Below are 60,948 nucleotides of genomic sequence, written 5' to 3'. Positions count from 1 at the left end.
AATTTGAAGACTATATAAGGGAGAACTCTAGCAACTGGGAAACCTAATCCCCACACCTCCTGTTTGACACTAGTTACGACTAGAGTCGATACTCCTTTAACCTAGGTTTTTCCTAAAACCATTATAGGTTAACGACTTAAAGACTTCATTGGGATTGTGAAGCCAGAGTCCCAATTATTTTCTCTGTAGTTGCGTGTTCTGATCTTGCTTTGTTCTATCGTATTGAGTACTGTCTTCTCTAAGATTTTCTCGAGATTTAATCTCTGATAAGCAAGATAAAAAGTAGTCACAAACATCTTCGTCTCATCGTTTGTGATTCCAAAATATCTTGTTTCGCTACCATACGATTAAGGTTATTGTGAGGTGATTGATATTACTAGGCTGTTCTTCGGGAATATAAGACTGGTATATCAACTGGTTCCTGTTCACCTTGATTTATCAAAAGACGGAACAAAACTCGTAGGTATTTATGTGGGAGACAGATTTATCTCAATATACTTTTCTGTGTGAGACAGATTTTTTTATCAAGTCTTCGACTTTGGGTCGCAGCAACTCTTAGTTGTGGGGGAGATTTTCTAAGGGAATCAAGTGCGCATAATCCGGCGTGGTTCTAGAGGCGTAAGGAACGCGACTGTACCTTGATCAGTGTGAGATTGGTTAGGGATCAACTACATTCCAGTCCGAAGTTAACTTGTAGTAGGCTAGTGTCTGTAGGGGCTTAATACAGTGTGGGTGGTGATCAAATCTGGACTAGGTCCCAGGGTTTTTCTACATTTACGGTTTCCTCGTTAACAAAATTTCTGGTGTCTGTGTTATTTCTTTTCCGCATTATATTTTCTGTATAATTGAAATATCACAGGTTGTACGTAGTTCAATCAATTAGATAATCCAACATTTGGTTGTTGATATAAATTGATTGATACTTGAACATTGGTCTTTGGTACCGTTCAAGTTGTTTCTCATAATAATCAGGCTCACGGATTCTATCTATTTGATTTGCTGATTACACTGAGAAACAGAGATACAACTCTTGGATATATTTTCATTGATTGAGTCTGACTGCCTAGTTGATTCTCTTGGAATTATATTGGAGTTTGTCCATACAGATTGTCTAAACGTAATATTGAGTGTGGTTAGACCCCCGCTTTTTCAATACCAACGCTTGGTGAGTTCAAACGAGCTCTGCTCTAACACTAAGCACTTTCCTTGATTGAATTTTTACTCTCAGAGTTGTGTTGAGTTTGTCCATACAGATTTCCTTAGAAAAAGTTGGTGGTGTATCTTGGTACCCCAAGCACTTTTGGTAGTCATCTGTGGAATCCGCTGCTATGCCGTAAAATAGTATACGAAGGGCCGCAATGATCTTTTATTCGGGACTAAAGCCTATGCATCAACTGATAATTAAATAAAGGTTGTACCTGACAAAGCTCGGCAATAATCCTTTGCGTCAAGTTGCGGTCCATGCGGAATCGTCGCTGAAAATCCTCATCGGAATAGACATAATCATGATTAAAGTAATTGTCGTGGTAAAAATGGATCTCGCCACGTCCATCTTCTATTCATAACTTCATATGACTCTAAAGGCATGGGTATGATCCCAGATTGTAATTGCAACATAAAATTTCGCCTCCTTCTATCTTGAATTGCATCTTCATCCATTTGACGCAAAAACTCCATACACATTTCTTCCTCTTCTTCATGCAACATTTCATCCATCTCCATTTCTTCCTCAGAATAACCAAAATCTGGATTCATGGTTGAAATTCGAAAGCAATTGAAATTAAGAAAAGATTGATCAGATGAAATATTGTTGTGAATTTATGAGATCAAAGCTCTGCTGTGAAAAGGTTTTTACCACGCACACCAACGACTACTTTTAAACGGACACCGAAATTTGTGAGATCAAACTCGAATTGTATTTATGGAGATAGAAACTTGCCATTTATGTGTCCCTTTAAAAGTAGTCGTTGTTGGCGTGTGCGGTAAAAACCTTATCACAGCAGGGCTTACAAAGAAAACAAGACCAAAAATTCAAAGGCTGAATTCTAACTTCTAAGGAGTGTGTCTCGTGAATAGTGTCCCCGGAAGGGAGCTTTTACAAAAAAAGAAAAAGAACAAATTCATTTTTTTCAATTTCTTTTCGCTTTATTTTCTTCTGAGCACACTGTACTACACTGCCACTCTCTCTCTTTCTTTATTTCTCTCTCTAGGCTGAACACTCTTCTCTGTACTGCCCACACTTACTACTCCTTCAGCGTCTCTCCTCTCAGCAAAACCCTCCTCAATGATTCCATTATGACTCGGCTATTCTTGCGAAAACCTTTATTATCTTTCTCACTCTTCTTTAGGCTTTCATATCAACCAAAATAGAGAAACCCTGAAATTTATTGAAGACTCACTAAACAACACTCTGCAGGTTCCTGTATAGCAAAATTACCACAATGGAACTAATCTCGTTTCAAGTAAGTTCATCTGGTTCCTGTTAGATTTATTTTTCTCCCCATTTCAGCTTGAGATTTCTAGTTTTACTTTTGGTTAGTTTGTGAGCATTTTTGGGGGGTTTCTCTAAAAACAAATTCAAAATGGCATTTCCAAAACTAGTGGGGTTTTCATTTGGAGTGGAGGAGCAAACTTTTTCTTCAGTTAATAGACAAAATGGGTTTGAAAATGAGGATAGGAGGAGAAATTCTATTTTGGGTCATTGTTCATCATCCCCTGTATGGATAGAGACAAGCAGTAGTTCTAGTTCTTCTTCTTTAGAATTTGCTCTTGGAATTAACGGCAGAAAAGAAGATGTGGGTGGTGGGTATTTTTCATTGCATGAATCATTTTCAGGAAGTTCAAAAGATGTTAATGAGAAAGAAGGGGTGCTGGGGTTTAGGAACCTCAATGTGAATATGGGTGGGAATGGAATGCCTGAGATTTCTAAAATGAGTAAACAAGTAATTCATGATGGAGGTTCTGATAGGATGCAGAAGAACAAAGCTTTTACAAAATGTGTGTCGCCGAGAGGTGATCATACTTGGTTGCCTAAGCAAGGGAACAGTATATCTAGTTCAGTCAGCAAAAGAATGAAACCTAATAAATCTAAGAATAGGAAACCCCTGGTAATAGAAGATGAGGATATGGGTGTTTCGGAGTCTGATATTCAGAATATGGCCAATCCTAATAGCTTAAAGAGCATTCTGTTATCATGTGGATGGATGGTAGTCGCTCAGGAAGGCCGTGATGCCAGTTATGTATCTCCATCAGGTTCTATTTATGGGTCTCTTCAGAAAGCTTTGGAAGTATTTTCCCGTGATGCTTCGAAATTTGCAGAGAGGCAATGCTGCTTTTCTCAGTCGGTTGTAAGTTTTAGAGATAATGTAGCTCAAAGAACTCCTAAGATTAAGAGGAAAAGTACTAGCAGGAGGACTAGAACTGTGGTTCAACCCATTGCAGAAAATGCAGCGCTACGGGAAAAATCTTCTGTCCAAGTCAAATGCTTGACTGGTGTGATAATAGAGTTGGATTCTAGTGACGTGGAAGTGGGCCAAGTGACAGCTAATACTGCGATCTGTACAACTGGTATTCAACAAGGAGACAAAATTCTTGGAGGGGAAACCATAATACCAGAGAGAATATATGATATGAAAATGAAAGAATTAGGAGAACGCACAAGTAAACCTGTTGAAAAAATATCAATGCCAGAGGAGGTGCATTTGGTGGTAATGGACAAGAAACTGAAGTCTTGCACCAAAGATGAGGGCTTGAGTGTTAAGAAGCATGCCAGTAATTGCTTAGGTCTGACTGAGATAACAAATAATCATAATGGCAGTGCTGTGTACCTGAATAGGGAGCGTCAGGTACAGCGGAGGTCTGTTCGTATCAAGGGGAGGCGTGTGCCGGTGGATGATGAACTTATGGGAGTGTGGTTTGATGAATATATGAAAACAGGACTGCCAGGGCCAGAAAATATGAAATATAGACAAGTAACTGAGCTGTTGGCTTCTTCCATGGGAGAGGAGAAGGTTGACAAAAAGTCTGGCATAGGAGCCTCGGCATATCCAGAAGAAATGGCTTTTGGAGAACTTCATCGTGAGAAGGCAAAATCCTGTAACAAAGATGATTGCTCGAGTAATGAAACCAATTGGTCCAAATGGATCAATGAGGTAGCAACAAATGGTCAAAGCGGGAATAGCAAACTGCAGCTAGACTGTGATTTCACTAGAGCCAGGAGATCTAAAAGTACCAAACGGAGGCATATTCCCGTCGGTTGTGAAGCGAATATGGGGATGTCGGCATATGGCAAATTTCCAAGGTTATCTAGAATTTTAGGAGATAGAGCGGCTGAGGAAAAGGAAACCACTAGTAGTTCTAATCTTTTCGAAATTTCCTTCGGGAATAAAAATGAAATAGAGACTCCTCTTTATGACAAACCCGCTCTTCCATTGAAGAAAAACTCAGCAAAAACTATGACGATTGGAAAATATCTCTCATATAGAAGCAAAAGAAAGCCTGTCAGCAGCAGATGTTCAAATGAGAAAGAGAAGACAAAGAGAAGCGGCGGGTGCAGTCTTACCGTCAGAACTAGAAATGCTGATTTTGAAGACACTCCCTTTTCTGAAACAAAACTTACCATCTTATCTTGGTTGATTGATTCCGGTGTACTGGCTGAAAACACAAAGGTGGTTTATAGAATAGAAAAGGATCAAAGGATAACATTGACTGGTAGGATTACTAGAGCAGGAATCTGGTGTAACTGCTGCAGAATGGTTTTGTCATTGTCAAAGTTTGAGGTTCATGCTGGTAGTAATCTTCGTCGACCCTGGACGAACATTCGCCTCATCTCTGGAAAGTCATTGATGCAGTGCCATAGTGAAGCATGGGAGAAGGAAAAAAGACATAGAAAATTTGGTTTCCAGGTGGTAGGAATTGGTGATGCCGATCCTAGTGATGATACTTGTGGAATTTGTGCTGATGGTGGAAACTTGCTATGTTGTGATGGCTGCCCTTCGACTTTTCACCAAGAATGTCTTATGCTTGAGGTGTAGCTTGTTCTCCTTACGTTTGGTTTATCCTTGTAAGCAGTTCAAGTTTAAAATTTTTGATTAGATGTCATGTTTTGTTTCAGTTTCTTCCAGAAGGCAGTTGGTATTGCCCATATTGTAGCTGCAGATTCTGCTCAAGGGGTGATCGTTGGCACGATAAATCCTATAGGGCCATGAGCTTGGCCAGTTGTAATCATTGTGGCTGCAAATGTTAGTCAACATCAATGTTTGTTTTCTTCGTAATCTCTTTATGTTCTATCTAGTTTGTGTAGGTGCAAGCCTGACCTTAATTGTGACACACTCAACTTATTTCTCATGTAGATCACAGAGATTGTGTTACCAAAAATGACGTAGATTCACTGGGTACGAATTCACAAGCGTACTGTGGGAAGCTTTGCAAAGAGGTTTGTGTATGTACATTTGTGTATAACATTCTAATGTAACATAAACTCCCATAATAATATCGTTCTTTCTATCATTAAATCAGGTTGCCTCAGGCCTTTCAGATATTCTTGGAGTATCAAACCCTATCTCTGGTGGCTTTTCTTGGGTTCTTGTAAAGCATCTTGATGAAGTGGAAGGTACTGATTCAAAACGAACACAATCCTCTATGATGGAATGCCATGCAAGACTTCCCTTGGCACTGTTGGCACTTCACGAGTGTTTCGTTCCTTTAATTGATCCGAGGAGTAGTCTAGATATGATTACTCAAGCAGTTTACAATTGTGGGTATGTTGCGTCCTGGAGCTTCTGTTTCCAATATTGAGATTGCTAATTACATATCCTCAGCAAATGGTTTCTTACTTTTCCAATCAACTGTCTATCAGGTCGAATTACAAACGTTTAAATTATGAAGGTTTTTACACTGTGATTCTGGAAAAGGATGACGAGATTATTTCAGTAGCAACTATAAGGTTTGCTCACGGCATTTACCTCTTCAATGTGCTCTATATTTTGTGATTAAAGAAACTTCAAGTTTCCGCGTTTCAGCATGTCCTTTCACCAATAATGTATTTGGTGGCGCGATACTAATGATGTTAAGTGATATCATCCTTACTCCCTAGATCGCAAAGAATAGTGTTCTAGCATCAAAAACCTAGACATATGCAAATGAATTCATATACAATATTTTATTTTTTCACTTTCTAGGCTCCATGGGTCACGAGTAGCAGAAATGCCATTCATCGGAACACGACCTTTGTACAGACAGCAAGGCATGTGCCGTCGCCTCCTGAATGCCACTGAACAAGTAAGTACTTTCTATGTCCTATTATGATTTCATGCTGACCCAATTAAGGTTCATTTACTATCTGGATTACATCTACTTCAATCTTAATCTCCTGTCTGCTGTTTGAGTTGTGTATCTTTCCAGATGTTATCTAAATTACATGTGGAAAATCTGATTCTTCCTGCTACTCCCGATATGCTGGGAACATGGACAAAATCATTCTCCTTCCAACATTTGGCATTGTCCTGTAAGAACGAATTTAGGAATTTGAACATAGTTCAGTTTGCTGACACAACAATACTACAGAAATCCATACACTGCGGAAGAGGTAGTAAATTATATGTTCTATCTCTCTGGCCAAATATATTTTTTATGTGTATTTCTTAGGAACCACCTTTGTTAATCTCTTCTTTACATTTAAAACCCAGAAAAGTTTGACTTGTATCTGTGCTTTGTGTATTTGCATATATGTAGATGTGAAGCAGTTTGGCGTTACTGACACTTATACTCAAGATGTTCTTAATTGCTCTACTCCTGAATACCGAATACAGGGCTACAAAGTTGCTACCTTAGGCTTGCGCGAAGAGATGAAAGCTTCTACTTCCACCCATGAAACGCCATTCCCCATCCTTCTAGAGGCCTCCAGAGGATCAGGTTTTGATGTTTACCCTGTCCAAAGTCCCTTGTACCAAAACATCAACAAGAATTCACTAATTCTTGAAAGTAAATCCACCACATTAGCACCAGTTGATAACATCATTATGACGAAGGTTTCTTTACGACCTGAGACAGTTTCATTAGGAAGCAGGAACTTACTAATGTCTGAGGGGTGCTGATGAATATTCTAACCGCTTGATGCTTTTGTTGCATCATCTTCAATATGTTGCAGTCCTTTCCTTTAATCGGAGGAGCAGAATCAAAATGCTGACCGATATCTGTGATGCATCACCTTTTGTAATTTTGTATGATTAACCACTGATATATATATATATATACACGATGCATCTTTTTTTGTATGTACACGAAACAAGTACTACTACTATATTTCTCAATATATGTTGACTCAGTGGTGTCGAAATTGGTTCAAACCTAAGCAGTATGTATTGCACAGCTTCTACCTTTTCTAGATTGAATGTTTTATTTGCAGGTAATATTTCCCTCTCCTGATTACAGTTTACATCATCACCTGCTGAAGCATCAACTAAGTAACAATGTTTCGGATCAGCAGGTGCGTCACTGCCGACCTATACTCCTATTCTTCGTCTCAATATATGGATAAGCACACATTGCCACTGATCGTTGCGCATATTTATCTTCATTTACTTGTTCTAGCTATTATTAGTTCACTCCATCAATTAGAAACTTTTCTGTATATAGAGAAAGGATTCGAAATTTACAAGGAATTGTTGGAGAGATTTAGCTAGCAAATAGAATTGGGCTTCTTGAGTTATTAGATTCGAAAACTAGGAAAAATGGGGTGGAAAGTCATAGCAGAAGTATCTCTATTAGATGAGATGGAGTTTGGAGATTTCCCAACATTATCAAGTGTTCCTAATTTAAAAACGAACGTTTCCGTCTGTTTTATTCTCCCTTACAAATATTGTATTGTACTGCGTTTGTTTGTTCGTGTGTGCATCCATCTTTTAATGTACATACCCTGTTTTAGTCTGCACAATATTTATCCATATTCAAGGCAAACAGCTGGAACACAGAGTACTGCTCCCCCATTCACAAACCGTGCATATACATTTTACGAATCAACTGTGTTACAATTTACATAGTACTGAAACGTTAAAGAGTAGAAAGACAAGAGACTGAGAAATTACTTTGAATTAACTTAATTAAACCTGACCTGCTTAGTTAATTCATCGTCACCAACAACAATTTTTTTTTTTTAAAATAAAGTCAGCCGACATACTATAGTAGATGAAACTTGTCGCTAAGAGCATTTTCCTTCTAGGATATTTGCTGCTAAGTATGTATGTGAGAAGAAAGATCAGAACTGTGTACACGCGATATTTTCCGATGAAGTATGTATATGTTAAATCCCCCCCAAAAAAACCTTCTAGAAAAGGTAACCAAAAAAAAGAGACAAAACATACACAATATTTCAGTGACCCTATCAGTACTACATAGCAACTCCTGATTCCGGCTCATAAGTTATCTTCTTCTCTGGTTCCCATACCAAACTTGCTGTTATCTCGTCGTACTCTGGCACAAACTCCTTTATTCCCAAGAGGAGAGTTGAAAAAGAAGAAAGGAGAAAAAGGGTTAGTCAACTTGAATATTGAAATCTAACTACACAACAATTCCAATATATAATGCTAGTTTGAAGATTAATCAGTTTGACATTCTGAAACATAAAGTATTCAGCTCCAGTGTGTGCTTGATCACGCTACTTATGTTACACTTATAATATTAGGAGTGCCAAAAAGGTAATGGTAGCGGTAGTGGGAATATTATCGAAGATTACGTACTGATAAGTTCAAAACCTTCGGATTAGAGTGCAAATCATAGTAGAGCTATTAACAAATTGTTTGGGATTTAAGCTAATACTTTAGTTACATATTATACCTCTAGTCCTTCCATCAGTTGCTCGGCTGTTGAGGCAGAAACGATAATGCGACGTGCAGAGGGAGAAATAAAGCCTTCATCAACTGCTTTGTCAATAAAAGACAACAGCGAGTCGTAAAACCCATCAACATTTAAAAGTCCCACCTGCACCAAAAATGATAAATGTTCCTCATCAATTTATGATAAGACGGGTAAACAGACATACTCTTGAATCATGTTCAAGGAACATTATCAGAATGTATTTTCTCTCTTAACTCTCATTTTTTCGATGAGTGTTAATTTTAAATGAATTTGCCCTTTTGCTAGCTTGTAAAAAAAACATTATCAAAATAAACATAAACAAGTTAAAGGTGTTGTTGGCTCTTGCTTTAACACTTAAATCATATACACATTAGTTTAATAGATTTAAAACCTTTTCCCATATGAAGGGAGGTTCATTCAAGTTGATCAGGATTAGATTGAATATTAAAGGACAAATCCTGTCGTTCTTACCTAATGACCCAATTGCATGTACGTGATTTAACTTAACTAACACATGGTAGGTGAGTGTTGCAGTGAACTCAGGTACTTGAAAACTTGGTTTTAACTTTTGATTTTTGAAAAAATTTACTTGTTCGTTCTTAGTCTCTCAAAAAAATGTAAAGAATATTACCAAAAGCAGATAACTTCTTTCCCTAGAGTGAAACAAGAACAGTACTTACAGGTTTACGGTGGATTCCAAGCTGAGCCCAAGTAATGACTTCAAGTAATTCTTCAAGGGTACCATATCCACCTGAGACAGAACAAATGATATCATGTGATCAGAATTAGATAGATGTATCATGGTAAATCTAAGGTTTTTGTTCCCAAGCCGATCAGATTCTCACCAGGAAGGGCAATAAAAGCATCAGCTTGACGAGCCATTTCGGCTTTCCTTTGGTGCATGTCAGAAACAGCTCTAACTTCTCCAACAGTCACACCAGTTAACTGCACGGGTGAAAGTAGTGAAGTGTTAATGCACTAATAAGTTGATTTAGGATGCTTTACATTATTTACAGAGAGGTTACAGAGATTTAATTACCTCTTTAGGCATTAGAGTTCTTGGAATAATCCTGCAAATTAAAATAAAGAGAGGGAAAAACAAAAAAGCTAATCATTATAGGGTTGATCAAGTTGCAAGATCGTCTAAACAGATCTCATATCTACTGCTTGTGGTACTGGTATAATACAGAGTAATATTCTTAAGAGTATGGAAGAAGTAAAGAATATGGAGAGAGAGAGAGAGAGGGGCAGAGAGCGAACCCTAAAACATGGCGCCCACCATCATGAACTGCCTGAGAAACAAGACCCATGAGTCCAATACTACCACCTCCATAAACCAAATCAATCCTTCTTTCCACCTTCATTCAAAAGCACATTGAAAATCAAACCCACAATAGTATATTTCTTGTAAACACCAAGTGTCACCCATGTCAAGGGTGCATGCAACAGTAGAACACATCACAATCATCACTGTAGAAACTATAATTATTACCACCACATATTTTACAAAATAAAATAACCTGCTAGTGTACTTAAATAGTTGCAAGTAATGGGTTGCATCACTTGATCATACACATTAAGAAAAAAAAGGAAAGAAAACTGGTTGGAAAAGGCCAATGAACCAATTTGTTATGTGATGATTAACAAGTAATAATAAGTGATTACAATATTTCATACTAAAATCCTGGGACAAAGGAAGGCAAAAGAAATCAAGACATGGATGAGATTGTGGTGGGGTGTGTGTGTGGGAGGTTTGCCCTAATTAGGGAGAACATGCTAGTGAGTCATGATACCAAGATAGCACGTTTGTTCTCTTGGGATTTGAAGGAGTTAATCCCACAAAAAGGTTTTTCTATTTTTTGTTTTTAAGAATTAATATTATTATACTAGTACTTCCTAAGAAAAACAAGATCATGCAAGATGACTGTGCCAAAGAGACAGCCAGGCTACAGCTAGCAATCTTTCATGCCAAATTCATCTCTTGAAGAAAAAGAAAAAAAAATTACTAGTAATTTTCGGTTTTAAATTTTATCTCATTAATGAATGAGATTAACAACACTAATCTCATGTTAGAAGCCAGTTTTAGTTGGTGCAACCAAAACAACACAGTTTTTTAACACATTAAACCAAAGAAAATAAGATATCAAGTTTGAATGAAATGTGAACAACACAATCAAATGAAGCAACTAGCTAATAAAACCAGACAATTATGAGATTGTGATCAAAAGTAAAACACTAACAGAAAGATCACAAAAACCCAAAAGACCCATGAAAATTTTCACTGTTTTTCTATTTAAATGAAGAAAATGGTTAATACACTAACAAGGGAAGGAGACAGAAAAATGTAAATTACCAATTCCTTTCCCAACTGAACAGCGGCTTCTTGATAAGTAGGTTTGTTTCCTGAACTACTACCACAGAATACGCAAACCCTCTTAAATCTAGAGCTGTTTGTAACCTCCATTTCCTTCTCTGAATGGGAATGGACAAATTGATAGAAATAGAACAAACAAAGAAGCTTCTCTTTCAACTCTCTCTGTTGTCTCTAATGTAAAAGGACTTGATAGAGATGGTATGAATGAAAACAAAGAAGGCACTATTCAGTATATATAGACTAGACAAACAAAAACCCTCAACCCCTGTATTGGACTTTTAAAGTTAAGAGACTATTATAATTGGAAGGCGAATGAGTCATGTCAGGATTTTCTTCCTAGTAATTATCGCGAGTTATTTTTAGGGCCATATTCACTCAATGTATACTGTAATTGTTTTCTTACTTGATACATCACATGTATTACTGTAATTGTTTTCTGCTAAAGTTAAGCATGCACTACCGTATTTATTAGCAAAATCCTTATTAATTACCATATAAATAAGGTAAATCAATCAATCCATATTTATCCATTCTCATTCATAGGGGGAGCAGCTGCAAAATGAACTTACCACGTTTGTGAGGGTAAAATACCCTATCGTCACGTGTAAGCATCACAGGAAGCGGCTGCAAGATAAGAAGGTGAATAAGATACACCAAATAAGGGCCCAAAAGGTGATTACGCCATAATCAAGATATCTACCACTTCGCTCCATGAAGGATGCATATAAAGTATTGTCAAATCACATTATCGGTCAAGTCCAAAAGGAAAACAGTGCATTTAACGCAGAAACATAGGAGATGCGATTGTTGTAGAAGAATGTACATCGTGTCAGAGACTCAGACAAAGGGCGATCAAAGAGGTTGTCCGATGGAGGTACAACACGACATACCTCGAAGAGGAGCGACAGAGTGCCCGTCCGAGTGATGAGAAGGCGTGTCGTACCAACACCAACAAAGAAACACCATTCATTCATTAGGAAGTCTATTTGCTTATAAATACCAGTCCATATAGCAGAAGATGGACATGTTCTTTAAGATACTTTCACCTACTGAGAGTTAGAATTAGAGATTAGAGTTTGAGTAAAAGAAAGAGAAATCTTCGTAATCTTGAGAAAAGGGTAAGATCTTGAGAAATAGTAATAAAAGTGACACTTTCTTACCGTGGATGTAGGTTTGCATGGCCGAACCACGTTATATTGTTGTGTTCTTGTTTGTTTTCCATTCTTTATATCTTATGTTTGTTTCATATCTTGTTTGATTATGCTTTATTAGTCGTTAGAAATATGCTATCACAACGTTAAAAGTTGCTGATATATTCAACGGTGAGGGGAACCTTTCTTCTAAATGGAGGTAAGTAGTGAGTGACAGAGCCAAAGAATAATTATCAGGGACTATCTCTTAGCCGAAACCGATTACTTACCATCAGAAATTAAAATGCACCACCAAAGCTGGTGAAAACGTTATATGTGATAACCAAATATTTCCTTAGGAGCTAGTTGTGTTATCTGTAGCACAACAAGAAGACTTTTATGGTGGTTCAAAAAAATAATAACAAAAGCTGAAGGGTATGAGAGTGTATTGGGAAATGCTGAAGATGAATTTGCGTACCTGGCAGGAAGACTAAAAAATGTTTATGTTACGAAACATGGAGCTACTATAAGAACATATATAATCGATCTCAATGAATGAAAATTCCCCAAAGAGTGGAACTCCTTAGAGAGATCAACATGGGGTCTATGTTTGAACCAAAAATCACATTTATAGACAAGGACTTGAAGGAAAATTTTATGAAAAATGTATGACATGTCCGGTATCGATCCTTCCATAGTTTGTAATTCATTAAATATTGATCCTACAACAGGACCTACCAAGCAGAATAAGCGGAAGATAGCTTATAAGTTATATGATATTGTGAATGCTAGCAGTGAGTCAATAATGGAAGCTAACCTCATAAGAGAATGCAAATATCTTGATTTGATATCAAAGTTGTTACGAAGAAAAAAGTTTGAGTTTGCGTCGACTTCACGAATTTGGACAAAGCATGTCCTACGGATATCCATCCTTTACTTGACGTCGACAAGATGGTTGATCGTACCATAGGTTACCAACTTTTTATCTTTCGTAGATGGGTATTATGGTTATAAGGAGATTCCCATGAACCCAACTGATGAAATGCATAAAATATTTATCACTGATCGAGGACTTTAATGATTTATAACAATGATTTTGGTCGTAAAAATGCATATTTTACCTATCAAAGGTTGGTGAACAAGATTTTTAAACACCTCATTGGAAACACAATTGGGTGTGATATCGATGAAGTTGTAAAATGTATTCACCAAGCATATCATCCAAAAGACTTAGTTGAAACATTTATAGTCTTGAGGAGGTATTGTGGATATCATATTCCACATATCCTTCTAAGCGCAAATGGATAGTATTTACACCAACTCTCAAGGGATAAATTCTTTAAGGAATTCGATCAAAACACTGAATATTTCCACACTTATGCCTCTAATAGGAAAAGAATTAATGCCATTCACTCCCTTAGAGAGCCTTCTGGACTCTGAATTTCAGAAAGAGATCAAATCTATTCTCTTCTTCTTAGCCATTTCTCCAATATAGGAGCCTCGCAAGTCCAAATCTTTGAGGAATATCTTTCCAACCTTATAACTCCTTGTATTTCTGATGAAGAAAATTCTCTTTTAACTATTATTCCATCTAAAAAAGAAATTTGGAACACGTTATCCAATATGAATCAACGGGGAACCCCGGGGCCAGATGGATTCCAACCGGGTTTCTTTAAAGCTAATTGGGATATTCTAGGACCCGATATTACTACCTAAGTTCAAGACTTCTTAAAAACGGGTTTCCTAGACCCAAACTTAAACCACTCTTTCATAACTCTTATTCCTAAAATTTCCACCCCTCAAACTCCGACAGATTTTAGACCCACAAGTCTAAGCAATTCCATTTATAAAATAATTTCTAATATGCTATCCAACCGCCTCAAACCGATTCTTAATAAAATTATATCCCCTAACCAATCTGCTTTTTTACCCGGGAGACAAATCACTGATAATATCATCATCGCCCATGAACTTATCCATACTATGAAAACTTCAAAAGCCTAAAAGGGGCACTTCGCCCTAAAATTAGACCTTTCAAAAGCTTTTGACAGAGTGGAATGGAATTTTATAAAATCTGCTCTTTCCGCTCTGGGTTTTAATAACTCCCGGGTAAATCTAATTATGCAATGTATCACTACCATCTCTTTCTCCATCCTGCTTAACGGCTCTCCAGGGCCCACTTTCAAAACTTCTAGGGGGTTAAGGCAAGGTGACCCCCTATCGCCTTATCTTTTCCTTATTTGTATGGAGATCCTCTCTAGACTCTTAGAAAAGGCTGTTATGGAAAAAAAATCTCGGGTCTGAAAATAAACAAAAATGCTCATAACATATCCCATATTTTCTTTGCCGATGACTGTTTTCTTTTCACCAAAGCAGACTTAGGGGAGGCAAAAAACATTCTTGACATTTTATCCAGATTCGGGGAGATCACTGGCCAGATGATAAATCTTCAGAAATCCGATATTTATTTCAGTAAAAGAATCCATCCGAAACATGGAAAAATCATTGCCAAAATTCTAAAAGTTCCTCTAATGACAAAAAATGATCGATATCTAGGAACACCGCTTTTCTTCGATAAAAGAAGAAAGGAGAATTTTGAACCCCTTCTCCAGAAATATTATGACACCCTGCAAGGCTGGAAATCTAAACTTCTCTCACAAGCTGGAAGAACTGTGCTAATAAAATCAGTCCTACAAGGTTACCCTACTTATCAAATGCAAATCCTAAACCTCCCAAAGGAAACTCTAGATCAATTGGATAAAATACAAAGAGATTTCTGGTGGATCAAGGATAAGAATAAAAAAAGAGGAGGTTACTTCAAGGCTTGGGAAAACATCTGCAAACCTATCTCACAAGGAGGTCTTGGGATAAAAAACCCACATCTTTTCAACATCTCTCCTAACAAAATTGGCCAGCAGATTGATTTCAGAACAAGATCAACTATGAGCAACATTATTAAAAGCCAAATACTTTCCTAACAATCACCCACTAGAGGCTACGAGAACTTCAAATCTTTCTTGGATTTGGACAAGCATACAGTAAGGTCTAAACCTTATCAAAGGAAATTTCGTTTGGCAAGTAAAAAATGGAGCCACGGTTAAGATTTGGGAAGATAAATGGTTACCATCGGAAAACAACCTTCAAATACCAACAGAAATCACAGATCCAATACCACAAAGAGTAAGTGAGATGATTACACAAGAAGAAGGGTGGGACATAGAGAAACTTGATACTTTTTTCCCCCATAATATTAAAGAAAAAATCCTAGCCATATCACCTAATACACATGAACAAGATAAAATTAGATGGCAACATCACTGCTCAGGAATCTTCTCAGCGAAAAATGTTTACAACTTCCTCACAAACCAAGATCAGGAAAACCCCAACTCCAGCGAATTTCCTTGGCAAAAACTCTGGAAAATAAATGTGATTCCGAGAACCAAACTATTCATTTGGAAATTAGCTCAGAAAGCTCTCCCAACCAATGCTAGATTAGGAGCTCATAATAAGGAATTTATCTCAGACTTCCCAATGTGTAATACACAATCGACAAAAACAGAACATCACCTGATTAGAGCGTGTCCATTTGCGAGAGCAATTTGGTTGGGGCTCTCTCTAGATGCTGTTAATACAAGGATTAATACAGACTCTATGGTGAATTGGATTAAAGCTTGGATCTCGGAACCTGAATTCGCCAACTATGCTGAAATGGTTGCGAAAATATCATGGTTTATTTGGAAGCACAGATGTTCAGTAGTTTTCGACAAAATAAGCCCAAATCCAAACTCTCTCATCGAGCAAATTAACAAATTCATGCAACAGTATCCACAAGAGAAGATAAAGAAATCTAAGAGAATTCAGCCAAAAATAGACTACAAGGATAATTGGTCAATATTAACATCAGACTGGTCATAGATGCAGCTTTCAAAAAGGACAATTTAACTATGGGATATGCCTTTATCCTATATTCGGCGGACAACGAAACCTTTATGCACATTGGAGCTGGAGAAGATAGGGCTTCATCAGCCTTCCATGCAGAATCAAAAGCCCTATTAAATGCGATCTCTTGGCTACGTGAAAATATTTTATCTAGCGTCACTTTAGCTACAGACTGCAAAATATTGGCGGAAACAATCAGAAATGAGCAAAAGATTCCAGACTGGAGCGCGGAGAACACAATACTGAAGACTCAAAATATATTGCGAATACTTCCTCAAGCTAAAGTGTAGTATATCAATAGAAGATTTAACTCAACGGCGGATTACATAGCAAAAGAAGCTCGTGAAAAAACTTACAACATATATCAACCCAAATTCAGATAAAGATATCACAATCTAGTGTGATGTCCAATATTTTTGATAACAAAGATGTTGTAAATCTGATGTACTTTATTGATTAATTAATATATTTACTTTTTCTATCAAAAAAAAAGATAGTATTTAGCAGAAGGCCTTGAGTTAATTCTTTCAAAATCACTGCCTCTCAATTATGTAGTTTCAATCTTTCTAACAAAATTATGAGTATGATTTTTCAGGTCCATGGAATCATGAAAATAATATAATTTAATATCGAATCCATGAGAAAAAGAAGATGATCTTACGAATAAGAAAAAAGAAAACATAGTAGCATTAAGATATAACAAGCAACGTATGGTAGAAATTAAAGAAAACAAAGAAAGCAAATCATAACTAAAAGATAGAATTTGAATGACTTACTGAAAACCGACTCAGAGTCGAAACGGGTTGTTAACCTGAGTTCGCCAGCAGGCTTGGGATCTTTACCAAATTCCCAGTTTACAGAGATGATCAGCGGACACTTTTTACCGTCCTTAGTAAAATCGATACCTTTAAACATAAGGGAATGAGACTGCTCTAACAAATTTCTTGAAATCTTTGCAAGTGACACTCTCATCATAAAATTTGGAATATTCTTACATATATATTTTTGGTTGAGCAGTAATTTTAGCAACTTCAGAAGCATCATCATTAAATAGCAACACTTTCTCCATGTAGTTATAAAACCTGGATATCAAGTAGAAAAACAAACATGATATCAAGTAGAAAAACAAATTCAATCATATATTGAAATATTGCAGAAGTAGTTAATCGAAATTCTAACATCTTTCTAAGTCATTGCTACGATAAACACGAAGAAATGAGATATGCTCAAACATTTCTAATATAATAAGTTGTTTAAATTACAATTTCTTCTACATCAAGAATTTAATCTATTTAATTTCACGTATCAATAAAACGTACACATAAAAATATATTTAAAACAATCATATACATATGCAAATCCAATTCATGGCTATACCAACAACATTCTTCTCTTAAGGATTGGATCAGTACTTGGACTTACTCCGACTCTTTTATTAACTTTATCACTGAATCTCCTTTAATCCATGGTTTTGCAGCAACAATCTGGAAAATTTGGACATATAGACGCAATAATCTCTTTCAATATGATGATATCAATCCCAACTCTCTTTTGCATCCTCTTTTTAGGTATTTTACTATTCTATAACACCAAATGTGCATCCATTACATACTATAACCCATGTATCTCATTCACAACGTTGAAATCCTTTTCCACCAGACACTCTCAACATAAATGTTGATGATTCTTTATCAATTCTTTTTATTTAGCTGGTATAGTCATGATAACAAGAAACTCTACATGAACCTAGTGTCAGGAAAGGGAATTCCTGAAAGAGTATCTCATACTCATCAGGTTGAAATTTGGACTTACTGAAGGCAATGCAATGGCGTAAAGTACAACGCTGAAATGACATTATATTTGAATCTGACAAAAAAAAAGTTATGAATGTAAATCCAGATTTGCCTCAACCACCTTGACGATCTTCTGTTATGTTAAATAAGTGTGTAAACTTATGTGAAATACAATATAAGTGGAAATATAATTATGTACCTTAGGATTTATAATAAAACGTACCCAAGTCCATATGCAAGTTCTGTAACATTCGGGAATGGTGGATACAACCCCTAATTCAACTCCTTGTTACTCTGGTTAATGATGTATCTTCTCTAAAAAAAAATAAAACAAGAATAAGCGTCACCCATTTCTCCACATGGTCATTGGCGTAACTAGGGAATAGCTTGGGGTGCCGTAGGCAGCCCAAAATACCGACATATGGTAATGCTTCGGTAGCTTTTTTTCGGTAGCTGCTTATGGTATTTGTATCGGTCAATACAGATATGGCGGCAAACCATGTTAGGAAGCAAGAGAAACTGGCCTGATTGACTTGATTTCCTTATCCCAATCGGTCAAAGTCTGTTTTGGTAATGTGCCGCTCCCACATTTTGCACAATCACTCGTCCTCGGTAAAAATTAAATCACGTGAACAAATGATCAACCGTTGATGTTTATCGGAGAAGAAAACGTAATAAAGTAGGATGGATGAAGTTTATTCATTGCATCTGCATTGAACAGGCATGGGTATGATATGCCATGTTCACGTAGCCTATCACGAATACAGAGACTAGTTAATTGACTGCTGCAAGAGACAGAGAAGAGACAAAGACACAGACAGTGACAGTGACAAACTAACCACGGTTAGAAAATAGTTTATATGGTTAAGAGGTATAGATTTGAGATGTACGGTTGAGATTTTAAAACAACAGACTGATCGTACAAACGCACGTGTGATGAGCCGCCAACTAAAGCTAATAAAACCGGACAGTTGCACGGGCTCCCATCACTTGTCTCCTCAAATCACGCAGAGACAGACAAAGATGATAGACTTATTAATCAGTCAGACCCACTCGTTTGACGTTTTCAGAAATCTTACCAGAGGATTCATTCAGATCGTGGACATGGGTGTCTAGATTGTGGCGGCTGGAATTATCAAAAAAGACCAAGAAGAAGGAAAAAAAACAATCTACGTGCAGAGATAATCTGTACGTGTCACATTTATGTGTCACAAAAAATTTAAATCATGATGAGAAGTGGGAGGTAGGTGTAGCGGTAACAGTACCAACATATGCCGAATACATCTTCTCTGCAGTGACCAGGAAGAAGGGGATGTAGGTAGGAGAATTTGTAATAATTTGAATTCTCTCGAGATTAGAATTGCTGGGCATGCCTAATGCATGTCCTGGACGATGATGATCTTGAGAACAGTACAGTTGGTATATCTAAATATGGTTTCTACATGGATTCCCTCAAATAGTGTGCCAATTTGTTGGTGATTTAACTGGATGCCAGACAATACGCGAGTCAGGGCATGGTGTCTTCAAGATTAAGTTTGTGATAGCGTGTTTGGGTATATACGGGAGCAAATAAATTTTGCTTCTGGTATAATCACGCTATGAGAAATAAATTTTCGGTATTTAAAAGTTAGGAAAAAAAAAGTCAGCTTGGCAATGGTACTTTAATGACTTTTAGAAATAAAAATATTAATTTCTTGTGAGTAAAAAATTTCGTTTCTGAATTCTGCCGTTTAAGAAACGTAAATATTACTGGTATCCAAACAAATATGGTATAAGAGATACATAAGAAAGGAGAGCATGACAGAGAATTTACACAAGTACTGGTATAAGAAATACATTGATCCTTCCCCGGAAGAAACAATATCCAAAGGCGCTATTAACAATGCTTAATTCTACGAAGAAGCACTAGATAAAGTTGACGGAAAATGGGTCATTTGTCCAAATATATTTAAAACATGGTTCAAATGGACGAGTACAAATTTGTATGAGTGAAAATGGACACCAAAATAATAGCAAGGATGAAACTGGATTCATCATGACTTAAACTTAAAAAATAGCAAGGATGAAACTGGATGCATCCTGATGTAAATTAAAAATAAGAAAAATTAAAAATGGGTAGGATGAAACTGTTTACATCCTGGCTATTTTAAAATTTTTGTCCATTTAAATAGTATCAAAATCTAAATGTCCCTTTCACCCAGAAATTGTTGATTTTGGTGTTTTTAACCAATTTTGTGTAAAATTTACACAGGTATGGCATAAGAAATAAACTACACAAAATTGATTAAAAAGACCAAAATCAACAATTCCTGGATGAAATGGACAGTTAGATTTTGATATTATTTAAATGGAAATTTTTTTAAAAATAGGCAGGATGTAACCAGTTTCATCGTGCGCATTTTCAAATATTTTTTCTTATTTTTAATTTACACAGGATGTATCCAGTTTCATCCTTGCTATTTTTTAAATTTAAGTTAGGATGAATCCAGTTTCATCCTTACTATTTTTTTTTACCATTTCATCCAAACTATTTTTTACTCGTCCATTTGAACCGTGATTTAAAAATATTTGGACAAATGACCCATTTTCCAAATAAATTAATGGCAATAAGCTCAGAAAAACTGCTTATCTGTAAAGGTCTAAAAGGGGCAAGTCCTGAAAGCATTCGGTTCGGTGTGGCCCTAATGCCACTTGAGGTAATCGAAATCTGTATATGTACATAAAATTTGCAACCTCTGTTTTCCTCAGTCGAGTTGTAAACATTTTTTTGCTTTTTCTTTTTAAGTCAAATTGTAAACATAAAGTGGTAGTTTGTTTTTGTTGTTGTTTTAGTGCAAGTAATGCTGCTGCTGCCACCAATCTTAGAAAGAAACAGCTTTAAAATCTTTAATCCCCAAGATTTAAAAAAAAAAAATGATTTCATTCAACGACAGAACATATATTCCAACTGAATATCAAGGTAATATGCCTTTGGCGACAACTATTTTTTTCAGAAAATCTACTTTATTATTTTCTTAATACTCAATGCTAATCTCTGTTTTGGAAGAGCCACTTAGAAACCAATCACTTAAAAGTAGAGCTCAGCTGACCCTAACTCCAAACAGTTTATCTTAGTTGGAAAATCTTAATTCGACCGACGTTATCCACGGACAGTTGTGCAGTACTACGGACAGTCAAATTTTGAGTTTTTTATTTATCGCTTCCTTATGAGGAAGAGCCTAATAGGTAGTCTCAACTCTCAACGGTTATCTATTTCGACTTTTCATAAATAGGGTATAATCCTCTTAAGGTCATCGATAGATCTACGATAGTCAAATGATATTTTAATCACACAGCTTACGACTAAATCGGCTATTTAGTTCTAATTGGAGTAACTGAAGTCAATCTAATTCTTTTGATGGAAAATTAAAGTCAACGAAACAAAGTCAAAATTGCTAACCTTTTACCCTCTCGACTAATAGGAATATTGGAACTTCCGCGTGTAAACAAGTCGCTTAAACAGCACTTTGCTGGCCAGTTATGCGTATACTTTTGAACCATTTCTGTCACAGCTTCTCACGTTTGTTTTCGGATTAAGTTCAAATACAGTTAATATTAGTTAAATTTAAGGTCAAATTCAATGAGGAGAAAAATCCCTTGGGAACAAATAATTAGTTTAATTGTGTTGCTTCCCTTTTGCTTTTTCTTTATTAGCGTACTAGATCGTATAATCAAAGAAGAAAACCGTTCGCCACGTCTGGGAATGTTGACTTAGAAAGTACTGTACTCGACTTCCCTTACATGAGTCTTTTTTTTTTATAAGAAAAAAAGTCTAGGCAACTATAAAGTTTGCCCATGTTATTACAGTGATCCAAATCATAGGAGTTTATAGGAATCTGTAAAGCATGCAAGATGGTAATTAAATTTGTTCCTCTCCAGGTAGAATCAGAGAAGAGGAGGGACTGTCTGGCCAATCTGGCCAGATTAGTGGCTGCTCTGTTCTGTTGAACAGTCACTTTGGATAGCTTCCCGGGCACAAAATTAACTTGATGATTGTTGTGATAACTGTCTTGTTGTTTTGGACTTCCTCTTGTGAAACGTTGTTGTACTTCCTCCTGGTAATACTCTTGTATGCCTTGAATTGTTACTTCAGATTCAGCAGCAAAGTTGATGTTGGCTTGCTGCATGGTTTTGTCCCAGGTCAGTGCTAGTTGAGCTCCTCTGCTGGCTCGCTCGGTTCTGCTGATTCCATTGGAATAGTCTTTGAAGTTTATGATGCCCACACATTTACCTGTGAAGGACATGGCAATAAGAGAGTAGTTAGTATAAGATTGTGCATCACTAGTAGCTTGGTAAAGATCTGCAGGATCAATGTGTAGGATAATAGTGATTCCAAATTTATCAGAAGTGTGATTGTGAGGAATGTAGTTTTCAGAATGAGAATTTGAGCTGTTTTTCCGATAGTATAGATTATTCAGGATGTGCCCTGGCTTATGGTGGATTCTGGTATGGCTACAGAGGTGTTGAGTAATATCCATAGCAGTAGCACACGCTGTTGGAGTGAGTTTTCTGAAAACCCAGTCGCATCTGACTTTCCATATGAACCAACATGTAGTGGCAAATGTTTCATTCCAGCTAGCCATGTTGTTGTCAGCTTGGAACCAGTTGTTTATCCAATCATGGAAATTATTGTACTGAGTGAAGAGATTATGGTTTTGGCCAAACAGTTTTCTCCAAACATCAGAAGCAGCAGGGCAGGAGAGAAGAACATGAGTTATATCTTCAGCACCATTTTTTGCAATAGGTGCATAAAGGATCAACGAAACTCAAAATGCTAGCTGTCTTAGCATTAGTTGGTAGGATGCCATAGGCACATTTCTAGATGAAGAGCTGAATGGCAGGGTTTGTATTAAGACCCCAGATTTGAGTCCAAGGGGCAGTTGGAGTATCTGAGGTATATTTAACTTGGATTTGTTTATCATAAAGTGATTTGACTGAAAACTTGTTGTTGTTGGTGAGGGACCATCTGATTTCTCCTGTTCATCCATGAAGTGAGGTGTTTGAATAATCAGGTTTTGAATATCAGGTGAGAACCATTGGTTAATAATGTTGATATCCCAATCCCCATGGGTATTGAAGAGCTGATTAACAGATATGAGATTCTCTGGGCAGAGGCTTGGTTTTTGAAGTCTCCCTGGGAGGTTTCTGACCTATCTGTCTTCCCAAATATGTATGTTCACTCCATTTCCCACCTTCCAAATGTAATATTGTTGGAGAAGAGCTATGCCTTCCAGAATTCCTTTCCAGATCCAAGAGTCCGTGGCCTTTGGTTTGGTATCTAATCTTATGATTTCAGTGTTGGGATAGTGGGATGCCTTCATATTACTGCTCCATAGGGAGTCTGGCTCTGAGACAAGTCTCCAAGAAATTTTAGTAAGCATAGCCATGTTGAATATTTCCATGTTTTTGAATCCCAGACCTCCTAATTCTTTGGGTTTGTTTACAGCATCCCAAGCAAAGTAATAGACTCCTTTAGATCTGTCTTGTTCTTTATTCCAGAAAAAGTCCCTTTGAATGGCATTTATCTCATTGAGGATGGTTTTTGGAATTTTGAAGCAGTTCATCTGATATATACTAGTTGTGGAAGTGACAGACTGAATCATTGTCATTTTTCCAGCAGTAAAGAGAGTGGTTTTCCATCCAGCAAATCTGAATTTCAGCTTGTCTACACAAGGATTGAAAGCTTGGATCTTGCTTTTTGTGGTGAACAGAATGGAACCCAGATACTTGTCTGTTGGATTAATCCTTTGAACCTTCAAAGTATTACTGATGTTATCAGCAATGTCCAGGGAAGTGTTCTTGCTGAAGAAGATACCAGATTTTGAGAAGTTTATCAACTGTCCAGAGGATTGACAAAATTCCTTAAAAATCTGAATGAGATTATTGCATTCCTGAAGATTAGCTTTGCAGAATATCATGCAGTCATCAACAAAGAGCAGGTGATTGATAGCCGGTGCATCCTTGCAAATATGGATACCATGAATTTGTTGATGAGTTTCAGCATGGGTTAGATACCTGGATAGGGCTTCCATACAGAATAAGAATAGACAGGGGGATAAGGGGTCCCCTTGTCTTAGCCCCATAAAGGGTTTGAATAATTTTCCTGGAGATCCATTGACCAGCACAACCATACTTGTAGTGGAAATGCATTGAGATATCATGTTGCACCAATGAGAGATGAATCCCATCTGAGATAAAACCTGAAGAAGAAAGTCCCAATTGACTCTATCAAATGCCTTTGCCATATCAATTTTAATGCCCATTGTGCCATTGTTTCCTTTTTTTCCTCTTCTAGTATTCATGTGGTGGATAATTTCATGAGCTATGGCTATGTTGTCAGATATTTGCCTTCCATGGATGAAAGCAGATTGAAAAGGAGATATTAATTTTGGTAGACGAGGTTTTAGTCTTTGGGCAATGAGTTTTGAGATGATTTTGTAAGTAGTGTTACACAGGGATATTGGTCTGAATTGAGCTGGTGTGATAGGTTTTTCAGTTTTGGGAATGAGGGGTATGAAGGTGGAGTTAATTTCTTTGAGAATATGCCCAGTTGTGAAGAAGCTTTGAACCATGCAGATGATGTCTTCTCCCACAATGTCCCAGTTGGCTTGAAAAAAGTTTGGGGGGAAGCCATTAGGACCTGGAGCTTTGTCACCAGTCATACTGAAGAGAATGTTTTTGATTTTCATGGGTTCAGGTGTTCTGATAAGGTTCTGATTCTCTTGGGTAGTAATTGTGGTGGGTATGAGCTTTATAATGAAGGGGTTGATAATGATGGGTTCTTCAGTGGCCATCTTGGCAAAATGATTGGTGAAAGTTTGGGTAATTTCAACAATATCATGGATCCAAGTACCGTCTTCCTGTTGGATATAATCAATCCTATTCCTCCTATATCTTTTCTTAGCAGCAATGTGGAAGTACCCTGCATTTTTATCTCCAAGCTTGATATGTAGGTCTCTGCTCTTGGTCTTCCAGAAAGATTCTTGCACATGTTGCCAATGTGCCACCTGAATTCTTGCTTCTTTTAGCTCTGCTCCTCTCGATGATGTAAACTGATTTTTTGTTATCCAATCCAGATGTTTGATGCAATCTTCTAAATTAGTTTTGATGTTGCCATAGACTTCTTTATTCCAATTCTTTAACTTGACTTTGATGTCTCTTAATTTCCTTGCTATTTTTATGGCTAAAGATCCTTTATGAGTTATCTTCCAGCAGTCGGCTATAATGCTTTTGCAGTCTTCATGATCAAGCCAGGGACCAAAGAATCTGAAGGGGATTTGACCAAGTCTCCAGCTAGGATTGGTATTGAGAATGATTTGGTTATGATCAGAGCCTAAGGCAGTGAGGCTTGAGATGGTGGTATTTGGGTGCTTTTCTAGCCAAGCTTCATTAGCTAGGCCTCTATCTAGTCTTTGCTCTGTGAGCTGAGTACCAATCTCTTGTTAGTCCAAGTGAAATGGCATTCAGTGTAGCTTAGATCAGAGAGATTTGCTTCTTCTATCTTTTTTAGGAAAATATCAGCTTCAGCTTGATTAATGGGATGCTGGCTAAATTTTCATGATCATGAAGGACAAAGTTGTAACCTCCCATAATCAACCAAGGTAAGGAGTTAGCAGCAAAGGTTTTTTCAATCATACTCCAGGAGTGTAATTTATCATTAGTAGTAAGGGGACTCCCATAGTAACCAATAAAAAGCCAAGGTTTACCATGTAAAGGTTTGATGATGGCATTGATATGATGGTCAGAGAAATCCTCAATGGTGACATCAAGGTTGGTTTTCCAAGCAAGAACTAATCCTCCAGCTGTTTTAGCTTTGCCCTTTGGTTCTACAAACCAGAAATTAGTGACTCCTATATTTCCTAGGAGTTTTTTTAGATTTCTAGCTTGTTGTTTGGTCTCAGATAAGAAGATAACTTCTGGATTATGTTTATTTAGCATGCTGTCTAGGTATCTAATAGTGTCATCTTGTCCTAATCCTTGGAAATTCCAAGCTATGACAGAGTAAAATTGCCAAAAATAAGATATAATATGATAAGAGAAAATGATGATTTTGTAACCTAGGAATGGGTAAGATATCCTAGCAAAGTAACTGAAAGTTAACCAAAGGTCAATCCTCATAGTTAAGATGCTGCGAGTGTAATTATATAACTGGATTATGATGTGAGTTACCTGGTTGTTTGTAGGAAAATTATCTCCTTCCATATTGCTAGTAGTATTGCTTGATAATGGTTCCTCATCCATTTTTTGCTGGTTGTTGTACCTCTTAGCTGAGTGGTATGCATGCCACTGCAATGTTTGGTCCTCTGTCTCATACAGTTTACGTTTAGGATCCACAAGGTGGGGGTGTTGATCATCATCGACAGCTTTTAATTTTAGCTCATTTCTTCTCCTCTCCCATAGTAATCTTTTTTCTCTGGAGTGATCCTCCATCATCTGCTGTTGGATGGAAGCTAAGGTGGGGATGCTTTGGGATCCACTGTTGTTAATTGGTTGGTAAGGTGCAGTGGTTGGGAAGATGGTTGTAGGATCCAGGGTTTCCTTAGGCTCGGTGGGATTGGAAACATTGTTAATCTCTTTCTTGCTGCAGTCTTAATATTGGATTTCTTCTTCCCCTGAGAGTCTTTGTTTTTGTAGCTCTCCATCAGTTTCTTATGTCTTTTTTGACAAGCTAAGGCATCAGGGTTTGAGGTTGGAATTTCTACAGTGATTGGTTTATCCATCCCAGCTTGAAAAATCAAATGTTCTGGTGGACCATCAAGTTCTTCAAAGTGGTTTCTGAGAAGAGTAGTCTGTTGTGCTTTCCTCATTTTGATAGCAAATTCTTCAGCTCCAGTTTTATCAGTGTAATAATGAAGTAATGGTGGTCTGGTTGGGCTAGTTGGGGGAGTGATGGTTTTGTTGGATGATAGGGGAGAATTGTGTGTGGATGGGAACTTGTTTAGAGGGCTGGAAGTGTATTGTTTGACTGGAGTTCTTTGGGAGTTTTCTTCTTCTTCAATGCATAATGGTCCAGGGTGATCAAGAGTTCTGCAGATTTTGCAGAAAGCAATACCAGTGAGAGCATAATCTAGCTCTAGCAAGTAAGATGTAGATTCGTCTTCATAAGCATCAATGCCATATTTTAGAGGTTGGGTAACATCCACAGTGATCTGCACTTCTAGATTCTTCTCATCCTCATCTCTTCCATAAGGTTTCTTAGATCCTTGGTGAATACCAGCTGGAGCAATCATGTTTTTTATGTCTGGGATAATGTGAGTTGGGATTCTCTTAACCAAAGCCCAAATGCATACTTTATAGAAATTGGCTTCATCAATGAAGTCTGGTCCTGAGGATGGGACTTCAGTTAAAACTATGAGCTTGTTAAAAATTCCTCTTGTTCCTCCTTTTCTGAAAATTTTGTAGTCTTCAATGCTAGTCAGCCTGATTTGGTAGTAATTTCTTCGTTTCTTCCATAGAGAGACTTCAGCATTCCTTTGTAATTCCCAGTTGGTATTGATGAATCTTGTTATTTCTCTTGTTTCATAGGATATGTTGCTGCAGAATCTTCCAATGAAAACCCATTTCCAATCAATCTTCTTCTTTGGTAGAATGTTATCTTTGTTGATGAAGACTTTGGGGAAGAGGTCTGCTGGCATTTTTAGTGAGGAATTCATTTGTTTCACTAGGTTTTTTATATTTTCTGTATTCTTAGTTCCTGAAGAGGAGGCCATGGGAGTATAGGTGTTGTATTTTTTATGGGGGAAGTTGTGAAAGGAGTAGAGGTGAATGAGGATTTCAAGGCTTAGATTTGGATTGTCTTTTTGTTTCAATTTAATTTGAAATTTGAAATGAATGTTGTCAGTCTGCTTGAAGTACATACTATTTGTTTAATATAGTTGTTCAGGGGTTGTATGAGAGTGCCGAGATAAGTTAGAGCTGTGATGTTCAGACCAGGCATAAGACCAAGGATAAGACCATGGTTTCCAGCTAAGAGATTCCTTTACATGTCTGAGTTTGAAGTTTCCTTGGACTACTAGCAATTTGAAGGAGCAGAACCTGTAAGCATGAGCAAAGCCAAGACAATATCCATAATACTTGATGATCGAAATTTGCATATACCAGTACCTAGAAGAGTTGATCCATGTGATAACTGTGTATTCTATGTTCTGATAGTGATATATGCTTTGTACTTTATCTTGAGAGGTCATGATTATTTTGATAGTGAATGTGTATTCTAAGGTAGATGTGTACTCTAAGCTGGTATAGTGACCCGTGTGTTGTGGTTTGGATAACATCCACCTAGTAATTTTTTGGGTTAGTTGAGGGAGTGAGTGGTTGTGTTTGATGATGTGTTAGTTGTGATAGGAGGTCAACCTATGGTACATAATGCAGACGATTGGAAGACATATGTACTTTAAGATTCTTGTAATTTTGGACTGCAGTGTGGCATTGACAAAATATGTGAGGGTTATGTGGGTTGCATGTTGTATGACAGTGATGTGTGCATAACTGTTACGTATATAATCAGAAACTTTTTTTTCTCTCATTGAGTGGGTTCTACTAGTGGGATTCAAAGTGAAAACGATGATAATATAAATATGTAACATGTCATTTACCTTGCTTAACTCAGTAGCTGGGTTAACACCATACCTGTAATGTGTGTGTCTACAAACCTTTGTCTTGAGCAGTGAGTGTGGTTCGCTGGAGGAGTGGTACATGTAGTGTGCGCATTTGCTAATCTTTATTTTGAGTATATAGTGTGATCTGGTTTTCATAATGCTGGTACTGCAATTTGGTAGTTGGGGTAGATTCCAAAATTCATTAATGAAATCAGATATGAGAGTGAACTTGAGAGAGTGATTGTGGATATTTTCTTCTTCTAATTTTCTTAGGCTCCCAGATACTGACCCAATAGGATGTTCAAATTCATTTGAAGGTGGTGGGTCATAAAATGGATTCAAATCCGGACTGACCGATTTGAATATTTGCTTTTCGAATCGTTGCCAGGTGTCTGCAGTCGCCCACGCATGATCAATAAGCGGAGATTGCGTTTGATAGGTCTTTGCATGCATAGCTCAGGCACGATCTTTTTTAAAATCTGAAATTTCTGATCTCGAAGAGAGCACACGGGTGGATAGGATGTATCAACTTTTGATCTTCTCATCCAGTATTTCTTAGAGGAAATTAGCAGTTCTATTTTCCAATTCCATAACTCTGTACCTTCCTTCATCCAATATCGCAGTACCCAATTTAGCAGTACCCAATTTAGACCCCAGCAATTATCCCTATGACGAAGCGAGAGTATACTGAGAATTTGTGTCAGACTGAACAACCTACTATGTCGACTAATCAGGGGTCTAGTAATGAGGCAAGATGCAAGAGGACCAAGTATAACATGCATGAGAAGCAGGTAATGATGTTTGATAGACTTGTGGTAGTTTTTGATTTTTGGGTATTGATGTTTATATTTGTACTTGTATTTTGGTTTATCGTTGAATTCAGTGTTGAAGTTGATCTGGAAATCTCTAATTTATGGTATTTGCAGATAGTGGGGGTAAGCAGTGATGAGGATAAAGAGTTGGATGATCAAGCGGATGTTGAATGCAGAGAGGGTGACCAGAGAGAGGAGCCTGTTGTGCATGATCAATACAAATCGAAGGTGTTTAGTTCCCAGTTTCCCCAACTTCAAGCAGCAAAGGAGGGGTGGGTAATTTGGGTTGTTCACCCTGACAAAGGTCAATTCATGGTCAAAGAAGGCATTAACCTTGTAGAGGAGGAGCACATTGTGAGTGGTGGTGCCATCCAGGGATCCTTCTTTGCACCAGTTCCTGATACACACAAGCTCAAGATACGAGAGAATGAGCGTCTTGGCCATCCACAAGACACTGTAGTCTTCCCCAATTTGCTTATGCTTTCTCCCAAGATGCGTCGTTTGGCGGAATCTGCAGTTTATCTTGCCTTGTTTGGTCCCGGAGAGGTAACTGCTTCTTCTTATATGCCTGATGATGTGATTTTGCCTGTGCCTATTCCCAGGGGAAATTACTCTGTGACAAGGCCTAAGGCTACCCCATATCAAGACTGGGTTGGTAGTGAATCTGCAGCAGGAGAAATTTTTTGTGGTAGCCTTGTCCTTCCAGATGGAGTGAGTGGATTCGTGTGAAGGTTTGGCTTGACGTTTTTTGTAATTAATGGTTTTGTACGAACATTTAGCAGTTCTGTTGTTGTGTTTGTTTAATTTGTGCATGTATCTGGTAGTGTTTTGGTTGCTGTTTATATGACTAAAGGTATTTTGACTAGTGATGGTTTTTTTATCACAGTTGTAAATAAGGTTTATTTTGATGTGTGTGGTAGGATTATGATTTTGAATGGTTCTAATATGATATTGGGTACTAATAGCAGTTATCTCGTTGGAATCAAAAGAGTAGAGAGTTATAGCATTATTTGAATGTAAGATATCATAGGGAAGACAAGCTTTCAAGCTTTCAAACTTACCAGGATCTAGAAGAAATTGGGTAGCAGTCTTGTCATCATACTCGCTCCATTGAGAAGACAAGCTTTCAAGCTTAGATTTGCAGATCTTTAAGTATTTCCATGGCCAATTGGAGCCGAGAGCTGACTGAGTATCCATATTTTGTAGAATGTTGAGAACTTCCAGCAGACATGTTTCAAGAAATGAAGACCTTATCTGCATCAGAAAAAGGATATTGGGTGATTTGTGAGTTTGAGGCGACTTGATTCCAGGTGATTCTTTGGTGATTGTGAGGCTGTGATTGTCAATTGAGTGATTTTGATCAATGCAGTTGCATTGATCGTTTGAATTGAGTGATTTGAGAATCATTTGAAGCACCAGATAGTACATCCGGCTAACTTTAGGCTAAAAATGACCGTTATTGGACTGTTAGGAGGATAATACAAAGAGAGATCAGGGGAGAAAGCCGGTGAAAGAGGAGAAAATCAGGTTAGGAGAGAGGGCAGAGAATTTTCCAAATATTATTATTGCGAAGCACCAACATTACCTTACATGAGTCATCGATCGATTTTGACCATACGAGGGAATGACCAAAATAAGCCGTACAAGGCTAAAATGGCATTTAACTTCATAGTTTGAGAAGATAATTTGAGACCGACTCAGAGAACCTCATGTGCTTCATCACATCTCCTACTCCCCCTTTGGCACATCATATGGATGATTAATGAAATAAAGAATAAGATAAGACAGATACCGCAGGCTGCTATAGAACACAACTACAAAGAAGGAAATCAAACAGCAGATGGTCTGGCCAACCATGCGGCAGATGGAAGTCAAATAGGGAACTTATCAACCAAAATGTGAGACAAGGCAATCCTAGTTTTTATTAATCAAAATTGTTTATCATAATTCCGTGGGTACCACGTCAAATTGTAACCTAATCTTCCGTTAATAAAATTTATGCTTCAAAAAAAAAAAAAAACGCTAGAGTCCTGGACTGTTGTTACTAGCAGCTGCCTATTAGAGTGAATGAGTATAGTTTTCATAAACATTAGGTAAAAAATTAAATATAAAGAGAAAGGATGAGTCCATTTAAAATAGGGCTCTTAGGTTCCAATAGAGGGTTTTATATGGATTTTTAGTGATTAAAAAATTAGTTATAAGGTACCCTGATGTAATAGCATATATCTAAGTTACCCTTTATCTAAAATAAAAACCTAAAAATTAAAATCAAAGTAAAATTATGCTCTTCTTTTTTTAAACTTCCTTTCTTTTATCAATCGTAAATATTTTTTCCATTTTTTCAATTGAAATCATTTTATCGTCTTCGATTAATCGACGATTAGAAAAACTTATAATCATTGATTAAAATCTCTATTAAAGATGCGAAAGAAGCAATTTGATAAAAGTGATGGTAATCAACAAACCAGTCATGTTTCCAATGATTGGATTGATTGAAATCAATAGAAAAAATTAGGTTCGCAGAACCATGTATGGTCAGGTATTCATAATTTCTTATCCTTAAACTTATTCTTTGTAACTGTTACGGCTAGGAAATTAAAAACCCTAACCATAAATGAACAAAAATTTGCATGTGTTGTTACAGTTAGGTTTGTGACCGTAAATTCCTTGTACGGTTGGATTCGTCTCTCATAAAACCTAACTGTAAAAAATCCTGAGTTACATCATTTTCACAAGTTTTTTAAATCGATTTACGATTGGGTTTTCCAAAAAAAAAAAAAAAAAAAAAAAACAATTGTAATTGGTTTACAGTCGGGTGTTCCCCAAAAATCCATACTGTAACCGATTTACCGTTGGGTTTTACCCTGTTACAGTTGGGTTCGAATAATCAAATCTAACCATAAAATGAAACAAAAAAACTGTAATTGGTTTATAGTTGGGTTTTCTCCAATTTTGCCTAGTTACGGTTGGGTTCGACTAAGACCAAACCTAACCTAAAACAAAAGCACTCAATCGTAACTGGTTTACAAGTTCTCCAATTTTACCCAGTTACGGTTAGGAGTTTATCACCACCTAGCCGTAAATTTTTCTTACGGTTGTTACGAAGGAAAAACCCAACCGTAAACCGCTCTAGAAAGCTAAAAAATTCAATCTCTTTACGTGTTATCACCAATTTTGAGAAATAAAAAGGATATTGGTTGGGTGAATCGAAATCTACGGTTTTAGTTTGAAAAAAATCTCCAAAAATTTCTCTTTAATTTTCTTCAACTTTTTCTTCCTCCAAAAATAATACACTTAATCTGATTTTTTACCATATATAAAAAAAACTCATTAATCTAATTATTAGCTAATTATATTATTAAAATAGGGTAGCCCTTCTATTGGAATATGAACCCCCTAAGGTTTCCATCAATAAGAAGATAATAGATAACGTAAAGAGCACGTATAACACATAGACGGTACAACTTGTAAATTTATCTCCATTAACTCCTCCCCGACAAGATGATGGGTGTAAAATACCTTCAACTTGTTACGCAAGAACCTAGTTAAAGAAATTGAAAGAAAACCTGAAATTTACTTTTCTTCGGCATCGTAGCAAAAGATACCGTCGTTGAATCTTGTTGACATACTCTAAGGTCGAGGGCGAGTTGAAGAAGCACAACGAGGAATGAACGATGTAGTAGAAGAAATATGAATAATACTCGGATGTTAGAACAAGTGGAGTAGTATCTACAGTAGAAATAGGTTTACCAATGACAATATATGAAGTATAAAACAACGTTGTTTATGCTAGTTCAGAATATGGAAAATAACATTCATCGAAGAAAACATTCTTGAAATATATACTTTGTCAGTTGTTGGATCCAAGCATCGATAGTTCCCGTTTTTGATGTTGTAGACGATAAAAATATAGTGTTTAGTTTAAGAGTGGAGACGGTGGAAGGATTCAGCTGAGAATAACAAGCACAATCAAAAGGATTTCAAGAGGTCATAGTATGAAACTTCGTTTAAAAGTTTCTGAAATGAAGATAAGAATCCAATATACGCTGATTATATAATTGGCTATAAAGCATGCTTCAAACCAGAAAGAGTCAGACATTCTAGACCGAACAAGGAAGCATTTGATGATGACAATAAGATGTAAATGCATGGAAGTACCTACATCATTTTGTTCTTGACAAAATAAATCATGAGTATTGATCGAGAAAAAGACTCAGTTCTTTATTAATAAACTCACCTCCGTCATCAATCTGATTCGGTTGAACGGGTATGCAAGAGTGTTCTCTACATAAGACTTAAAATGAACAAACTGGGTCAAAATCAAATGCGATGGAGAATGGATATACCCAACAGAACTTTGTATAGTCATTTACAATTATAAAATAATATCTATAACCATAGAAAGAGGATACTGGTACATGACCCCATATATCCATATGTCACAACTTAAGGGGTTGAGTAGAATCAAATTGAGATAATATGTGAAAAAGCGGGGGTCTAACACCCACACCCAATATTTCGCTTAGCAATATGTATGGACAACTCCAGTATAATTCCAAGAGAATCAACTATACAATCAGACTAAATCAATGGAAATATGAAAATGCGGGAGTCTAACATCCTCACCCAATATTTTGATTAGAAATTTGTATGGACTAACTCTAATATACTTTTAAGAGAATCAACTAGACAGTCATATCAATCTTAATAAAAAGTATATCAAGGAGTTAATATCTCTATCTCTTGATTTAAATCTTACTCAAGCAATCTGCGAGTCTCGCTTAAATACAAGAGAGATAAATTTGGATGGTACCGAAGACCAATATCCAAGGATCAATTAATATTAAATCAACAACCAAATGTTGGATTTCACTATTGATCGGTACAACGCACAACCTGTGATATTTCAATTATATAACAAAATATAATGCGGAATAGAAATAACACAGACACCAGAAATTTTGTTAACGAGGAAACCGCAAATGCAGAAAACCCCCGGGACCTAGTCCAGATTGAACACCACACTGTTAAGCCGCAACATACACTAGCCTACTAAAAACTAACTTTGGTATGGACTGTAGTTGAACCCTAATAAATCTCACACTGATTCAAGGTACAGTTGCGCTCCTTGCGTCTCCGATCCCATCAGGATACTACGCACTTGATTCCTTTAGATGATCTCACCCACAACCAAGAGTTGTTATGACCCAAAGTCGAAGACTCTAGTAAAAAAAATCTTTATCACACAGAAAAGTCTACAAGGATAGATAAATCTGTCTCCTACAGATAAACCTAAAAGTTTTGTTCTGTCTTTTGATAAAAATCAAGGTGAACAAGAACCAATCGATAAACCAGACTTATATTCCAGAAGAACAACCTATTACTATCAATCACCTCACAATAATCTAAATTTCATGGTAGCGAAACTAGATATTGTGGAATCACAAACGATGAGACGAGGATGTTTGTGATTTCTTTTTATCTTGCCCTATCGGAGATATAATATCAAGTCAATTATTCAATTGAACTCGTACGATAGAAAATGGCAAGATCAGATCGCTCAACTACAAGAGAAGTAGTTTCGTCTGGCTTCACAATCCCAATGAAGTCTTTCAGTCGTTAATCGACAGGGTCTCGAGAACAAACCTACGATTAAAGGAGAATCGACTCTAGCAAAAAAACTAGTATCACACAAGAGGTGTGGGGATTGTTTTACACAGTTGCTAGACGTCTCCTTATATAGTTCTCAAATCAGGGTTTGCAATCTAAGTTACCTGGGTAACAAAGCATTCACTAATCACCGTTAGATGAAAAACCTGATTTATCCAAGCTAATATCTTTCAACCGTTAGATCGAAACTTATCTTGTCACACACAAATGAAATGTATTCATTTAGGTTTGAGTAACCGTACCTAAACGTATACGTTGGTTGATTCAAAAATGGTTTACCAATGGTTAGCCATATGAGTGCTTTCATATTAATCGTATTCATCTTTCTCATAATTAGTTCAAATGACTCATAAAACTAGTTCAAGAGTTGTTCAATTGCTTAGGTCTTTATACATAGACACAATTGAAACAAAATCGGTTTGATTCATTTGAATCAATTCATGAACAATATACCCACGGTTTGCAAAGATTGCATTCCTTATAATTTATTGTTTTAATTCCGTGAACTACCGATTTGAGAAATAACTAGCTTGGGTACGCGTACGGGTATGCGTACCTTAGCTACCGGATTTTGAGTTGGTTTTAATTTCCAAATTCAGCAGACTTTTTCGGGTGAAAAAGTTCTGCCAGTACTCGTACGGGTACACGTACCTAAGGTGACCGTTTTTTGAGTTCGTAAACTTCAAACTCAGCAGAATTTCACAGACGTGTACTCAACCTGTCTCCTTCACCAATACCGTATGCACACATATGCACGCACTTGGTTTCTGACACATGGATTTATACACTAATGTGCGAACACACTATATGCTTACATCCATAGGTGGTTACATATTCTCAACTCTACATTTCAATTATTGAAACATTCTTCTATAATGTTATAACAGTCGTTAGACATAAAGAATCGACTATCGTTATCAAAGCTATTTTCAAGATTGAAACGTCATCATGACTTTCGTCATGGGTAAAGATGAAGATGGTTAAAGCAAAAGCTTACCAACACATATTTCGAAAAAAAGATAGGCGAGTAAACTCGGCTCGAAATAGAAAATGTGTATGTATGAAAACTATCATACTTATACGAATTTTGTCTCAAGAGTAGGAGATAAAGTAGATAGACTTTTGAGTGACAAGATGAGTTCAAGTATCCACATACCTTTTGGTCGGATGAAGTTCCACTGGTTCCTTGAGTAGTTCTTCGTCTTTGCAAGATAATCGCCATGGAGTCTGGAGCTCAACTATTCCTAACTATCCTAGACCAAGACTTAGTCATAAGTATACTAGAAATCAAGACATATAGTTTTGATCACTAATATTGACAAACATGCTTGAGATAGAAACGCATGCGAGTTCGACCGAGCAATGCTCTAAAAATCTCCCCCTTTGTCAATTTTAGTAACAAAACTATCAATACATATGGATTACAAAACAAATAAAACTTTGTAGATTCTCGTCCACATGCTTGATCTCCTTGGTGCTTCAACGTTACTTGAAAACTTCGTCTTTTCCAAGTACTCCCATGATTCCATAGATGTTCAATTCAGCATCATAGTTGTTGAAGTTCCGTAGCCATAACAATGAGAAAACAAAAGCTCTCATATCACAACTTCGACAACAATACTATGGTGATATGTATCACTCCCCCTTAGTCAATACTTTCGTCTCAACATGAAAACCACTCCCCCTTACATAATGACCCGTAAAGCACGTAAATCATATGTATTTGTAGTGTGAACTACACATTAATTCTCCCCCTTTTTGACAATAAAATTGGCAAATGTACGAAAACGGGATCCTAATGAAATTTCCACGAAGACGCTTCAAGACCAAAGAAAAGTACATATCAACTTGTTTAGATGAAATCATAAATCCGAGGCTAAATGCATTCATCAAGGAGTTTATAAAGATACAAGATAACCCCTGAATAATTCCACAGACGCACTCCCCATAAAGATATGGAAATTAAGCGCAAGTTCAAAAGAACTCTCCCCCATTTGATGTCATTCCCAAGAGAACAACAAGAGAGACCTTACTTTTACAAGAAAGAATGATTTTATTGGACACCAAAAACCATAAAAATGATTTTCTATATCCAAAATTCTCAATTAAACTAGCCACAAGAGAACCCATGATTAATTTAATCGGAATACACAACCAAAATAACCACAAACGAGTCTATGATTAATCTAGTTGGAAATGCTCGACATAAGAGAGCTTACGAAGCTACGCCTAAGTTCACCATAAAAGAATGATTAACTCAATCGTCTTATGCTCAACACAAGAAAAACTTATGGAGCATTGCAGTATACACATAAAATATGGATCAGGGAATGATCAATACTGCGGCATATACAAGGATTCATTCTATTTTCCATCACTATTTGCACAATGACATACAATAGACATAATCCTTGTAAACAAAATTTTTTAACCTATCTTCCATCAATAATTGACATAATAGGCTTAACTTTTGTTTGTCAAAAGTTCATCGATCTTGTATCAATACTTGCATATCGACATATAAAAGAGATAACTTTGACATCATATGGGACAATAATAGTTTACACGGATGCAAACACACATATCCCATAACATATTGCAATATATAAAACCATAAAGATTAATACTGCAAAAATCATCTTCCAAACAATTTTTAGAATTTAAATAAATAAACCTAAAAAATAAAGATGAAAAACGATGGACATAGCTATGTGTACTCACAATAATGGCTATTCCAAACTCTAGTTATTCTTCCTAAGACATAAGAAATAAATTCTCATAAGAAGACTTTCTAGACATTGATATCTTTGAGAAATTATGTATCGTTCCCGAACTCCTTGTCGTCAACAACCATTGGAACATAGGGGTCGTGGAGGAAGGAGTCAATACCAACAACCCGTCTTGGCTGAAGATTTCGAACCAGGGCCTTCTGAATTTCCAAAGATCTTAACACACAAGCCTTTATTTTTCGAATCTCCTTTCTTGTCTCTTTCAACTCATCAAGAACATCAGAGAATTTCTGAGAGTTAGAAGGAACTGCCCTTGGATTCCTCACATTCCTTCTTTTTCTTTTCAAGGATATAGACACCAGAGATTTTTCTTTTTCCTTGGTGATTGATGGCTTAACAATCATATTGATATCTTTTCCATCTGAAGATATGATGCTTGGAGTATCCATGAAAGCACGGTTGTGTGAGAGGAATTCACAATTCAACTTCAACAAGCAGTCTTAAGATATAAAGAACATCAGAGAAGGAAAAAAGAATGTAGGGATTCAAAACCTTTAAACAGGTTCGTACACATCCAACTCACAACCCTATAAAGAGCGGAATTGTCGATAATAACCCCCTTCTTTTGGCAAATCGATCCCTTCCAATATCAATAGTGATATGAAGAAATTTCAAGGCCAAACAACTCAAAGATATATATATATATATATATATATATATATATATATGTATATATTTTACTTTAAAGCCCGAGGTGTGCAAGATCTTATCTCTTGTGAACAAGCACATGAGACAAGATGCACAAAAACAACACAATCAGGTTGTGCTGTGGTGAACAACGATTTGTCCACCATGACCCTTTTGTACGGAATAAATGGAGCTCTGCCTTTCCGCATGTTTAAACAAGGTTTTCCTCTTTAATGGTCTATATTTTTCCTTGGAAACTAGTCTTTTCGAAGAGGACAAGATCTTACATACCTTAGCTGTTTTCTCCGCGAGTTTAAGCTTATTGGCTAGATGATCTGCTCTTCGTTGAATCTTGTTGACATATCTCATCTTGTGTTTGTACTTGAATCACATTGAAAATTCATGTCCCTTGAGAGAACAATAGGAGCATGTCAACGCAAAGGATGGTTCAGGGGCATTTGAAACGCAAGCTGCTAGGCACAAAGTAGATCCTGAAACATTAAGCAAAGAGTTTCCAAAGGACGGGTCAATTGATTCTTTGAAAAAGCGGGGGTCTAACAACACCACCCAATAATTCGATTAGTAATCTGTATGGACAAACTCCGAAATACTTTGCCAGAGAATAAACTAGACAGTCAAACTCAATCTAGATTAAAGTATCTCAAGGAGTCAATATCTCTCGCTTGTTTTGATTTACTCAAGCTAAAACAATAGCGAGTCTTTAATCAAATACAAGGAATAACTTGGACGGTACCAAAGACCAATATCCAAGGATAAATCAATATCAATCAACAACCAAAGGTTGGATTTCCAATTGATGATCTTAACGCACAACCTGTATTATTTCAATTATATAAAATATAATGCGGAAAATAAATAACACAAACACCAGAAGTTTTGTTAACGAGGAAACCGCAAATGCAGAAAAACCCCGGGACCTAGTCCAGATTGAATACACACTGTATTAAGCCGCTACAGACACTAGCCTACTAAAGCTAACTTCGAACTGGACTATAGTTGAACCCCAATCAATCTCCCACCGATCCAAGGTACAATTGTACTCCTACACCTCTGATCACCAGCAGGGAACTGCGCACTTGATTCCCTTAGCTGATCTCACCCACAACTAAGAATTGCTGCAACCAAAAATCGCAGACTTGATAATAAACAAATCTGTCTCACACAGAAAAGTCTATCAAAGGATAAATCTGTCTCCCACAGAAAAACCCTAGGTTTTGTTTCGTCTTAAGATATAAAATCAAGGTGAACAGGAACCAATTGATAATCCGGTCTTATATTCCCGAATAACAGCCTATATTAATCAATCACCTCTCAACAATTCTTCTTGACTACACAAGCGGTTTGTCGAGGAATAACAAACAGTGAGACGAAGATGTTTGTGACTTCTTTATCTTGCCTATCGGAGAACTCTCACGATCTCAAGCCAATCAAAGATTGTAATCGTACGATAGAAGATGCAAGATCAGATCACACAACTACGATAAAAGTAGTATCGGTCTGGCTTCACAATCCCAATGAAGTCTTTAAGTCGTTAACCTGGTTTTAGAGAAGAAAACCAAAGGTTAAAGGAGAATCGACTCTAGCGAGCGCACTTGTATCACACAGACGTGTGGGGATTAGTTTTGTACAATGCTAGATGTCTCCTTTTTATAGCCTTCAAATCAGGGTTTTGCCTTAGTTACAAAGCAATCCATATTCACCGTTAGATGAAAACCTGATTTAGATTCAAGCTAATATTTCTCAACCGTTAGATCGAAAACTTAGCTTGTCACACACACTTGGGTACACGTTTACTGGGTTTGTGAAAACCATGCCCAAACGTGTACGTGTATGTTGGTTCAACTTAGTAACCCAAAAGGTTAACCATATGAGCAATTCATATTAACCTAGTTCTTCTTCACCATAACTAGTTCAATTGACTCAAACGAACTAGTTAGAGAGTTGTTCAATTGCTATGAAATCTTATGTAACTACACAAGACACAATTGAAACAAACATGATTCGATTCGATGAATCGGCTGATAAGCACGTAAGTGCTACATTATATACCCATATTTATATTAGCTAGGACTCATATTTTGACTAACAACACTATTTTAGTGCTTTTACAGAAAGTACAAGTAATTTTGATTATCGGGAGCATAAACATCTAAAGCATTGTCGTTTCAGACATAAATGACAAACCGTAGCTGGCCTGGTATTTCAATATATCAGTAGCATTCGCGACCAGAGGACAAACTCTAGTGGATTTCTTTGTGCACTCTAATTATCCATGCACGTGAAGCCATTAAAGAAATAACTAATTGTAGAAGTTGTTGGCTAAGATGGGTTGAAACTGTTAACGGGTTGCTGCTGTGAAGAAGACCATGAATCTGCTGGTAACGACGGGATTTTGTTGAACTTGGTTGATCTGTTGTACAACCAGTGGGTGTATCCGAGATGAGAGCTGGCAGCCAGTGGTACGAGAACTTCAGGATTCAGGGAATCTTGGACTGAAATGTTGGTGATGTTGCCATGGTCATGGATGTGAACTGAAATACAGTAATAAGGAGATTAAGGTATGTACGTGGCTGGAAACAATCGACGGAAGGCGAAAGGTGCTGGAGCTCAGTAAGAAGAAGAGTTCGAAGTTGAGCTTCTTGTGATTGAAGCTGTCATGACTAAGACCAGTCTGCAGTTTGGCTCGGAAGGGAAAATGAAGACGTTCCTTAACTGCAACAAAATGTTGGACGGCAGTTTGGGGTTTTATCTTCTCGAACTGGTGCTAGTTACGGTGATTATAACAGAAGCCTTAGTAGAGATACTGCAGAATGAGACGAGTATCCATGATTGCTGTTCTCGAGATCAAAGGGTAGAGGAGCTGTTTTTATTTAGGCAACAACGATGGTGTTCTGCGCGAACTTGTGTCTTTGTGTTAGCTGGTTTGATATCGTATGGCAGCAAACAAATGCATTGGACTGTAAGCCGTTGACTCGGTGGAGAATGCTGATGCCATGCCTGTGAAGAAAGAGGAATGTCACCGAGATAAGAGAGTCTGCGATTGAGAAATCAACCGTACTTGGAAGCAGCAAAGTGAGGTATCGAGACTCACTGTTTTGGATAATGTTATGGGGGTTCGCTGGAGTTTGCCGGTGAACGAAGGTGACAGAGAAGATGGTTGAGCCGTTGATTCTGGCAGAGGATGATAGTCAGTGGGTTCTCGAATGATTAAGAAGGGGGTTCCTGGCACACTCGGACACGATGGATGAGTACAGAGCTGGACGGACATAAATTGGTTGCACTCGGTTGTGAACTGAAGTAATGGAGCTGCACTATGGAGTCGTTGTTGCTTACTCGAGTTGCAGCTGGAGTTCGTTCCTTGTGTGTCGATGGAGCAAAAAAAAGAGCTGCTGTTGCCGAGAAGAATGGAGATGGCATCGAACTGCCGATACTCTAATGGCAGATGGCTGCAGAAGAAGAAATCTGTGTTGATGAATGAGAACAAATGGAGTTGATTGCTTGAATGAAGTGGAATGATCTGTTCGAATAGATAGAAACGGATAGAGTTTTGTGCTGTGCAGTTGGTGATTATCAGAGCAACAAGGAGAAGATGGAACTGGTGTTTGCTGGTGACGAGATTTGTTGGGACTTCGTACAACGGCATCAACAATGGAAGGGAGATGCAGTTAGCTTCGAATCATAAGCAGTTTGTGAGTTTCTGCGTATAACTGAAGATGGTTATGATGTTGTCAGGGTGGAGGTCAATGTTGTTGTAGCCATGTTCTACGTAAGGGTCTGGCTGAAGAAGTTTGCATGAAAACAGTGAAGCAGTTGGAATCAAGTTCCAGAACTAATGGCAGTTGGAGTTGTGATAAGGAAATATCGATATATTTGTTAGCTGATTGAGAAGTCAGAGGCGTTGCTGCTACCGTGGCCTGAACAAGACTTGCTTGACGAGTCTGTAGCTCGGGTTTGATTCTAGTTTGGATATGGACTGGAGCTAGTAAGTGGCTGTAACGGACTGGGCCTACCTAATTTGATGAGGTCATAGTCGAACTTCTTCGGAGGATGGATAAAAAGATACCAAGAGAGAAGAACAAGGGGAGGAGGCCGGCTACTGGAGCCGTGAAGGAGAGAAAAAGATATCCGGCGACCGGAAGCTGCAGCTAAAGTCGAGGGTTTGAAGTTTCATTTTCTATTCCATTTTGATTAATCGATCTCTTTTGAATATGTTTATGGCTTTTGAGAAAGTCATGTTTTGCTAGATTTTTATAGCTAGGGTTTTTGTTAAAACCACATGGAGTTTAAGGCTATTTTGAATTGAATAAAATTGAGCAAAAGACTATTATGAATTGAATAGATTAGCTCTTGATTTTTTTTTGTTGATTTAATGATGATATGTGTTGTTGCTTCACCGGTTTTGTATACAATAACCTTTGCGCATAATTGTTAGGAACACAAATATATTTATCTTATTATTTGATATTTCATGCTTGGGTTAAATCCTTTGATGGGGTATGCTTAGAAATGGTCAGGTATTATTTGTAAACCTAAATTTAGTTTCTTATAATTTTCTCGCTAACGCAATTTGATGGTGCATGCTTGGGTTTAATCTTTTGATGTGCCAGGCTTAGGGTGTCCCAGTGATATTTGCGATTCTAATACTTATAATAGGTGATGTCGATAGAACGGACAATAAACAAATATTCAGGAGTTATGTTTCATTTCAATAATTGAATTGAAATAGTGGTGGATACTATAAACCCTGGTTACCGATTCTTTCTTTGGATTCGTTTTATTAGTTTAATTTATTTTCTTTGTTTATATTCTTTCAAAAATCCCAAAACATCATTTCTGGTTAGTTAATTAGGAATACTGATTATTGATATTTCCACCGCTCCTTGTGGGAACGACCCGTACTTGCCTCTGTCTACTAGTTAGACACCGTGCGATTGCGGTTATTATTATAAATAGGCTATCCCGAAAGCCTATCAATTTTTGGCGCCGCTGCCGGGGAGCGGTTGTGGAATATTGTAATTGGTATTTTGTACATAGTTATTATTTTTTGTACATATCTTATTTTTCTTTTATTTTTATATTTTCTTTTAGTTCTTTTTACGTAGTTTATTTGATTTTTTTTTCTTAGGTACCTTAGTCTGAAGAGGGGCGATTGGAGTCAACAACAAGCCTAAAGTAAGTACTTGATATTCTCACAAAGCTTTTGCAAGGTGAGTTATTGGAAAAATTTTGCTTTGTATAATGGTTTCCACTGAGTTGACTTCTTTTATAGCTTTTTGGAATCTTACCAAAAGAGTTGAGACAGAGGAGTCATTTGATATTTCACCCGAGAAGTATGCATATGCACCTTTTCATTATCAAGAACCCGCCGAGTGTGTAAATAATGATTGGAATTATTCTCATAGGTATGATCATTCCGGACCTTGTGAAGGTTATGATCATTACCAACCTTACCCTGGTTATGAGCCACAATTTGTTGATTCCAATTATTATTCACACATTTCTACGTCACAGTGTGAGAGAGATGATCAATCTTATTGTGACTCATTGGCATCACAACTATCTTTGCTAGAACGCGTCAATATTGACATTGTCGAACAGACCAAAGCTAATGAGTTATTTTTTGCTGAGCTGAGTAAAACCCAAGCTTATATTGATCAACTTTCTGAACAAACTGATTTATCGATTGCTCAACTAACGCAGTCGGTAGAAGATCATGGTCTGAATGAGGATACAAGTTATAATTTTTCTTATACTCTTGATATTTATGATGAAACCGATTTAACTAATGAATCAATGTGTATGGAGAATGATGATGAACTTGATAGTTGTGATCATAGGAATAGAGACATTTTCATACCAAGTGAAGATGGTGTATTTAGTCCAACTCATGATCGTGTTAATGATCACTCGCCTATTCAAAAGGACGAGTTTATGATTGAGGACACCATTCTTTTAGACGGTGTGACATATCAGTGCTATACCGAGATGAGAGCTGGCAGCCAGTGGTACGAGAACTTCAGGATTCAGGGAATCTTGGACTGAAATGTTGGTGATGTTGCCATGGTCATGGATGTGAACTGAAATACAGTAATAAGGAGATTAAGGTATGTACGTGGCTGGAAACAATCGACGGAAGGCGAAAGGTGCTGGAGCTCAGTAAGAAGAAGAGTTCGAAGTTGAGCTTCTTGTGATTGAAGCTGTCATGACTAAGACCAGTCTGCAGTTTGGCTCGGAAGGGAAAATGAAGACGTTCCTTAACTGCAACAAAATGTTGGACGGCAGTTTGGGGTTTTATCTTCTCGAACTGGTGCTAGTTACGGTGATTATAACAGAAGCCTTAGTAGAGATACTGCAGAATGAGACGAGTATCCATGATTGCTGTTCTCGAGATCAAAGGGTAGAGGAGCTGTTTTTATTTAGGCAACAACGATGGTGTTCTGCGCGAACTTGTGTCTTTGTGTTAGCTGGTTTGATATCGTATGGCAGCAAACAAATGCATTGGACTGTAAGCCGTTGACTCGGTGGAGAATGCTGATGCCATGCCTGTGAAGAAAGAGGAATGTCACCGAGATAAGAGAGTCTGCGATTGAGAAATCAACCGTACTTGGAAGCAGCAAAGTGAGGTATCGAGACTCACTGTTTTGGATAATGTTATGGGGGTTCGCTGGAGTTTGCCGGTGAACGAAGGTGACAGAGAAGATGGTTGAGCCGTTGATTCTGGCAGAGGATGATAGTCAGTGGGTTCTCGAATGATTAAGAAGGGGGTTCCTGGCACACTCGGACACGATGGATGAGTACAGAGCTGGACGGACATAAATTGGTTGCACTCGGTTGTGAACTGAAGTAATGGAGCTGCACTATGGAGTCGTTGTTGCTTACTCGAGTTGCAGCTGGAGTTCGTTCCTTGTGTGTCGATGGAGCAAAAAAAAGAGCTGCTGTTGCCGAGAAGAATGGAGATGGCATCGAACTGCCGATACTCTAATGGCAGATGGCTGCAGAAGAAGAAATCTGTGTTGATGAATGAGAACAAATGGAGTTGATTGCTTGAATGAAGTGGAATGATCTGTTCGAATAGATAGAAACGGATAGAGTTTTGTGCTGTGCAGTTGGTGATTATCAGAGCAACAAGGAGAAGATGGAACTGGTGTTTGCTGGTGACGAGATTTGTTGGGACTTCGTACAACGGCATCAACAATGGAAGGGAGATGCAGTTAGCTTCGAATCATAAGCAGTTTGTGAGTTTCTGCGTATAACTGAAGATGGTTATGATGTTGTCAGGGTGGAGGTCAATGTTGTTGTAGCCATGTTCTACGTAAGGGTCTGGCTGAAGAAGTTTGCATGAAAACAGTGAAGCAGTTGGAATCAAGTTCCAGAACTAATGGCAGTTGGAGTTGTGATAAGGAAATATCGATATATTTGTTAGCTGATTGAGAAGTCAGAGGCGTTGCTGCTACCGTGGCCTGAACAAGACTTGCTTGACGAGTCTGTAGCTCGGGTTTGATTCTAGTTTGGATATGGACTGGAGCTAGTAAGTGGCTGTAACGGACTGGGCCTACCTAATTTGATGAGGTCATAGTCGAACTTCTTCGGAGGATGGATAAAAAGATACCAAGAGAGAAGAACAAGGGGAGGAGGCCGGCTACTGGAGCCGTGAAGGAGAGAAAAAGATATCCGGCGACCGGAAGCTGCAGCTAAAGTCGAGGGTTTGAAGTTTCATTTTCTATTCCATTTTGATTAATCGATCTCTTTTGAATATGTTTATGGCTTTTGAGAAAGTCATGTTTTGCTAGATTTTTATAGCTAGGGTTTTTGTTAAAACCACATGGAGTTTAAGGCTATTTTGAATTGAATAAAATTGAGCAAAAGACTATTATGAATTGAATAGATTAGCTCTTGATTTTTTTTTGTTGATTTAATGATGATATGTGTTGTTGCTTCACCGGTTTTGTATACAATAACCTTTGCGCATAATTGTTAGGAACACAAATATATTTATCTTATTATTTGATATTTCATGCTTGGGTTAAATCCTTTGATGGGGTATGCTTAGAAATGGTCAGGTATTATTTGTAAACCTAAATTTAGTTTCTTATAATTTTCTCGCTAACGCAATTTGATGGTGCATGCTTGGGTTTAATCTTTTGATGTGCCAGGCTTAGGGTGTCCCAGTGATATTTGCGATTCTAATACTTATAATAGGTGATGTCGATAGAACGGACAATAAACAAATATTCAGGAGTTATGTTTCATTTCAATAATTGAATTGAAATAGTGGTGGATACTATAAACCCTGGTTACCGATTCTTTCTTTGGATTCGTTTTATTAGTTTAATTTATTTTCTTTGTTTATATTCTTTCAAAAATCCCAAAACATCATTTCTGGTTAGTTAATTAGGAATACTGATTATTGATATTTCCACCGCTCCTTGTGGGAACGACCCGTACTTGCCTCTGTCTACTAGTTAGACACCGTGCGATTGCGGTTATTATTATAAATAGGCTATCCCGAAAGCCTATCAATTTTTGGCGCCGCTGCCGGGGAGCGGTTGTGGAATATTGTAATTGGTATTTTGTACATAGTTATTATTTTTTGTACATATCTTATTTTTCTTTTATTTTTATATTTTCTTTTAGTTCTTTTTACGTAGTTTATTTGATTTTTTTTTCTTAGGTACCTTAGTCTGAAGAGGGGCGATTGGAGTCAACAACAAGCCTAAAGTAAGTACTTGATATTCTCACAAAGCTTTTGCAAGGTGAGTTATTGGAAAAATTTTGCTTTGTATAATGGTTTCCACTGAGTTGACTTCTTTTATAGCTTTTTGGAATCTTACCAAAAGAGTTGAGACAGAGGAGTCATTTGATATTTCACCCGAGAAGTATGCATATGCACCTTTTCATTATCAAGAACCCGCCGAGTGTGTAAATAATGATTGGAATTATTCTCATAGGTATGATCATTCCGGACCTTGTGAAGGTTATGATCATTACCAACCTTACCCTGGTTATGAGCCACAATTTGTTGATTCCAATTATTATTCACACATTTCTACGTCACAGTGTGAGAGAGATGATCAATCTTATTGTGACTCATTGGCATCACAACTATCTTTGCTAGAACGCGTCAATATTGACATTGTCGAACAGACCAAAGCTAATGAGTTATTTTTTGCTGAGCTGAGTAAAACCCAAGCTTATATTGATCAACTTTCTGAACAAACTGATTTATCGATTGCTCAACTAACGCAGTCGGTAGAAGATCATGGTCTGAATGAGGATACAAGTTATAATTTTTCTTATACTCTTGATATTTATGATGAAACCGATTTAACTAATGAATCAATGTGTATGGAGAATGATGATGAACTTGATAGTTGTGATCATAGGAATAGAGACATTTTCATACCAAGTGAAGATGGTGTATTTAGTCCAACTCATGATCGTGTTAATGATCACTCGCCTATTCAAAAGGACGAGTTTATGATTGAGGACACCATTCTTTTAGACGGTGTGACATATCAGTGCTATAACAATGATGCTTGTGAAGAATGTGTTAATTCAGAGGAAATTGTAGTTAAGTCTAACGACTTAGAGACATTACACTCTATCTATAAGGTTTCCTTTAATCATCTTTATTGTTACATTCCTATTGATTCCTTGGTTGATGATGATTATGATGATGATTTAGTACAGGGTCACAAACCCAGTGGAGAAGTTCATATACCTAGAATTATTAGCACAACTTTTCGGAAGATTCCTAATTTTGATTAGAATTGCGTGCTTCTCCGGTATTACTAGATTATTTTTCATCTCGTGACTTCTCTTTTCCTGTGCATGTCTCCCCAATGGTTTCAGTTCCCACCCACAATGAACCACTTGAGTCGGTAATTCTTGTTACTGACGATTTATCCTTTGCAAAAACAAGGTATGTGGGCAGCTCTTTTCTTTTGATAATCTATATATCTTTACGTTGCTACAATGAAGATCTGAGGTTATCACTGGTTGTATGTATTGCTCTTTGGGTTGATCCCCAACTATTTAGGTTGTTGATATATGAAGAATCCTTTATGTATATTTGAGTAGGTAATTATATTTTCTTATTTTATTTTTATTTGTTTATTTTCACATATTATGAATTTCCCATTTTAAATTTTATGTTGGATGACTCAATTACATTGAGGACAATGTAATGTTTAAGTGTGGGGGAGTGGTTAACTTTTTCCTTTTTCCTTTTCAGGAATTTTCTTGCAATTTATGACCAGCTGTGTAGCGGGTCTAAAAAAAATAATAAAAAAAATTCATCATTATGATTTTTGGGTTATGACCAGCTGTGTAGCGGGTCTTGTGTGTGGTATTTGTCATGACCAGCTGTGTAGCGGGTCTTTTGTAGGGTATTTCATTTCATTTTATGACCAGCTGTGTAGCGGGTCTAACTTTCTCTCATGATATGACCAGATGTGTAGCGGGTCAATTCTTTGTTTTGCTCGAGGACTAGCAAAATATAAGTGTGGGGGTGTTGATAAGCACGTAAGTGCTACATTATATACCCATATTTATATTAGCTAGGACTCATATTTTGACTAACAACACTATTTTAGTGCTTTTACATAAAGTACAAGTAATTTTGATTATCGAGAGCATAAACATCTAAAGCATTGCCGTTTCCGACATAAATGACAAACCGTAGATGGCCTGGTATTTCAATATATCAGCAACATTCGCGACCAGAGGACAAACTCTAGTGGATTTCTTTGTGCACTCTAATTATCCATGCACGTGAAGCCATTAAAGAAGTAACTAATTGTAGAAGTTGTTGGCTAAGATGGGTTGAAACTGTTAACGGGTTGCTGCTGTGAAGAAGACCATGAATCTGCTGGTAACGACGGGATTTTGTTGAACTTGGTTGATCTGTTGTACAACCAGTGGGTGTAGCCGAGATGAGAGCTGGCAGCCAGTGGTACGAGAACTTCAGGATTCAGGGAATCTTGGACTGAAATGTTGGTGATGTTGCCATGGTCATGGATGTGAAATGAAATACAACAAGGAGATTAAGGTATGTATGTGGATGGAAACAATCGACCGAAGGCGAAAGGTGCTGGAGCTCAGTAAGAAGAAGAGTTCGAAGTTGAGCTTCTTGTGATTGAAGCTGTCATGACTAAGACCAGTTCGTAGTTTGCAGTTTGGCTCGGAAGGGAAAATGAAGACGTTCCTTAACTGCAACAAAATGTTGGACGGCAGTTTTGGGTTTTATCTTCTCGAACTGGTGCTAGTTACGGTGATTATAACAGAAGCCTTAGTAGAGATACTGCAGAATGAGACGAGTATCCATGATTGCTGTTCTCAAGATCAAAGGGTAGAGGAGCTGTTTTTATTCAGGCAACAACGATGGTGTTCTGCGCGAACTTGGGTCTTTGTGTTAGCTGGTTTGATATCGCATGGCAGCAAACGAATGCATTGGACTGTAAGCGGTTGACTCGGTGGAGAATGATGATGCCATGCCTGTGAAGAAAGAGGAATATCACCGAGATAAGAGAGTCTGCGATTGAGAAATCAACCGTACTTGGAAGCAGCAAAGTGAGGTATCGAGACTCATTGTTTTGGATAGTGTTATGGGGGTTCGCTGGAGTTTGTCGGTGAACGAAGGTGACAGAGAAGATGGTTGAGCCGTTGATTCTGGCAGAGGATGATAGTCAGTGGGTTCTCGAATGATTAAGAAGGGGGTTCCTGGCATGCTCGGACACGATGGATGAGTACAGAGCTGGACGGACATAAATTGGTTGCACTCGGTTGTGAACTGAAGTAATGGAGCTGCACTATGGAGTCGCTGCTGCTTACTCGACTTGCAGCTGGAGTTCGTTCCTTGTGTGTCGATGGAGCAAACAAAAGAGATGTTGTTGCCGAGAAGAATGAAGATGGCATCGAACTGCCGATACTCTAATGGCAGATGGCTGCAGAAGAAGAAATCTGTGTTGATGAATGAGAACAAATGGAGTTGATTGCTTGAATGAAGTGGAATGATCTGTTCGAATAGATTGAAACGGATAGATTTTTGTGCTATGCAGTTGGTGATTATCAGAGCAACAAGGAGAAGATGGAACTGGTGTTTGCTGGTGACGAGATTTGTTGGGACTTCGTACAACAGCAGCAACAATGGAAGGGAGATGCAGTTAGCTTCGAATCATAAGCAGTTTGTGAGTTTCTGCGTATAACTGAAGATGGTTATGATGTTGTCAGGGTGGAGGTCAATGTTGTTGTAGCCATGTTCTACGTAAGGGTCTGGCTGAAGAAGTTTGCATGAAAACAGTGAAGCAGTTGGAATCAAGTTCCAGAACTAATGGCAGTTGGAGTTGTGATAAGGAAATATCGATATATTTGTTAGCTGATTGAGAAGTCAGAGGCGTTGCTGCTACCGTGGCCTGAACAAGACTTGCTTGACGAGTCTGTAGCTCGGGTTTGATTCTAGTTTGGATATGGACTGGAGCTAGTAAGTGGCTGTAACGGACTGGGCCTACCTAATTTGATGAGGTCATAGTCGATCTTCTTCCGAGGATGGATAAAAAGATACCAAGAGAGAAGAACAAGGGGAGGAGGCCGGCTACTGGAGCCGCGAAGGAGAGAAAAAGATATCCCGCGACTGGAAGCTGCAGCTAAAGTCGAGGGTTTGAAGTTTCATTTTCTATTCCATTTTGATTAATCGATCTTTCTTGAATATGTTTATGGCTTTTGAGAAAGCCATGTTTTGCTAGATTTTTATAGCTAGGGTTTTTGTTGAAACCACATGGAGTTTTAGGCTATGAATTGAATAAAATTGAGCAAAAGACTATTATGAATGGAATAGATTAGCTCTTGATTTTTGTTTGTTGATTTAATGATGATATGTGTTGTTGCTTCACCGGTATTGTATACAATAACCTTTGCGCATAATTGTTAGAAACATAAATATATTTATCTTATTATTTGATATTTCATGCTTGGGTTAAATCCTTTGATGGGGTATGCTTAGAAATGGCCAGGTATTATTTGTGAACCTAAATTTAGTTTCTTATAATTTTCTCGCTAACGCAATTTGATGGTGCATGCTTGGGTTTAATCTTTTGATGTGCCAGGCTTAGGGTGTCCCAGAGATATTTGCAATTCTAATACTTATAATAGGTGATGTCGATAGAACGGACAACATATAAATATTCAGGAGTTATGTTTCATTTCAGTAATTGAATTGAAATAGTGGTGGATACTATAAATCCTGGTTACCGATTCTTTCTTTGTATTCGTTTTATTAGTTTAATTTATTTTCTTTGTTTATATTCTTTCAAAAATCCCAAAACATCATTTCTGGTTAGTTAATTAGGAATACTGATTATTGATATTTCCACCGCTCCTTGTGGGAACGACCCGTACTTGCCTCTGTCTACTAGTTAGACACCGTGCGATTGCGGTTATTATTATAAATAGGCAATCCCGAAAGCCTATCAATTTTTGGCGCCGCTGCCGGGGAGCGGTTGTGGAATATTGTAATTGGTATTTTGTACATAGTTATTATTTTTTGTACATATCTTATTTTTCTTTTATTTTTATATTTTCTTTTAGTTCTTTTTACGTAGTTTATTTGATTTTTTTTTCTTAGGTACCTTAGTCTGAAGAGGGGCGATTGGAGTCAACAACAAGCCTAAAGTAAGTACTTGATATTCTCACAAAGCTTTTGCAAGGTGAGTTATTGGAAAAATTTTGCTTTGTATAATGGTTTCCACTGAGTTGACTTCTTTTATAGCTTTTTGGAATCTTACCAAAAGAGTTGAGACAGAGGAGTCATTTGATATTTCACCCGAGAAGTATGCATATGCACCTTTTCATTATCAAGAACCCGCCGAGTGTGTAAATAATGATTGGAATTATTCTCATAGGTATGATCATTCCGGACCTTGTGAAGGTTATGATCATTACCAACCTTACCCTGGTTATGAGCCACAATTTGTTGATTCCAATTATTATTCACACATTTCTACGTCACAGTGTGAGAGAGATGATCAATCTTATTGTGACTCATTGGCATCACAACTATCTTTGCTAGAACGCGTCAATATTGACATTGTCGAACAGACCAAAGCTAATGAGTTATTTTTTGCTGAGCTGAGTAAAACCCAAGCTTATATTGATCAACTTTCTGAACAAACTGATTTATCGATTGCTCAACTAACGCAGTCGGTAGAAGATCATGGTCTGAATGAGGATACAAGTTATAATTTTTCTTATACTCTTGATATTTATGATGAAACCGATTTAACTAATGAATCAATGTGTATGGAGAATGATGATGAACTTGATAGTTGTGATCATAGGAATAGAGACATTTTCATACCAAGTGAAGATGGTGTATTTAGTCCAACTCATGATCGTGTTAATGATCACTCGCCTATTCAAAAGGACGAGTTTATGATTGAGGACACCATTCTTTTAGACGGTGTGACATATCAGTGCTATAATAATGATGCTTGTGAAGAATGTGTTAATTCAGAGGAAACTGTAGTTAAGTCTAACGACTTAGAGACATTACACTCTATCTATAAGGTTTCCTTTAATCATCTTTATTGTGACATTCCTATTGATTCCTTGGTTGATGATGATTATGATGATGATTTAGTACAGGGTCACAAACCCAGTGGAGAAGTTCATATACCTAGAATTATTAGCACAACTTTTCGGAAGATTCTTAATTTTGGATTAGAATTGCGTGCTTCTCCGGTATTACTAGATTATTTTGCATCTCGTGACTTCTCTTTGCCTGTGCATGTCTCCCCAATGGTTTCAGTTCCCACCCACAATGAACCACTTGAGTCGGTAATTCTTGTTACTGACGATTTATCCTTTGCAAAAACAAGGTATGTGGGCAGCTCTTTTCTTTTGATAATCTATATATCTTTACGTTGCTACAATGAAGATCTGAGGTTATCACTGGTTGTATGTATTGCTCTTTGGGTTGATCCCCAACTATTTAGGTTGTTGATATATGAAGAATCCTTTATGTATATTTGAGTAGGTAATTATATTTTCTTATTTTATTTTTATTTGTTTATTTTCACATATTATGAATTTCCCATTTTAAATTTTATGTTGGATGACTCAATTACATTGAGGACAATGTAATGTTTAAGTGTGGGGGAGTGGTTAACTTTTTCCTTTTTCCTTTTCAGGAATTTTCTTGCAATTTATGACCAGTTGTGTAGCGGGTCTAAAAAAAATAATAAAAAAAATTCATCATTATGATTTTTGGGTTATGACCAGCTGTGTAGCGGGTCTTTTGTAGGGTATTTCATTTCATTTTATGACCAGCTGTGTAGCGGGTCTAACTTTCTCTCATGATATGACCAGATGTGTAGCGGGTCAATTCTTTGTTTTGCTCGAGGACTAGCAAAATATAAGTGTGGGGGTGTTGATAAGCACGTAAGTGCTACATTATATACCCATATTTATATTAGGTAGGACTCATATTTTGACTAACAACACTATTTTAGTGCTTTTACATAAAGTACAAGTAATTTTGATTATCGAGAGCATAAACATCTAAAGCATTGCCGTTTCCGACATAAATGACAAACCGTAGATGGCCTGGTATTTCAATATATCAGCAACATTCGCGACCAGAGGACAAACTCTAGTGGATTTCTTTGTGCACTCTAATTATCCATGCACGTGAAGCCATTAAAGAAGTAACTAATTGTAGAAGTTGTTGGCTAAGATGGGTTGAAACTGTTAACGGGTTGCTGCTGTGAAGAAGACCATGAATCTGCTGGTAACGACGGGATTTTGTTGAACTTGGTTGATCTGTTGTACAACCAGTGGGTGTAGCCGAGATGAGAGCTGGCAGCCAGTGGTACGAGAACTTCAGGATTCAGGGAATCTTGGACTGAAATGTTGGTGATGTTGCCATGGTCATGGATGTGAAATGAAATACAACAAGGAGATTAAGGTATGTATGTGGATGGAAACAATCGACCGAAGGCGAAAGGTGCTGGAGCTCAGTAAGAAGAAGAGTTCGAAGTTGAGCTTCTTGTGATTGAAGCTGTCATGACTAAGACCAGTTCGTAGTTTGCAGTTTGGCTCGGAAGGGAAAATGAAGACGTTCCTTAACTGCAACAAAATGTTGGACGGCAGTTTTGGGTTTTATCTTCTCGAACTGGTGCTAGTTACGGTGATTATAACAGAAGCCTTAGTAGAGATACTGCAGAATGAGACGAGTATCCATGATTGCTGTTCTCAAGATCAAAGGGTAGAGGAGCTGTTTTTATTCAGGCAACAACGATGGTGTTCTGCGCGAACTTGGGTCTGTTGTGTTAGCTGGTTTGATATCGCATGGCAGCAAACGAATGCATTGGACTGTAAGCGGTTGACTCGGTGGAGAATGATGATGCCATGCCTGTGAAGAAAGAGGAATATCACCGAGATAAGAGAGTCTGCGATTGAGAAATCAACCGTACTTGGAAGCAGCAAAGTGAGGTATCGAGACTCATTGTTTTGGATAGTGTTATGGGGGTTCGCTGGAGTTTGTCGGTGAACGAAGGTGACAGAGAAGATGGTTGAGCCGTTGATTCTGGCAGAGGATGATAGTCAGTGGGTTCTCGAATGATTAAGAAGGGGGTTCCTGGCATGCTCGGACACGATGGATGAGTACAGAGCTGGACGGACATAAATTGGTTGCACTCGGTTGTGAACTGAAGTAATGGAGCTGCACTATGGAGTCGCTGCTGCTTACTCGACTTGCAGCTGGAGTTCGTTCCTTGTGTGTCGATGGAGCAAACAAAAGAGATGTTGTTGCCGAGAAGAATGAAGATGGCATCGAACTGCCGATACTCTAATGGCAGATGGCTGCAGAAGAAGAAATCTGTGTTGATGAATGAGAACAAATGGAGTTGATTGCTTGAATGAAGTGGAATGATCTGTTCGAATAGATTGAAACGGATAGATTTTTGTGCTATGCAGTTGGTGATTATCAGAGCAACAAGGAGAAGATGGAACTGGTGTTTGCTGGTGACGAGATTTGTTGGGACTTCGTACAACAGCAGCAACAATGGAAGGGAGATGCAGTTAGCTTCGAATCATAAGCAGTTTGTGAGTTTCTGCGTATAACTGAAGATGGTTATGATGTTGTCAGGGTGGAGGTCAATGTTGTTGTAGCCATGTTCTACGTAAGGGTCTGGCTGAAGAAGTTTGCATGAAAACAGTGAAGCAGTTGGAATCAAGTTCCAGAACTAATGGCAGTTGGAGTTGTGATAAGGAAATATCGATATATTTGTTAGCTGATTGAGAAGTCAGAGGCGTTGCTGCTACCGTGGCCTGAACAAGACTTGCTTGACGAGTCTGTAGCTCGGGTTTGATTCTAGTTTGGATATGGACTGGAGCTAGTAAGTGGCTGTAACGGACTGGGCCTACCTAATTTGATGAGGTCATAGTCGAACTTCTTCGGAGGATGGATAAAAAGATACCAAGAGAGAAGAACAAGGGGAGGAGGCCGGCTACTGGAGCCGTGAAGGAGAGAAAAAGATATCCGGCGACCGGAAGCTGCAGCTAAAGTCGAGGGTTTGAAGTTTCATTTTCTATTCCATTTTGATTAATCGATCTCTTTTGATATGTTTATGGCTTTTGAGAAAGTCATGTTTTGCTAGATTTTTATAGCTAGGGTTTTTGTTGAAACCACATGGAGTTTAAGGCTATTTTGAATTGAATAAAATTGAGCAACAGACTATTATGAATTGAATAGATTAGCTCTTGATTTTTTTTGTTGATTTAATGATGATATGTGTTGTTGCTTCACCGGTTTTGTATACAATAACCTTTGCGCATAATTGTTAGGAACACAAAATATTTATCTTATTATTTGATATTTCATGCTTGGGTTAAATCCTTTGATGGGGTATGCTTAGAAATGGTCAGGTATTATTTGTAAACCTAAATTTAGTTTCTTATAATTTTTCTCGCTAACGCAATTTGATGGTGCATGCTTGGGTTTAATCTTTTGATGTGCCAGGCTTAGGGTGTCCCAGTGATATTTGCGATTCTAATACTTATAATAGGTGATGTCGATAGAACGGACAATAAACAAATATTCAGGAGTTATGTTTCATTTCAATAATTGAATTGAAATAGTGGTGGATACTATAAACCCTGGTTACCGATTCTTTCTTTGGATTCGTTTTATTAGTTTAATTTATTTTCTTTGTTTATATTCTTTCAAAAATCCCAAAACATCATTTCTGGTTAGTTAATTAGGAATACTGATTATTGATATTTCCACCGCTCCTTGTGGGAACGACCCGTACTTGCCTCTGTCTACTAGTTAGACACCGTGCGATTGCGGTTATTATTATAAATAGGCTATCCCGAAAGCCTATCAATTTTTGGCGCCGCTGCCGGGGAGCGGTTGTGGAATATTGTAATTGGTATTTTGTACATAGTTATTATTTTTGTACATATCTTATTTTTCTTTTATTTTATATTTTCTTTTAGTTCTTTTTACGTAGTTTATTTGATTTTTTTTCTTAGGTACCTTAGTCTGAAGAGGGGCGATTGGAGTCAACAACAAGCCTAAAGTAAGTACTTGATATTCTCACAAAGCTTTTGCAAGGTGAGTTATTGGAAAAATTTTGCTTTGTATAATGGTTTCCACTGAGTTGACTTCTTTTATAGCTTTTTGGAATCTTACCAAAAGAGTTGAGACAGAGGAGTCATTTGATATTTCACCCGAGAAGTATGCATATGCACCTTTTCATTATCAAGAACCCGCCGAGTGTGTAAATAATGATTGGAATTATTCTCATAGGTATGATCATTCCGGACCTTGTGAAGGTTATGATCATTACCAACCTTACCCTGGTTATGAGCCACAATTTGTTGATTCCAATTATTATTCACACATTTCTACGTCACAGTGTGAGAGAGATGATCAATCTTATTGTGACTCATTGGCATCACAACTATCTTTGCTAGAACGCGTCAATATTGACATTGTCGAACAGACCAAAGCTAATGAGTTATTTTTTGCTGAGCTGAGTAAAACCCAAGCTTATATTGATCAACTTTCTGAACAAACTGATTTATCGATTGCTCAACTAACGCAGTCGGTAGAAGATCATGGTCTGAATGAGGATACAAGTTATAATTTTTCTTATACTCTTGATATTTATGATGAAACCGATTTAACTAATGAATCAATGTGTATGGAGAATGATGATGAACTTGATAGTTGTGATCATAGGAATAGAGACATTTTCATACCAAGTGAAGATGGTGTATTTAGTCCAACTCATGATCGTGTTAATGATCACTCGCCTATTCAAAAGGACGAGTTTATGATTGAGGACACCATTCTTTTAGACGGTGTGACATATCAGTGCATAATATGATGCTTTGAAGAATGTGTTAATTCAGAGGAAACTGTAGTTAAGTCTAACGACTTAGAGACATTACACACTCTATCTATAAGGTTTCCTTTAATCATCTTTATTGTGTGACATTCCTATTGATTCCTTGGTTGATGATGATTATGATGATGATTTAGTACAGGGTCACAAACCCAGTGGAGAAGTTCATATACCTAGAATTATTAGCACAACTTTTCGGAAGATTCTTAATTTTGGATTAGAATTGCGTGCTTCTCCGGTATTACTAGATTATTTTGCATCTCGTTGACTTCTCTTTGTTCTGCTGTGCATGTCTCCCCAATGGTTTCAGTTCCCACCCCAATGAACCACTTGAGTCGGTAATTCTTGTTACTGACGATTTATCCTTTGCAAAAACAAGGTATGTGGGCAGCTCTTTTCTTTTGATAATCTATATCTCTTTACGTTGCTACAATGAAGATCTGAGGTTATCACTGGTTGTATGTATTGCTCTTTGGGTTGATCCCCAACTATTTAGGTTGTTGATATATGAAGAATCCTTTATGTATATTTGAGTAGGTAATTATATTTTCTTATTTTATTTTTATTTGTTTATTTTCACATATTATGAATTTCCCATTTTAAATTTTATGTTGGATGACTCAATTACATTGAGGACAATGTAATGTTTAAGTGTGGGGGAGTGGTTAACTTTTTCCTTTTTCCTTTTCAGGAATTTTCTTGCAATTTATGACCAGTTGTGTAGCGGGTCTAAAAAGAATAATAAAAAAAATTCATCATTATGATTTTTGGGTTATGACCAGCTGTGTAGCGGGTCTTGTGTGTAGTATTTGTCATGACCAGCTGTGTAGCGGGTCTTTTGTAGGGTATTTCATTTCATTTTATGACCAGCTGTGTAGCGGGTCTAACTTTCTCTCATGATATGACCAGATGTGTAGCGGGTCAATTCTTTGTTTTGCTCGAGGACTAGCAAAATATAAGTGTGGGGGTGTTGATAAGCACGTAAGTGCTACATTATATACCCATATTTATATTAGCTAGGACTCATATTTTGACTAACAACACTATTTTAGTGCTTTTACATAAAGTACAAGTAATTTTGATTATCGAGAGCATAAACATCTAAAGCATTGCCGTTTCCGACATAAATGACAAACCGTAGATGGCCTGGTATTTCAATATATCAGCAAAATTCGCGATCAGAGGACAAACTCTAGTGGATTTGTTTGTGCACTCTAATTATCCATGCACGTGAAGCCATTAAAGAAGTAACTAATTGTAGAAGTTGTTGGCTAAGATGGGTTGAAACTGTTAACGGGTTGCTGCTGTGAAGAAGACCATGAATCTGCTGGTAACGACGGGATTTTGTTGAACTTGGTTGATCTGTTGTACAACCAGTGGGTGTAGCCGAGATGAGAGCTGGCAGCCAGTGGTACGAGAACTTCAGGATTCAGGGAATCTTGGACTGAAATGTTGGTGATGTTGCCATGGTCATGGATGTGAAATGAAATACAACAAGGAGATTAAGGTATGTATGTGGATGGAAACAATCGACCGAAGGCGAAAGGTGCTGGAGCTCAGTAAGAAGAAGAGTTCGAAGTTGAGCTTCTTGTGATTGAAGCTGTCATGACTAAGACCAGTTCGTAGTGTGCAGTTTGGCTCGGAAGGGAAAATGAAGACGTTCCTTAACTGCAACAAAATGTTGGACGGCAGTTTTGGGTTTTATCTTCTCGAACTGGTGCTAGTTACGGTGATTATAACAGAAGCCTTAGTAGAGATACTGCAGAATGAGACGAGTATCCATGATTGCTGTTCTCAAGATCAAAGGGTAGAGGAGCTGTTTTTATTCAGGCAACAACGATGGTGTTCTGCGCGAACTTGGGTCTTTGTGTTAGCTGGTTTGATATCGCATGGAAGCAAACGAATGCATTGGACTGTAAGCGGTTGACTCGGTGGAGAATGATGATGCCATGCCTGTGAAGAAAGAGGAATATCACCGAGATAAGAGAGTCTGCGATTGAGAAATCAACCGTACTTGGAAGCAGCAAAGTGAGGTATCGAGACTCATTGTTTTGGATAGTGTTACGGGGGTTCGCTGGAGTTTGTCGGTGAACGAAGGTGACAGAGAAGATGGTTGAGCCGTTGATTCTGGCAGAGGATGATAGTCAGTGGGTTCTCGAATGATTAAGAAGGGGGTTCCTGGCATGCTCGGACACGATGGATGAGTACAGAGCTGGACGGACATAAATTGGTTGCACTCGGTTGTGAACTGAAGTAATGGAGCTGCACTATGGAGTCGCTGCTGCTTACTCGACTTGCAGCTGGAGTTCGTTCCTTGTGTGTCGATGGAGCAAACAAAAGAGATGTTGTTGCCGAGAAGAATGAAGATGGCATCGAACTGCCGATACTCTAATGGCAGATGGCTGCAGAAGAAGAAATCTGTGTTGATGAATGAGAACAAATGGAGTTGATTGCTTGAATGAAGTGGAATGATCTGTTCGAATAGATTGAAACGGATAGATTTTTGTGCTATGCAGTTGGTGATTATCAGAGCAACAAGGAGAAGATGGAACTGGTGTTTGCTGGTGACGAGATTTGTTGGGACTTCGTACAACAGCAGCAACAATGGAAGGGAGATGCAGTTAGCTTCGAATCATAAGCAGTTTGTGAGTTTCTGCGTATAACTGAAGATGGTTATGATGTTGTCAGGGTGGAGGTCAATGTTGTTGTAGCCATGCATGGCTACAGTGAGGTTGTTCTACGTAAGGGTCTGGCTGAAGAAGTTTGCATGAAAACAGTGAATCAGTTGGAATCAAGTTCCAGAACTAATGGCAGTTGGAGTTGTGATAAGGAAATATCGATATATTTGTTAGCTGATTGAGAAGTCAGAGGCGTTGCTGCTACCGTGGCCTGAA

The 60,948-nt window shown here is 37.6% G+C and overlaps 2 protein-coding genes across 3 annotated transcripts; one reads left to right on the top strand and one right to left on the bottom strand.

Moving 5' to 3' along the window:
* The first annotated feature begins 2,180 nt into the window (after window positions 1–2,180).
* LOC113310748 lies at window positions 2,181–7,312 on the top strand. Of its 2 annotated transcripts, XM_026559516.1 has the most exons (8): window positions 2,181–5,027; window positions 5,114–5,240; window positions 5,352–5,434; window positions 5,518–5,759; window positions 5,858–5,944; window positions 6,180–6,279; window positions 6,403–6,586; window positions 6,733–7,312. In XM_026559516.1, the coding sequence occupies exons 1-8, from the start codon at window positions 2,583–2,585 to the stop codon at window positions 7,092–7,094; spliced, it is 3,630 nt and encodes a 1,209-aa protein (XP_026415301.1). In that variant the 5' UTR covers window positions 2,181–2,582; the 3' UTR covers window positions 7,095–7,312. The 2 variants fall into 2 exon arrangements, 1 of the variants encoding a protein (XP_026415301.1); XR_003341365.1 differs by lacking the exons at window positions 6,403–6,586; window positions 6,733–7,312 and having other exon boundaries at window positions 5,518–5,755.
* A 752-nt stretch (window positions 7,313–8,064) lies between these two features.
* Window positions 8,065–11,478, bottom strand: LOC113310749 (cytokinin riboside 5'-monophosphate phosphoribohydrolase LOG7-like). The gene is made up of 7 exons (XM_026559517.1): window positions 11,207–11,478; window positions 10,114–10,211; window positions 9,893–9,923; window positions 9,699–9,798; window positions 9,534–9,604; window positions 8,833–8,976; window positions 8,065–8,482 (listed from the first exon to the last, which is right to left on the bottom strand). The coding sequence occupies exons 1-7, from the start codon at window positions 11,315–11,317 to the stop codon at window positions 8,387–8,389; spliced, it is 651 nt and encodes a 216-aa protein (XP_026415302.1). The 5' UTR covers window positions 11,318–11,478; the 3' UTR covers window positions 8,065–8,386.
* Between the last annotated feature and the right edge of the window lie 49,470 nt (window positions 11,479–60,948).

This window comes from Papaver somniferum, chromosome 9 (genome assembly GCF_003573695.1).
Source record: "Papaver somniferum cultivar HN1 chromosome 9, ASM357369v1, whole genome shotgun sequence".
Classification (NCBI taxonomy): Eukaryota; Viridiplantae; Streptophyta; class Magnoliopsida; order Ranunculales; family Papaveraceae; genus Papaver; species Papaver somniferum.
The sequence above is the reverse complement of the archived record's forward strand: the minus strand, read 5'-3'. Positions and strand labels throughout refer to the sequence as shown.

Bases quoted from the DNA above. Each gene is read 5' to 3' on its own strand.
- LOC113310748 (XM_026559516.1), top strand. From the start codon at position 2,583: ATGGCATTTCCAAAACTAGTGGGGTTTTCATTTGGAGTGGAGGAGCAA. The intron at 5,028-5,113 runs GTGTAGCTTGTT...GTTTTGTTTCAG, and splicing joins AAGAATGTCTTATGCTTGAG to TTTCTTCCAGAAGGCAGTTG. The intron at 5,760-5,857 runs GTATGTTGCGTC...ACTGTCTATCAG, and splicing joins CAAGCAGTTTACAATTGTGG to GTCGAATTACAAACGTTTAA.
- LOC113310749 (XM_026559517.1), bottom strand. From the start codon at position 11,317: ATGGAGGTTACAAACAGCTCTAGATTTAAGAGGGTTTGCGTATTCTGT. The intron at 9,924-10,113 runs GTTCGCTCTCTG...TTTAATTTGCAG, and splicing joins GGTGGGCGCCATGTTTTAGG to GATTATTCCAAGAACTCTAA. The intron at 8,977-9,533 runs GTAAGTACTGTT...TTTTTGGTGCAG, and splicing joins TTGGAATCCACCGTAAACCT to GTGGGACTTTTAAATGTTGA.